The sequence below is a fragment of the Mytilus galloprovincialis genome, chromosome 12, assembly GCF_965363235.1.
Source record: "Mytilus galloprovincialis chromosome 12, xbMytGall1.hap1.1, whole genome shotgun sequence".
NCBI classification, from domain to species: Eukaryota; Metazoa; Mollusca; class Bivalvia; order Mytilida; family Mytilidae; genus Mytilus; species Mytilus galloprovincialis.
In genome coordinates this window covers 63,134,058-63,206,146 of record NC_134849.1, presented here as the reverse complement: position 1 = coordinate 63,206,146, position 72,089 = coordinate 63,134,058, and the positions used below count along the sequence as shown (strand labels likewise).

At 31.3% G+C, this 72,089-nt stretch overlaps 2 protein-coding genes across 4 annotated transcripts; one reads left to right on the top strand and one right to left on the bottom strand.

The window, feature by feature from the left end:
• Positions 1 to 13,448: 13,448 nt before the first annotated feature.
• Positions 13,449 to 31,775, top strand: LOC143054514 (PDF receptor-like). Of its 3 annotated transcripts, none has more exons than XM_076227542.1 (2): positions 13,449 to 13,584; positions 30,142 to 31,775. In XM_076227542.1, the coding sequence occupies exon 2, from the start codon at positions 30,166 to 30,168 to the stop codon at positions 31,348 to 31,350; it is 1,185 nt and encodes a 394-aa protein (XP_076083657.1). In that variant the 5' UTR covers positions 13,449 to 13,584; positions 30,142 to 30,165; the 3' UTR covers positions 31,351 to 31,775. The 3 variants fall into 3 exon arrangements, with proteins under 3 accessions (XP_076083657.1, XP_076083659.1, XP_076083658.1); XM_076227544.1 differs by lacking the exon at positions 13,449 to 13,584 and adding an exon at positions 16,807 to 16,863; XM_076227543.1 differs by lacking the exon at positions 13,449 to 13,584 and adding an exon at positions 17,002 to 17,134.
• Positions 31,776 to 44,847: 13,072 nt separating this feature from the next.
• Positions 44,848 to 61,125, bottom strand: LOC143055691 (MAM domain-containing protein 2-like). The gene is made up of 6 exons (XM_076228848.1): positions 60,766 to 61,125; positions 55,466 to 55,566; positions 52,884 to 53,013; positions 51,842 to 52,020; positions 49,103 to 49,184; positions 44,848 to 46,607 (listed from the first exon to the last, which is right to left on the bottom strand). The coding sequence occupies exons 1-6, from the start codon at positions 61,064 to 61,066 to the stop codon at positions 46,603 to 46,605; spliced, it is 798 nt and encodes a 265-aa protein (XP_076084963.1). The 5' UTR covers positions 61,067 to 61,125; the 3' UTR covers positions 44,848 to 46,602.
• Positions 61,126 to 72,089: the final 10,964 nt, after the last annotated feature.

The following is a 72,089-nucleotide window of genomic DNA, read 5'->3' as shown; positions in this document are numbered from 1 at the left end:
AACACAGTGCTCAACAAACGACCACCACTGAGCTAAGGCTACTTACATGGGACAGGCACCAGTGACATACATAATGTGACGGGATTAATCATGTGAGTGGTCGTCCAACCCTCACCTAATCCAGAGGCGGATTTAGGGGGGGGGGCAGGGGGTCCAGGCCCCCTTTTTGGGAAAAAAATTGGTTGCTTATATAGGGAATCACTGAAACGTAACTGGAGCGGGCCCCCTCTTAGGTCAGTCAGTGGGCCCCCACTTATGAAAATTTCTGGATCCGCCACTGTAATCCTGGAATGAAGGATGGGAATGTTGGACCTAGGAATAAGGTCTTGCAAGAGGCAACTTACAGACACCTCAGATTGTTTAACACGCAGATAGGGAGGCACTTATCTATATCAAGGGGCATCTTATATAAATTTCTTATTTTTACTGGACAATACGAGAGATGTATACACCCAGACAGATAAATAGATGCCGACTTGAACATCAGTTTACATGTCGTAGGATGAAATTTGAAAAAAATAGGCAGGACAGGAGTTTTGAGTAAAAAAAAAAGACAGGATGAGACACTTGCATAAAAAAAGTCAGGACGACAATTTAGGTAAAAAAAAGTCAACATAAACTAAAAAAAAAGTCAGGACCGAACAGAGTGTAAAAATAAAAAGGCAGGACAGAGATTACAGCTAAAAAAATGCAGGACAAAATTTTTCATCCTAGCCTAGTGTTCTTGTTAATCAATCGCATAATGTAAAACTGTAAAATCAGAAATTATTGCGAGGTTTTTATTAATGCGAATAATACGTCTACTTGATAATATACATCTGATGTATACCTATCGCAGTTATAAGAATTCGCATTATGATATCAACTTCATATATCTGTACGTAGCTTTTCCTAAAATCGTAATGATTAAATTCTTCAAAAATATCAAATATAAATGCACGCAATAAGTTAACTTCTTATTTACAGTAGTATTTACCATAAAATCGAATCGGATGTAGTTTTGAATGCTAATAACAAACACTTATACACGTACTACACTTTCAAAAAAATAGTAAAACAAAACTCTAGGCTGATACAATTAACACAAAGTACTTAATAATATGGTTCATTTTCTAACGAGAAATAGTATTGTATATGACGGTTATTAATCATAACGTTCTTTATGTTAAAAACTTTGAACACAAAACCATAATATTATTCACTTTTAACAAGTACATACAGATGTCTTGGGTAATACAGTAAATTCATGTTCGACCCCGTACGCACTAAACCATTGTATAAAGCGATTTGATAAAACGAATCACACAAGTTTTAGAAAGATTTGTTTGTCAAATAGAAATCTTACTAATTAAGAGATTGATTTATAAACAACAACAAAAATATCATGTTTATACATACTTATTCAGAAATATGCCATTATATGTACATGAATCAATAACAAAATTAAAATAAAAATGAAATCAATAGATTAATAGATAAGATTGTCTCTCGTTTTTGTTTTGTTGTTGTTGGGTTCCTTATTGCTCAGCTGTATTCAGTTTTCTTTTTAAAGTTTTGTGGACTTACCGTTTGTCTTTCGCTGTTATCTGATTTTCGTTGCTGTATTGTCGTTTTTTATATCAACATGTGGTCTTTTAAAACTTAATTTGTTTAGGTTCAATTGGTCAAGTGTTTTATGACCCCAATTGCAACCACAACAACCCCCAATCAAATTCGTCTTTTATTATTTTTTTTCAATGAAATTTTATACAAGATTCAAGATTCAAGATTTTATTGTACACTCTGACAGTTTACACTGTTACAAGAGGCAGATATACATAATATACAGCTTGACAGAAGTGGTATAAGATTTGTATAATAACAGAACAAAATTGAAATAAACATATATACAGGTCAATTGAGTATAAGTCATCAAACACACCGTAACATACGGTTGTTTGACACGTGATTTAAACGATCAAAACAAATACACATATCATGACATACATACATATATATATATATATAATATGATCAACTGGATTATAACACACAACTTGAATTAGGTAAGTACTAGACAGTTTCTTTTATTAAAAATACTTCATGATTTTTTGCAAAAATAATGCGACATTATTGAGTACTTTTATATTACAATAGTATAGCAAACCAAAGAGCTTGTCCTCTGTTGGATTAAAAAAATAATATCTTGGTATATGCATTTTTCTAATTCTTTCAATATTAGGGTTACAACATACTAGCAGATAATGAAATTCATTTCCTATCACCCCCATGTCACATAATGTGCATATTCTGTCCTCACGAGGTATATTTAACCATCTACCGGCTTCTATAGGGAATTTTAAATTTGAACATCGCAGTTTACTCAATTGTACTCTGCGTTGTTTATTTAGTTTTACCAAGTAGCCTTCAAGACAGAAATCCCTTTTAAATGATAAATAAAGTTCCCCTCTTGAGGCACTATCAGCCATACTGTGCCATTTTTGTACAAATTGGTCTTGTAAGATTTGTTTAACATAATATTTTATACTATTTTTACTAAGAATTTCTTGGCTATCCCATACAAATGATAAGCCAACATCATTCAGTATAGATTTCACATTTAATAACCATTTTGATTGCATATTTGCTGAACAATGCATTTCATACAATAACTTATACATAATACTAGACAGTTTAGAATCATTCGAAAGTAGCTTTACCCAAAAATTAAGTATACGTAATTTTACATGTATGTCTAGTGGATATCTACCTGTTTCGCCGTACACCATGAAGTTTGGCGTTGATCTACGGACAGAGAGCACCTTTTTTAGAAATTGCAAGTGCACAGTTTCCAATATGTCTAATTTTTCATATCCCCAGATTTCACTCCCGTATAAAAGTATAGGATCAATCAAAGAATCAAATAGCTTAAGCTGTAGATCTACTGGAATAGATATATTCCTAATCTTTCTATATAGAGCATAAAGTGCTTTCTGTCCTTGTTCTGCTAACTTCTTTTTTGTTATAACAAATTTCCCGTTTTGGTTTAAAAGCAAACCAAGATACGGGTACGACTCCACTCTTTCAATAATTGAACCATATAGTTTAAAATTATCACGCATAGTGTACTTTCTTTTGGAGAATACCATTACTTTAGTTTTTTCAACATTTACTGACAGTTTCCATATATTACAATATTGTTCGAATACATTAAAACACTTTTGCAATGCTGCTGCTGATTCAGCTAAAATTATTGTATCATCAGCATACAATAGTATAAATAACAACAAAAACGTATTTAAGTGTTCAAGAGCTTTTTGTGATACGGTTTGGAGTCCAGATATACCATTTTCACTGAAAAAAGTCTCAAGGTCCGAGAGAAATACAGAGAATAAGAAAGGAGATAAATTTTCCCCTTGACGAACACCAACTTCACAAGGAAAAAATCCTGATAACTCACCCCCCTTTTTGATACAAGACTTGATATTGCCATACATATTATAAATAACTTTAAATATCTTTCCCGTGATATTACAATTTATAAGTTTTTTCCAAAGCCCCACCCTCCAAACAGTATCAAAAGCTTTCTTGAAATCTACAAAAGTACAGAAAAGTTTCTTATTATTATAAAAGTATAATTCTATCAAAACATGTAGTATAAATATATTGTCATTTGTACTATATCCTTTTCTAAATCCGGCTTGTGCCTTTGGTATAGTTTCTATCAGTTCAGCATACTTTGTCAATCTACTATTAAGTACTGCTGTAAAAAGTTTACCAAGTGAGGACACTAATGTAATGCCTCTATACGAATCTGGGTTGTTCAGATCGCCCTTGTTTTTGTATATAGCAATAATTATTCCAACCGTCCAGATTTGAGGAACTACACCAGTATTCAAAATCATATTAAAAATCTCTCTATACATAGGCAAAGTAGCATTAATGGTTGATTTAATATACTCATTAATGACCTTATCAAACCCAGGGGCCTTGCTGTTTTTTAAATTTTTCACAGCATACACTAATTAAAGTAGTTCAGACACACCCAATTTATCAAGTGTTAATTGAAAGTTTTGTCTTTTAAGACAAATTTCCTCATTTAAAGAGAGAAAAATTAGTAGATAAAAGTACATTGTACTGACAAGAAATCATTTATTTCCTGAGATATAGAAAAGCGGGTCAGATGAACCAAATTTATAAAGTGTTTGTTTTGTTCTGTATTTTTTATAAGCAACATATAACCTAATCGAGAAATCCTTTAACTCTTGTCATTTTAAGAAGGTTTCCTCACTTAAAAGAGAAAAGGCTAAGTGCATAAAATATGTAAATTAGTAAATTAAAGTACATTGCATTGACAGGCTATTATTCATTTCTTGAAACACGATTACAAACCAGCAATACGATGCTTTAAAAAGAAACGAAACAAGTATTTCGGTGCTTTTTAAAAAATGTACTTAAAGTACTTACATAATAGTCTAATATAACAATTGAGTTCAACAAGACATTTTAAACCCTGTTATCGGTGAAATAACATATACGATTAGATTAATGGGTGTTTATCGCAAGATGATAATTGAAAGAAAAGGTTAAGGCAAAGTTTGCTGTAGGTACTGAATGGTTTATCTTTTATTGATTCATTTTAATTTAAAATGTCAAGACGCATTAAGAGAGAAGTTTAAACACAGCAGTGGCAATTCTTTGAACCAACATCCGGAGAAAAGGCAAAGTTAAAAAGAAGGGAGATTAAGGGAGCAACTGTACAATTTAACTTTTAAAGTGTGTGTGTAGGAGTGGGGGAGGGAGGGGTGTGTTTCTATTTTTCTTAGTCATATTTTTTTTTCGCACTTTACACGAACTTCAGAATATTTTTGTTTGTCGTCTGCTTGAATAGATTATAATTTTTTCATCAAATTGAGAATGAGCATATGTTATAGAAAAAAAAAACCGTAACCCTCCCCCTATTTGAAGTTAAATGGTTGGGACGCCTTTGTCCATTATAATACAATAAGTTGTATGGTTTGCTACTGACCTCCTACGGATCCATAGAGGGTTAGTAAAATACATAAGGGGTGAGGCCGAAGTATGTAAATGAAGAAAATAAATAAGTATGTAAATGAAAAAAATAAATAAGCAGAAAAAATGCAGTGTCCGTGTGCTTGTTTTCGAGATATAAGCCACTTGACATTTGGCGGGAGAGAATTTTATCAAGATTTTTCATTCATTTATCGTTGGCTTCTTTTTCTTCCAAAAACGATGAAGAAAAAAAATCTTTTAAGATTCGGTATTTGAAACAATGCATTGTATGTAATGAAATTATGAAAAGAAAAGTACATGTAGGGGTTATTGGGCACAATTTGTGAATGGCAATACATGGATAAAACAAGATTCCGACAATCTAGCCAAAATTCAAGCACAAGAGGAGCAAACTTCCTTATACTTTAAATTATACCACGAAAAATTCTGAACGCAATTATTAAACAGCAGAAAATTTAATACATTAATGTATTTTTCAGAAAGTCAAATAAGCCAAAAAATTAGCACAATATCAGTAGATTATTGAGATTGATACATTTTGATTATAATAGTTTTATAATTTAATTTTGGATGTAACGCGTCTTCTGATTGGCTGAGTTGTTTTGTTTATCAGCTCATAGACATAATTTTGTCATGTGACCGTGACGTCATCGACGTTTTTTTTCCATGGTTTACTACGGTTTAAAATGGAATTTAGGATTAAATTATAAGAAATGACTACTATTTTTTTCTGTCTATTCAAAATAATATTAAAAAATGAAATTCAACGGACTTCTGTTATAATTTATTGGCTTACTATTGTGTTGTTTCTTCAACTCCTACTTAATATATGATATATTCCTAGTGATATACTTATCTGTTAAGTCTTATAACTTTTGGGAATTCCTAACATTTTGGTGGTTGTGAGTTTGTTTTATTTTTCGTGAATCCTCAGAAATAACTGTTTAATCTATTACATTATAAACTTCTAACATTTTTTTCTGTCTGTTCGATTTTTTTCTCGGTTAAAAATTGAAAAGATATTTCATTTTTTTTTTTCGAAAGATATAATGAAAAATGTATGAAATGTTAGTAATCTAAAAAAATATTTTATATTACGCGTTTCTTTGATATTTTAACTATTTCGATAAGGTGTGAATATTTTGGTTGAATTTCATTTTGTTTTAATCATAGAAATGGACATAAATTAATAATATATGCATCTTAATTGAAAACTGACACATGTAGTAATGGATGCTGACACTTCATTTATCATTACACCAAAAATCGATTAATCTAAAAGTCTGTTTATTTGAATGTACGAAATAAAACAGCAAATATTAAACAAAGCATGCTTTATTGATCAATTTGAAATTTTATTTCTTTGTTTATTTTTAGTTCAACAGTTGTTTAAAAGTTAAACAAAGAAATTCAATGTTTTTGTTGATGAAATTAAAAACTGTTTATTTTCTAATATTACCACATGTTTACAGATATTTATGGTAGACAATTGTCCGTGCTTTATATATGTATGCTCTTCTGTATCTTTAAATTTATAAAGTTGTTAAAAGCCTTTGTTTTTCTATTATACTTAAATAATAAAAATGTTATGCAATTTTTTTTATACCTAATCTGGATTGTCCATGGAATTTTTTTTCAAATTGTGTCCATTTATGTTATAAATATTAGAATATAGTTACATGTATACGATATAAAGACTTTGGAAGCTTTAATATTAATTACTGTAAAAAAGAAGATGCGGTATGATTGCCAATGAGACATCACACCACAAGAGACCAAATGACACAGAAATTAACAGCTAGGTCACCGTATTGCCTTCAACCCATGCGCAAAGCCCATACCGCATATATATATATATATATATATATATATATATATATATATATATATATATATAGTCAGCTACAAAAGGCCCCGAAATGACAATTCAAACAAGAAAACTAACGGCCTTACTTGTGTATAAAAAAATGAACAAAAACAAATAATGTAATACATAAACAAACGGCAACCACTGAACTACAGGCTCCTGACTTGGGACAGAAACATACATACAGATTGTGGCGGGGGATAAACATGTTAGCGGGATCCCAACCCTCCGATTACCTGGAACAGTGATGTATCGGTACAACATAAGAACGAACAATAAAAAACCAGTTGAAAAAGGCTCAACACTTCATATGGGTATAAATACTAAAAACACAACCGGACGTGGCCGGGTACTTGTACATCCCAACAACAAAAAGACACTAAGTACAGATCTGAGAGTACTCACAGTTACTGACAGCTAGTTCAAAACCACTTACAACTTATAAAAATATATGCGTCTACGACTCAATTATCAATCAGTACACATCCAACATCCAATGGATTTAGTGTAAAGACGTCATAAACATGACCTTGTGCAATATTAGTATGTTAACATAATATTTGACGGTGACATTGGTCAACATTTTTCAAATTTGGCTCAGCGAATCTGTTTAGTATAGTGGATTGACAGATAGTTGTAAATAAATGTAAAATTGAGAATGGAAATTTGGGAATGTGTCAAAGAGACAACAACCTGACCAGAGAGCAGACAACAGTCGAAGGCCACTATTGGGTCTCCTTCAGTTGGCTCCTAAACAAATATGTAAACTAGTTCAGTGATAATAGACGTCATACTAAACTACATGCAAGCTATAGATTTATTAGAATGCTTGAGCTTTATCTAACTGGGCGTAAAAAAGAACAGCCACACACACAGCATACCGACTCTCGCTTCATTTTTTTAATGACCGTATTTGTCTTATAAGAATCGAAAAAAATTCATGGAAGCCTAACGCTCAGAATAAAATTCGAATATCACGGCCCAGGCAATGTGTAAATTTCCAACAATTTATGGCTTCCATGAATTATTTTTTAATTATACAATTACATGGTGCCTTAAATGAATAAAAATAACGGGGTTATGTTTTAGAACTATTGGTATATTAATTTTCTCCTTTTAAATCTCGATCTGTGAAGAGATAGAAGGTACCAACACATAAATTATTTTTTTTAAATAAAAACTCAGTGCAGACAAGAACTAAAATCTCGAAAATAAACGGTAATAGTAGATATCAGCAACACATGTACTTCATTTATTTTAAAGTTTTATGAGTAATAACGTAACGATCTTTCGCACCTTAATACAATTGTATCTCATAAGTGCCTTCTTACATGATGCATGTAAAAATATATTTGTTGAAATGATAAAAGTAACGATCTTTTGCACCTTAATATAATAATTGTATCTCATAATTGCCTTCTTACATGTTGCACGTAAAAATAAATTTGTTGAAATAAAAAAAGTTATTTTATGTACCATCTTTTAATGTTGAGACAACAGATGTATCGTGTATATTGCATGATGGAAAGACTTTCATATGTTTCCGTTCATAGGACAATTAACGTTCATGACGTCATTGACTCAACTTGGCATTCAATGAAAAGAAAAACAAAGATTTCTAGAAAGGGAGTGGTATAAAAAAATGAAAAGATGTGGTATATGATTGCGAATTGGACAACTATCCACAAAAATCAAAAGGATATTGATTGTGAATAACTATTATAGTTCACCGTATAGCCTTTGACAATGATCAAACAGATAGTAAGCCACAAAATGGGGAGAAAATCGAAGGAGAAAAAAAATAATAACCTTACAGCAACACAAGAAAACCACTGAATATCATGCTCTTTCAGGGTTAAACATGTTTGTTAGCACTGCACCCTCCCTTATTCCCGAGTAGTATTGTAACAGAACACATTAGACCAAGGTGTTGTCCGCATATTTTCGACTTCTGAATTTCTTTTGAATTTCCCTTTGGTATCCTTCGATTCTCTTTGGTTAGGAAATATATCTATTCTAGCATAATTTATAAACGTAATTATTTGCACGGCACTAATTCTTTTACGAAATGCAATTACGCTCCTTTGTAAAGATCATGGTTACTTTACTACCCATGTTCACTCTTATTAAAAATTAAATTCTAGTCTGGATTACTCAAAACAAAATGGGTTTTATCCGTTCTCCCGAGAAGCATGTTTGTGACATATTTTAAGACTTTATAATTGGAATTTCATCATTTTTGCTTTAAGCATAGAAATTACAAAATAACATGATTATATACATATCAAGTAAAAGACAAATGTGTACAAGAAACGGATTTAGTTACAGTACTTAAAGTGGCTATACTTTTCGTTGTTTGTTTCATGTAGTCGTTTTTCTTTGGCTTGTATCTTTACTGTCATGCATACTGTCCTTTTTGATGAACAACAATTCGTGTAAAGAGCTCTAGTTTTATATATCCAAACATTGTGATTTCTGGAACTGTTGCAATTTCATCTAATTTCTTATGAAACATCAACTGCTAAATCAAAGTATACCAATTATTGAAATATTAGGACTAAAATGCAACATGCTCTATAATTTTCAAATGCCCCCCCCCCCCCCCCAAAAAAAAAAAAAACAAAAAAAAAACAAAAAAACAAAAAAACAAACAAACAAACAAACAAACAACAACATCCGAATTTAATAGTGCTCTTGCAAGTGGATAATTCGTCAGCAATGTATTTTGCGTAACCAGTCTATTGAAGAAGCGAATCGATAAAAACGTTTCTTATATCACATAGCGATATTGTCTAATATCAATTGTAAATATGCAGACATTCCATGCGGAAAATGTTGTTTTCGTCAACAAAAATAAAGAAAATACGAAATTTAAAACTGAATGTTCAAATATAAACAACAATTAAGTCCAAATATACATTCAGAAGTAAGTAAAAGCAAAAGTGTATGTACGTGTAAAATTTGGAGTGCTGTGTTTATGTACACAACTAAACAAATGCTATAAATTCTAATATCAATGCGATACTTTTAAAATATCATAGCAGTGTTTTTGTTATGTCAATATTAGTACTAATTTGTATCAATATTAAACTGCTGTAGTTTTATTTTGACAATTTCATCAATTATGTCTGTTTTGTTCACGCAATTTAAAATATTTCTTTAATAATGCCCCTTTTAGACGCAGACACAACTAATCGACCAACCAAAGGAACAAGTGAAAACTAACGGCTATTTTCCTGACGTATTTCACTTAGAAAACTATATCTTATCTTGGTTTTATAGCTAACTAAAAATGGAAGGCACGAATGGAGGTACTTTAACACAACGAAAATGATCTTTTATTAAATATACATGGCTAATCATGTAGATACCGAAGATTCAAATGGTATAGGTATTAAATTTCAAATTACGTGTTATTAGAACAATTTTCCCTCATACTGTCCTAAACCCACTTCTGGACTTATCGCTTAATGGAACGCTTATGGCCATTATTTCCAGATGAAAAATTAATAAATATGTTTATTTTTAGATATATAGTGTTAATCAAATAAATAATTGTCGCATTAGCAATCATACAACAGCTTCGATTTCCATTTACAGACTGCATACATGTTTTAAGTGTTATGTTATATTTTTGGAAATTGTCAAATTTAATTATTAATCCTACAATAAATGGTGCACTTCAATTCAATAAATATCAGATTTTTATGTATTTATGCATACCCTAAAAATTACTGTCAAGTTTTGAGAGCTTTTTTCGAATTTTGTATAAAATATATCACACTTTAATAATGTACTTTTTATGCTTTGGGTATTAACATTCTATGCATGTCAAAGTAATCTCGAATTAGAGAATTGCAAACTGATTCGGAATAATTTGTTAAATTTGACCCATAAGTCGTAAATTAATTCAAGTCAGGTTTTACATTAAGATTAGTTTTTAACTCAATTTCAAAATGCTTTTATTTTTGTATGATACGAATACATTGACATTCTGATTTTCAGGGGCAACCATAAGATAAATTAATGGTTGCTTTCTGTCTAGATGGAACAATATGTGCACGCTTAATATCATCATCTGTTTATTTCTATTCAATTTCTTATTCAAATATATCTAAGTTGTAAGATAACAAGTAAATTGATATAAATTGTGTTAATTATACATATTGGTAAAATTGGAAAAATGCTATTTAGATTTTAACGACGCTACCCTCTTAACTGGAAATTGAAATTTAGCATTCGATTCTTCAGTATAACGTTGATACATAAGAAAAAATCGTCCTCTTGTTAAAATAATATTTTTGATGGTCTAGCTGAAAAGAAGGGGTCCTGTATTCCTTTACTCTTGAGTCTTTTAAATCACTTTTTCTGTTCTTTGTGTATTTTTTTCCCCATTTTTCTTTTCTTTATAGATGAGCACCTAACTATTTCCTATTTTTAATATTTAAGACTATTTTCGCTATCTTTCTGTTGAACAATAATCCATTGTGTTCTAATCTGAAATTCAGATTAAGACCCTTGTCTATCGTTTTTCTATGTACTCTAACTATACGCCTTTTTATGTTTCTTTGTTACATACATTGTATATGACGGGGCTCTGTACTTATGCATCCCATCATTGTGTTATTGTATTAAGATAAATATGTGTATTCTTGTTTTCAATTTTTGCTAATATGCTTGGTCTATATGCCAGTTTGAACTTCTTTGTTAAATTTTGTTGTTGTTGTTATTAGGATTATAACACAATGTTGACTGCTGTAATTTTGATATGTTTACCTATTAATTTATGTCTGTTTGTTTTGTTCACGTATCGTTGCTAATATAATGAAATTTGATGCGACTGTCATACTAGTGAGAGGTTTAGTTAGCTATAAAACCAGGTTCAATCCATCATTTTCTACATAAGAAAATTCCTGTACCAAGTCAGGAATATGACAACTGTTATCCATTCGTTTGATGTACATGTATTTGAGCTTTTGATTTTGCCATTTGATTAAGGACTTTCCGTTTTGAATTTTCCTCGGAGTTCAGTATTTTTGTGATTTGACTATTTATTGCACTGTAGTTATTTAATGTACGATAATGCTTCTTTCGTATAACCTTTTATTATTGAAAATGCCTCTACCTAGAAAATACTATGAAATATATAGTCTCTATCTGTTGGTTTCCCCCTTTTCTGGGAAAATTTGGTTGATAATATAGGGATTCACTGAAGCATGACCGGAGCGGGCCCCCATCTTAGCCAGTCAGTGGGCCCACATTTATGAACATTTCAGGATTCGAAGACGAAAACAAACTGCCAATTGTAACTCAAGTTTACGGTTTGTGCTGTGGCACCACTGTCTCGTAATAGGAGAAGAACTAAACATTCACAAACATATTTAACCCCGGCACCTTCGTTGTGTGTCTTTCCGGAGTCAGGAGCCTACAGTTCAGTGTTGGTCGTTGGATCAAGTTCATTTGTATGATATATTTATATATTCGTTTTTTCGTAAATTGTCTTGTTGTAAATTAAGCCGTTTGTTATCTCGTTTAAATTTTTTTCACATTGTTCATGACTGGAGTTTTATAACAGACCTACATGTATAGATGTTTATCATAGTTGAATATCGTTCAGTTGGCTATATTTGCTAACATCCACTTCATGTCATCTTTTTTTTATGGAGAGTTGTCTCACTGGACACTGGCAATCATACTACAATGTGCATGCATCTCCTTAACATGTTTATTTTGGACAGATAAACGACTTAAAGACAAATAACAATACACATAATAAAACATCGAAAAAAATGTTGAATAACACGGACTCCCTCAACTTTTATAGCTGACTATGCGGTATGGGCTTTGCTCATTGTTGAAGGCCGTACGGTGACCTATAGTTGTTAATGTCTGTGTCATTTTGATCTTTTGTGGATAGTTGTCTCATTGGCAATCATACCACATCTTATTTTTTTATATATCCTTCAACATAAATACGTATAATAGAAAGAATACTGTAAATTCAGAAGTTATTGTGAGGCTCTAATAATGCGAATAACCCGACTAGTATCGCAACATTAAGAAATGGCAATTCTATATTGGATGCATATATAGTATTATATGCAGATTTGACTGTAATCGCAATAATTGATTTCGGATTTTTGTCGTCTCTTCAAAAAATCGTAGAAAGAAAAGTACGTAATAATTTCTGAATTAACATTATTCAATTATCCTATATTTAAGTTATTTTCACAAAGTTGTGATTGTCAACTTGCAAGATGCATGTGTCACAGATAATAATTTAACTACTAGTAAGTATATTAGTACTGAAAATGTCAGTAAAATACTTTGTTTAAAGGGTCAAAAAGTTTAAATTGAATTTGACTTTCTAATGATTTCGGTGATAACGAAATATGACGCTCTCTGTTAAATTGCCTCATGAAAACATAACTTTCATTATAATACTGTAAATATTTTATAGTTTTAATGAACAATTGCTTATTGTTCAAATCCCGCGTGAATTAGAGCACGTGATATAGTATTACAAAATGTCGTGATGAAATCACTCACAAGGGTACAATTTACACTAAGGAAAACATTAATGTGAATATGAAATATAAATATAGTTTATTTTTCCTCTGGTTAAATTGAGTGGACACAACACATTATATCTGATGCAAATGTGGGGTGGACGTTTATTGCTAAACAAATCAACTTGAAAAAAGGTAAGACAGTGAGTTTACTAGTACATTGTTATAGATGTATCATATGACGACGAAGCACTAACTGAATTTTCTGATATATTGAATGTATATTAACAAACTGCAGATGTTTGAAGCTGCTAAATGTTATAAATTTAACTTTCAAATTTAATTTTTATTTTTTGGAAATTATTTTCTATCCGTTCTTATATATATCTATAATACTAAAATTACGAGGTCCAATTTGTCAGCCGTCATCGGGTAAAAACGACAAATCAAAGAATTCAACTCTATATATAACTAATATAGGACAATGGTGTAGATTAAAAATTACACCACTCCAGACCCTTTTGTTTTCCACATAATTAATATTGCCAAAAATTAACAAGTTCCGGGTCTAATCCGATACCGATACCAATAGTATATTCACCTGTTAGCTATTACCTTATCTGTACGTTCCGCATTTGACAGGCGCACCACCAAACGGTGTATTTAGGATTTGCTATATACACGAGTCATAATCATACTCATAGGGCTGACACTACTAAATTCAATCATTGTCAAATTGTTCCCTATTGTAGCTTTATTCAGCAATCAGCAAGACTTTCTAAGATAACTAATATAGGACAATGCTGTTGATTAAAAAATACCCCATTCCTGGATAGCCTGGACCTTTTGTTTACCAAATAATTAATATTTCCAATAATTGATAAGTTCCGGGTCGACGGGTTCAAACAGAAAGATTTGAAAGCAGAGAAAACTGTGTATCTTATAATCGACATGACTTTATCAGATGACAATACCAATTACTAAAATAAGGCTTAGGCATAGTTATATACTTTAATTCAGTCACGGACCCGCGATATCACGGGTGTGTACTTGTATATATATATATATATATATATCCGTTCTTATATATATATATATATATATATATATATATATATATATATATATATATATATATATTAGACGAGTTGTATATATATATATATATATATATATATATATATATATATATATATATAAAAGAAGTCGGGAGTAATTGCCAATTGAAACCACTCTCCACAACAGACCAAATGACACATGCAGACATTAACAACTATAGGTCACCTTACGGCCTTCAACAATGAGCAAAGCCCAAACCGCATAGTCAGCTATATAAGGCTCTGAAACGACAAATGTAAAACAATGTAAACGAGAAAAACTAACGGCCTAATTTATGTACAAAAAAAGAACATTATATATATATGTTGATTTGATTTTTTTTTTATTTCATTCTACGGTAATTGCATGAACATGAAGGATATTTGTGAATATTGTCCCGAGCAGAGTTTTTCTATTTCACCAGATTGTAAATGCAGTTTATACATTTGAGAGTAATTAATAATAATACAATAACCCTTATTGTAACAGTATAATATAAGGCAGCAACCATTTGATTTTCGGGGGGGGGGGGGGGGGGCTATGGTTTTTTTTGGAAGAAAAAGTTTGTTTCCAGTTTTTGGAGAAAAAAATAATTTGTTTTTGATTCTGAGAAAAAAAAAATTGTTTGTTTCACCCTCAGCTGCCACTATATGGAATGCTAAAATTGAAAGAAAAAAATTGTTTTCGACTTGTCGCGAAAAAATAGATTGTTTTTCGCCGCAGGCGAAAAAAAAAGTTTGTACAGGGAAAAAAAACCATAGCCCCCTCCCCAGAAAATCAAATGGTTGCTGCCTAACTAAAAGAGATTTTAAAACATGATATTTAAACTGGTGATGTCGACAATTGTGATCTCTAATTGCACTAGTGCAATACCTTATATAAGACAGATAAAGTTTCTTGTTTTTTTCTATGGTCGGGTTGTTGTCTCTTTGGCACATTCCCCATTTCCATTCTCAATTTTATTAAGATTTATTTTACTAAAGTGTCACCATTCATTACAATATATATATATATATATACACAAAGTCATAAGAACCTAACAATTTAGTAAAAGGATGCCTCATTAAAACAAACATCAAATATAACAAGTAATCCTGTGTTAGGATGCTAACACAAAAGTCACCAAAACGGACCCCAAATCGTTTGTTCTGCGGTATCAATGATGCCAAATTACCTATGTGTAAAGTTTCATTAAATCAAATGGATTTTGATATTTTAACATTTTTGCCGTTTCCATGGTTACGGCGGCCATTTTGGAAATTTTGAGGTCAAAAGTAATGTCCACATATGGTAGGCAACATTTGTTTTAAGTTTCATCAATTTTGAAGCATTTTGAAATTTTTGGACATTTTTGCTGTTTCCATGGCAACGGCGGCCATTTTGAAAATTCCAAACTCAAAAGTTTAGTCTACATACATTAGGCAACATTTGCTATAAGTTTCAATAATTTTGAAGCATTTTGAAGTTTTTCATATTTTTGCTGTTTCCATGGTAACGGGGGCCATTTTGAATATTCCAAAGTCCAACCCCCACTGTAATGTGTTCCCTCCATAATTATATACAATCATGTACCATTTAATGTCTCTAGAACTAATTTGACATTGATGTTCTGGAATGTTCCATAAAAATTCACCCCCCTAAAATTATGCCAAGGAGACCCCCTACTGAAATAAAAGTAGTTCCAAGTTGAAGCTGACATGTGTCTCTAAATATTCATAAAAGAAAATATAATACCATCTACTCTATTTACAGCAGAAAATTGATGAAATGCAAACAAAAATTGACCCCACCCATCTTTGAGCCCCCCTAATTATGCCAAGATGACACCCTGGTATCATGGACATTGGGTTCTGCAACCCCCATGATGCAGACCTATACCCAGAATAAATATAAATTTTCCATCCTGTACTGCTTCCCAAAAAATGGTAGGACAGTTTAAGGGGTCAGAAAGAGAAGAATAAGAATAATAATAATAAGAAACGATACAAAAACAATAAGTCGCCAAAAACTCCGTTTTGGTGACTTAATAAAAGGACAGCTTTATACATGCATATAGTATTGTACGTTTCCTATTTTTAACTTCATGTTACGTTAGGTGAATATTACTTTGCTATACTGCATGATAAATAAACTCCTCACAGAAACGAGGGATCATATATCGACTGGCCTGAAAGAAGTAGACAGAATAAAGACGAGCTCTAGGGTAATAATACTTCTATTTGTAATTTTGTATTGACAAAAATACCACAGGTCCTTATTCTTAATAGTAGCCAATTATACCTAAATGTATTTCTGTTGATTCAAGGTCACTCGAAGACGGAAATTGCAAAGTTTTCAACTCGTGTCAAAAAGCGTTGAAAAATTCCTGCAAATACCGTATGTATCAATTTTGTATCTTTATCTCGAAATAATTCAGTGTACTGCTTGATTAAGTATTGTTTAACATGTTTAAGTACGTTTTCAGGAAATTGACACTTTGTTCAAAGGATCATTTAAGTGCTACTGGTGGTATTTCTGTATCACGTGATCTCTGCTATATAATTAACAGCAGCACATTGCTCACTTTAGATGCATTATGCTCGATTGAGTTCACAATGGATCACATAGAAATATAGTGTTAATTTGAAAGTTTTAATAACTCATTACGGTAAGTTTCTTTTTTTAATTGAAAATTAGAAAAACAAAAATATATGAATGTTAAATTTCATAAATGTATCAAACGAAATAGATCTATCGTAATTTCAAATCATTAATAAAAGCATTTTAAAGAAGATGTAGATTTATTATAGATGCAACTAATATTCTATGACTATGTTTTATTTGTTATCTAAGTTAATGCTTTGAGTTAAAAGCGAGGAAGTTTGATAAGCCAACAATATGGCTCCTCTTTCTAGCTAAAATTGCATATCTGTATTTATTCATTTACCATCATCATAATGAAAAAGAGAATAATAAATGAATAAATAGAGTTGAAAATGAAAAATCAGCGCTGTTTTTATGATGTCACATATAGCACAAATTATTATTTTCTTTGGAATACCATGGGACAGGTTTTCGTTGTCTTTGAAAAAAACATCGGAACAAGTTAATTTACTTTGGCTTTTAAGACCAGAAACGTCACATATTCCACGAATTTGTATTGTCTTTGAGATACAATATTGGGACACTTTAATTATTTTTGGTTTTTAAGACCTAAAACGTCACATATAGCACCAAATTTTATTGTCTTTTAAATACGATGGGACACGTTAATTTCCTTTGACTTTTAAGTCCGGAAATGTAGCATATAGCACATTTTATATTTACATGGACTTTCTTCGAAATACAATAGGACAGGTACATTAATCTACTTTTCGGCTTATAAACTCGTAAACACACAGCGTAAATACCAGCCAACGAATATCGATAATATAAAAAGAAGATGTGGTATGATTGCCAATTAGACAACAAGAAACCAAATGACACAGAAATTAACAACTATGGATCACCGTACGACCTTTAACAATTAGCAAGGCCTATACCGCATAGTCAGCTATAAAAGGCCACGAAATGAAAAATATAAACTAATTCCCACGAGAAAACTAACGGCCAAAGTTATGTACGAAAAATGAACGAAAAACAAGTGTGATAGATATAAACATTTATCAATTATTAGTAGGCCGTTAGTTTTCTCTATTGAATTGATTCATATATTTCATGTCGTGGCCTTTAAAAGCCGACTATACGGCATTGTGTTTTTCTCATTGTTGAATTCCGTACGATTGTTTATATTTGCGTATCATCGGAACTTGGGTTGACAGTTTTCTCATTGGCAATCGTACACATTTCTTTATTTTTATATGGATATCTGAATGAATTGATTTTTATATCTCAGGGTATTCTCAGACCTTTTTATTTTATTCTTTTTATCAATTTTTCTAAAGCGAAAGGACAATATCTCTGTCGTAACTTTCAGCTTGTTAGTATTCACAGAATATTTGTTCTCAGTGTGTCAATAAAATGTGTGTAATAATCAATTATTTTGGTATTCTAGACTTGTAATCTGATAATTACGCAGTAAATAGAATATAGTTCAAGGAGAAACTGACACTGATGTTTTGACTCTTTAATGAACCGTTCAATTAACTACTTCTGTTTAATTGCGATAAAAGCAAGCTTAGTTGTCATGTTTTTAGAGAAACATAATGCATCAAAAGTGTTTTAAACACTCGATCATTATTAAGTGAATCCACCTTTTATCTTTTTCCATTTCTTTTAAAATATTTTATGTTAAATTGTATTTCCAACTGCTATATATAAAAAAGAAGATGTGGTATGATCGCCAATGCGACAGCCGTCCACAACAGACCAAAATGACACAGACATTAACAACTACAGGTCACCTTTTGCTAACATGTTTGTTTATTCTACATTGGCTAGAGGTTTAAGGGAGAGTTGAGATCTCACACAGCATCTTAAAATCCGCAGAATGTTTGCGTCTGTCTCAAGTCAAGAGCTTCTGACCTTTGTTAGTCTTGTAATGTTTGCGTCTGTCTCAAGTCAAGAGCTTCTGACCTTTGTTAGTCTTGTAATGTTTGCGTCTGTCTCAAGTCAAGAGCTTCTGACCTTTGTTAGTCTTGTAATGTTATTAGTTTGTTTATTATAACGAGATGGAATTAAGTGTGACGTCCATTTTCACTGAACCACAGTACACGTTTGTGTTTTGGGGCCAGCTTGAGCCTGTCTCTGGGTGGAGATTGTTCTTGCTGTGTTGAAAACCCATTGGCAGTCTCATTAAAATCAAACAACTCAGCGCTGAGAGGTTTGATTTTAATCAGACTGAGCAATTGGTGGCTTTCGGTTGTTTTCTCCTGTTTGTTCTGGTTGTTGTCTCTCTGACAGACATTTATTACGCATTTTGTCAAAGAAATATTTTATATTATAATCACTGAGTAGGTATGGAACTGGATCGCAATCGTTTTGGTCTGTTTTAATGACATTGTGAAAAATGCAGAGTGTAATTGAGAATAACCACGTTCTATCAGGAATACGAAACTTTAAATTGAAAAAAGCTCTTTAATTTTATGTTGGTATCGAATGCAGCATAGATGCCAACACTAATTCCGTTTGACAAAACACAGATGTACAGAACAATACATGTAACTGAAGTTTCATTTTTTTTTGAAATTGTTAGGAATACATTTTGGGATTCTATTGTTACTTTATAATCAATACACATTCAAATGTACGTTTGCTTCTTTCGTTTTCACTTTTTATGTTAACACGCGTATTCTTAAAACGTTGAAATCGATATAAATGAAGTTTAAAATAATGCTGTTTATTAGTACAATGTATATGCACCACAGTTGTTTATATTCTATATGTCTCCCTATTTCTTAATAAATAATATAAAATAATTTATTATTTTAATTGGCCTTTTGAGAAATAAACTAATAAATTTGAAAATAATACAGAAACTGAGCTTTCAAATTCCTCAAAATTCACCTTAGGTGCATGGATTTGGATTTGATTTTTTAGAGTTCATTTTGGTGTATAGCTGTTCAACGATTTCGGTCCTAATAAATCATTGGCTTTAAAATATTCGGCTTTGAGTGTTCCCAATGTTCAATGTAGGAACATTCAGAAAAAATTCTTCAGCTGCAAGAAATTTATAACATGTTGTTTTCCTATTTTCATCTTTATACAAAAAATAGAATTTAAAAATGATTTGTGTGTTTTGACTTTTACTTTTTGTTTTAAATTATTTACAAAAAAAACCCCAAATTTGCCTCCATGAATATCGCCAAAAATTGTACAGTTTGATTAGACAGAACAGTAAATACACACACTTATTTATTGTGCATATCGTAGGAGAAATATATATCTCAAACTTTTCTTGTATGGATTATGGTAACAAAATACCACAAAGCTATTGAATCGAATACATATATTTTCAAACATAATCTGTGTGTTAATTGAAATTGATTGCTAAGTTATGGCCAATTTTACAAGCCGTTTCTACTTAAACTTGAAAAGAGATTTTATTAATTGTTTTGTTGTCTTATCGTTTGTTTTTCAAAAGGTTGCTAGAAAAATAATAGTTTTGTGAATATAAACAGTTATTTTCATTGAAATTAAAATAGTAATTTCATGGATTGTTTTGTTGACCTAACTTTTCTCAGCATTATACATGTAATAGAAAATTATAGTGTTTTAAAAAGGTAAATATATAGGTAAGCGTATTGTACAGATGCTATGACTCTTATTTGTTATTTGATTGCTGTATTTCTTCAAATATTTGTTAATATTGTTATGTTGACCTAATTTTTCTCAGTATGTTACTAGAAAATTATGTTGTTTTGAAAAGGTAAATATAAAGGTAAGCCTATGATGTTATAACTCTTATTTGTTATTTAATTAGTAAGTTTCTTTAAATGTATATAAATATAAAGTCTTTTTTTTTCCTTTTATGAATATGTCTATTGTTGGACATTACGACATTTCTTTGACAAAACTCAAAAAAAAATTACTAATTAAAAGTAATTTACAGAATACAAAACAAAACTAAACTTAAAAAAAGCAGAATTATAAAAGGTCCGTGTCATTGTCTTTGGGATAGACGCTATTGAAACAGGTTGTATATTCTCTTTAGATGGTTAGTACATTTGACACTAGTATATCAAAGAATGTATAACAACTATCAATTTCATCATCGTTTTGTCTTAAAATTTGAAAAAGTGTTAACAAATCAGGATTGACAAGTTTTTTAAATGGCTTTTAAAATTATGTGTAATAAAATAATAAAATGAAAAGCAATAGTCAATTTGTCAATCAATTGCACTACAGGGATAAAACAAGAGTTTTCCGAACATCTGACAAAAAGGAAATAACTAGGTCGGTGAACATCCTTCATATAGATACTTAAAGTCATATGGGACGATAGATTGGTGAAAAATAATGTTCATCTAATTCTTGAACCAATGCATACATTAATAATAAACTTAGTATTCTGTGCACGATTTTATTGGTCAGTGCTGTTGTGAAAATATGGCATCTAATTTATGGTCATGTTTTAAAGCCGAATTTAACGATTGTCACCCGTTTGTAAACAATCAACACAGAATCATGGATACTCAGGTAACAAGTACAATAAGATATAGAAGTCTTGATAACGGAACGATGTTTACGTTTAGTTTTCCATTCGCACATGCGTATTGCGATCACCGGGTTTTTACGAGAAAGTTCACGCTGCATACGAGAAACATGTCGGTGAATTGTTTGCTGGAAGCAAGCAATTAAATAATAGTTAACTTCTCTTAAATTTGGACAAATTATAGAATTATCTTGAAAAAAGTATGTGTACAGAAGTTTTATAATAAAAACAAGCATTTAGTTTGTGATGTCCATTACTGGCAGACAGATAACTATTTCAACTGGTGATTTTTACATTTTTTTCTGATACAGCAGATTTATAACTTTCTATTGTTTCACAAATTTCTTCTTGTTTTCATTCATTGTATTCTCTTTTCTTCATTTCTTGTATGAATTTACTTGAAACGTCATTTGATACTCGGGGAAACGTCTTTCGATCGGCTAGCTGCTCAGATGACGTCCTATTTACAAAATTTTTAATTGACAGGTTTGTACCGGAAGTCAAATTCGGGGGCTCGATATGGATTGTGGGGGCTAATATCAATATTGGCCTAGAGGGCAAATAACCAACCTAGACTTCCGGCTATTATTTGCCATGCAAAAACGTGCACATCAATACAAAATGTGTGATAATGTCTTTTAAGTCAAGTTTTCTAAAGCGAAAGGAAAACATTTCTGTCTTGTTCGTATTCATAGAGTGTTTGTTCTCAGCGTGTCAATATCATTTATGTACTAATCAATTAGTTTGGTATTCTAGACTTGTAATCTTAATAAATGCATTACAATTACGCAGTTATTAGAATATAGTCCAAGGAGAGCTAGACTGATATGTTGGCTCTTTAATGAACCGTTCAATTAACTACTTCTGTTTCATTGTGATAAAGGCACGGCTATAATTTAGTTGTCATGTTTTTAGAGAAACATAGTGCATCACCAGTCTAAAAGTGTTTAAAACACTCAATCATTATTAAGTGATTTCAATTTTTTATCCTTTTCCATTTCTTTTTATAATCACAAAAATGATACAATGGTTGCCTCTTTAATTTTCAATTTTTCAAGTCAAGACGTTGCACTTCAGTGTTTCTGTTGTTCTTTGTATTCCTTTTATAGTTGCGGTCACCTACTGTTGCCTTTATTTATTATTGAAATTGATATAAAACTAATGTAAATATCTAAGGTTTCAACTCCCTCAAGCAAATTTAGGCTTAGATTGGTTTTGCTACGATTTTTATGACCTTCTTATAGCTGGTTGACGTTTTGGTCCTTATTAATCATTGGCTTTCAAATATTCGGCTTTGAGTGTTCCATGATGTAGTTATAGCAAGAAAAGCTCTTCGGATGCATGAAATTTATGTCGTTTTGTTTTCATTTTTTTTTTGTTGTTGTTATAAACATATTTGTATTAATATAGCAATAAATTGTATGGTTTGATTAAATAGAACAGTAAAAACACAAAAAAATTTTTTATCGTGCATATCGCAGAAGATATAGATCTCAAACTGTTCTAGTATTGATTATGGTAACAAAATACCACAAAGCTATTGAATCAAATAAATATGTTTACAAACATAATCTTTGTGTTAATTGAAATTGATTGCTAAGTTATGGCCATTCTTAACAGACGTTTCTACTTAAAGTTGGAAAGAGATTTTATGGATTGTTTTGCCATCTTATCGTTTTTCAGAAGCTTACTAGAAAAAATATAGCGTGTGAAGATAAAGATAAATTTTCATTGAACTTTAAATTATCGTAATTTCATGGATTGTTTTGTTGACCTAACTTTTCTCATTATGTTACTAGAAAATTATATTCTTTTTAAAAGGTAAATGTAAAGGTTAGCCGATAAAACAGATGCTATAACTTTTATTTGTTACAAATGTAATTAATAAGACAAAGTGTGGTTTTTTAAAAATGTTTATTACTATTTATAAATAAAATTGAGAATGGAAATGGGGAATGTGTCAAAGTGACAACAACCCGACCATAAAGTGTATTTGTCCGTTTAATACATATGACTGTTTATTAGCGGATCCAGGGGAGAGGGGGGATCCTGGGGTTGGAACCCTCCTTTTGCCTTGGGTTGGGAACCCTTTTCCTATAAATGGCTGGATCCGCCACTGCTGTTGTCTTCAATACATTTCTTTGACAAACCTCGAATTTGTTTAAATAATTTGTCTGCTCTGTTTCAAAATAAAAATATTTTTTTAACGACTGTTATTAATTGTCAGATCACAAAACACTAAACTTTATAAAAGGTACGTGCCATTGCTTCAGAGAAACAATCTATTGAAATTGGCTGAATAAATAAAGGCAACAGTAGTATACTGCTGTTTAAAACTCATAAATCCATGGACAAAAAAAAAATCGGGGTAACAAACTAAAACTGAGGGAAACACATTAAATATTAGAGGAGAACAACGACACATCATTAAAATGTAACACACACAGAAACGGACTAAGCGTTAGACAAAATCCTATGAGAATAACAAATATAACATCAAAACCAAATACCTGAATTTGGGATAGATAAGTACCGTGACACGTCTTATAGTAATGTAAATTTACATTCAAAATTAAGAGAACATTCTCTTTCAATACAAACTATTTTAAATAACTTTTAATAAATAATAAAATGAGGAAAATAAAAGTTGTAAGTTAATTGTAATGGCACTACGTGGATAAAACTAAAGATACCCTTACATCTGACAAATAGTAAAGAAAAAAACTAAGCCAGCGAATATCCTTCTTAATTATAAAGTGTTTAGTATAAACTTTTACTGTTTCTGATAGACTTGCTACAATTCCCTTTCTTTTATTTTTTTCTTATTAATTGATATGATTACTGATAAGTGCCAGCCTACTGGTTGCTCTTGAAGAGCAAAATTAAAAATAAAAACATATTAAGGAAAGGACATGTAGCAAGTCTACATTTTGATAGCAATTGATAACTTTTACCTTTAATACATTTATTCTTATTTGAATTAAAGAGGTTTTTTTTCTTTTTTGTCGGTTGAGATACCGATATATTTATATGTAGTTTTTGTTAGTTTTTCTCAATAACCTTCTGTAACTACAAGTTCGAAGAGGAATATAAGAACAACTGGATAGCTGCTTGCTTCATCTTAGAATCCTCTACAGTGTTTGTTCTACCTCACTCTCTCCCACTCTCTCTCTTGATTACTTGACAAGATTTTTAAACCAACATTTGACCACTTCCAAATGCATTATTGAGTTTCGGGATTTATAGATTCGTTATAAGAAGCAATGCTGAATTAAGCAAATCCGTGAGGAGAATCAGCGTTTGTGATATCTTATTATGGAAGGTTATGAACTATACCCAAGCATGTTCTTAAAAGTTCCAATTGACGGCTGCATTTAGGTCTTTTGTCATAATGTATTGTTCTCAACTGACGTGTACTGTCGTTGTGAAATTGTTGATTTAAGATAAGATCATATAAAAAATAAAATGAAATAACGCAACAAGAAGGGGGCCGTCGTTGGCTCCAAAGCACCTTGCTTGTCGGAGTTAAAACTTTATTGTATGTTAGGTTTTTAATATCAACGTGGCGTGTTGGATGGCAACATTTGGAAATGATGAGACTGACCACCGTATTTCGTATCGTATGCAGATTACGGATTCGTTTTGGTCGTTTCCATACCAATCACTAAACTTGCAGAAAAATTGTTCTGCTAAAATATCATCTTCACATTGTCTGAATAACTTGAACAACTTAGGTGATACCGGAATAAAATGATATATAAAAATCTTTCATATTTGTATCTTATTCAATGATTTAGTTTTAACGATATCTTTACGATTGTTTTTGATGTTTTATCAGAATCATCAAATATTTCACGCAACATTTTAGATAACAATGACTCCTATTTATACTGTTCAAGTTGTATTAGTCACAGATTTTTAATTATACAAACTTCTTTTAAATAGTTCAAGTTAAACTTCATATGAAAGCTTATTCCCGATTTACTTGGTTACGTTTTGACGCTGTCACGTCATGACAAAACAAAATATAATGCTAAGCGTTGATGTTATTTAGCATATTAATTTATATTTATTTTTACAATGCAAAATGTTTGTTAGTCAGTTTTCTATTCAATAAGGACACAATGTAGATAGAAAATAAGAAATTCATTGATGTTTTTGTTAGCATTAAGATTACTGTTAATGCATCCACGTTAAACAACCCAGTATAATATCTATATAGATATAGGAAGATGTGGTATGAGTGCCAATGAGACAATTCTCTATCCAAATAACAATTTATAAAAGTAAACCATTATTGGTTTAGGTACGGCCTTCTACAAAGTATATTAATGTATCTTTTTCAATTCGGTACGACATTGTTGAATAGACCCGCCTTTTTAAGACTGATATAAAATGGAACATTAATCTAGTTTATATATCAATCATATTTACGTATTGAAAAACTGGTCATTATCGTGATAGTCTGGACAGACACAAGACAGTTGTAATGACTAAGGCCGCAATAATGATCGAACTGTAGCCCCGGTCATTAGAGTGTCACAGTCAATACAATTGGCAATGGGCAGTCCATGCATCACGATAATGGAAGTTCTTCAATAACTATTATGTTTATTTCATTGAGGAAACATTTGTTGAGAAAAACTCATAAATTTAAATCGTTCAAAACAAATTCGAGTTATTGTACAATTGCAACAGGGAAAAGTGAAGACCCGTCACAATCATAGTGATACTGTTGCTGAGTAGTTTGTTTCTATCATCATCGGAAAGAATGACAAAACGACCATTTGCTTTCCATTTCAGTCATGTTCCAAACCTCTGAAACGCATCATGTAAAAATCCTATCTGTTTTGTATACCTGTAGCAATTGATATCAAATATTTCTGCTGGGAAAGAGTCCTATAAACTGCTATGAAATAATGTAATATTTTAAATACATTTATATTTCATTTATAGTTAAGATAAAAATTGGCAAAGCAATGTTAGAAGAATGTGACATGTAAGCTGATTGTTTTTGAACTGTTTTTATTATGTAAAAGAAGGATTACACATTGTTATTCATATTTCTTATATCTTATCAATTTCTTATCATTCCGTTTCAACACTAAAAAATATTTACGATATCCGACTAAAATCTTCAAATATTTTTCACAGCATTTCAGATTACTCCGACTATCTTTATCCTGTTCAAGTTAATATTTGATAATAGAATTTCATGTTAGTACATATTAAAGTGGTTATGACTGATATATACACTTAAAACGCTTGTTATTGCAACTATGCTGACATGATCGATGAAAACAAACTATTTCAATTTTATTTAAATGATAAATGTCTGTTTTTCTGACTAACTGTATAACCAATTTAAACTAATTTCTTGCCTCGTTTGATACGCGTCGATATGTAAAATAATGCAGTTATTTTGATAAAAAAGGTTCCTATACATTGGTTTTTGGCTCAATTATCACATTTCAAATAATTACTTGGCTTTTGAATATGCTCTAACATTACCAAAGCTGTATTATTTATCGTTTAAGGAACAAGTTCTTGAGGCATTTGTCATGGTGCTTATACAATTTAATAATTGAGTAGGGTCTAATGTTTTTGAAATGAATTCCAAGAAATGATGCATACATGTATCAAATAAGGATCTTCAATGTTGATTGAAGAATTATAGTTTGAATTCCGTTTGACAAATGTGCTTTGAAAACAGATATACCAGCAATACCGTCGAAAACAAGATAAGCAAAGCTAGAAATAAATAAGTCAATGTTGATATGATTGCGATTTGAATCCGATATGTTAAAAGTCGGAGGTTAAACAAAATATCAAATAACGTTGAAATATAATAACAACTATTTTGAGAGTTGAGAAAGTTCAAATATGATTTTACCGATTTATGAGGATGTAAAAATTAAATTTCTAACACGCAAATACACTACTTGTTCTTATTGTTAATAGTTTGATTTCTAAGTATACATTCTACAAGATACAATATCTATCAACTAGAGTCAGTTAATTTTTAACCTTCTTAAACTTAAACCTGAATTCATTGTTATACTTGAACATTATATGATTGGAAGGTGATGGTTTCGTTTTTCAGTTTGGTTTATAAATATAAGTTGCATATGTCATATTTTTAAAAGTATATGACTGTGAGTTAAATCAAAAGCGGTAATTGTTATTCGAAATGAAATTTCTTGCTTCGATACAATTTTAAATTGACATTTGACAATTATAAAACATAATTACTTTCTACATGCATACATGTATCAAATAAGGATCTTCAATGTTGATTGAAGAATTATAGTTTGAATTCCGTTTGACAAATGTGCTTTGAAAACAGATATACCAGCAATACCGTCGAAAACAAGATAAGCAAAGCTAGAAATAAATAAGTCAATGTTGATATGATTGCGATTTGAATCCGATATGTTAAAAGTCGGAGGTTAAACAAAATATCAAATAACGTTGAAATATAATAACAACTATTTTGAGAGTTGAGAAAGTTCAAATATGATTTTACCGATTTATGAGGATGTAAAAATTAAATTTCTAACACGCAAATACACTACTTGTTCTTATTGTTAATAGTTTGATTTCTAAGTATACATTCTACAAGATACAATATCTATCAACTAGAGTCAGTTAATTTTTAACCTTCTTAAACTTAAACCTGAATTCATTGTTATACTTGAACATTATATGATTGGAAGGTGATGGTTTCGTTTTTCAGTTTGGTTTATAAATATAAGTTGCATATGTCATATTTTTAAAAGTATATGACTGTGAGTTAAATCAAAAGCGGTAATTGTTATTCGAAATGAAATTTCTTGCTTCGATACAATTTTAAATTGACATTTGACAATTATAAAACATAATTACTTTCTAAATCTATAGCAACAGACATGTAGAAATCCAGTACACTTGATGTACTTGGAAAACATAATTCATCTTTGTCGGATAAAATAATTATGTAGTTTAATGTAACTGTTGTTGCTGTATTATGTATGTTAATTGTCGAAAGAAAATGATTTCTTTTTATTATCATTATTATTTTTTTAATTATCACACGTTATATCAGAGATGACAAATTTAATTTCCTTTATTTCACCGTTTGCGTTAATAATTCAATAGACCTGAACATAGCAATCAAATTGTCAACTGACTATTGTTGATTATCAGGTCAATTACAGAACAATTGTTGTCAAAATTAAAAGAGGCGTTTATTACTTTTTTCTTCAACTTATTGGTTTTATGTCGATCCACCGAATGTATTAAAATCATATAAACACAGAAAAATAATAAGCAATTAATAATCATGCTGATATATTCGATTTGTGAAAGGAATCTTCTCAAATATGTAGGATCGAGTATAATTTAGATCGCAAAATTTTGTCATATGACCATTGTGTGCAATTAAATGATGAAATGAGAAGAATTTTTATAAATTTTTAGAGATTTAACGTTATTGATGAGGAACGTTATTTTTATTTTAACCTTTACTGCATAGAGAATGGATTCATGTCAATGTCTTATTTATCAGTTTGAGAGAATCCTGGGGCAATAGAAATTTAGAAAATGCCTGTGCAAATAAAGGAACATGACAGTTGTTATCCATTCGTTTATTGTCCCTTTTAAAATTGTTATACGATGATGACTGATGTACCCATATTTTGACTATTTTATTTATTGTGTCGATTTAGTTTACGCATCTATGTAAATATAACGGAATTTGACGAGACAGTCATCAAAGTGAGAGGGTTAGCGCTATAAAACCAGGTTTAATCCACCATTTTCCACATTTGGAAATGCCTGTACCAAGTCAGGAATATGACAGTTCTTGTCCATTCGTTTTTGATGCGTTGTTTTATTTGATTTTGTCATGTAATTATGGACTTTCCGAATTGATTTTCCTCTAAGTTTTCAGTATTTTTGTGATCTTACTTTTTATGTGATTCAGCTTTTGATTTGGACATTTGAATATAAACTTTCCGTTTTGAATTTTCCTTGGAGTCTGGTATTTTTGTGATTTAATTTTTAAAATGTAAAACGATAATGTTCCAACAATTTGAAATGGTTCATTTATAATGAATTGATAAAAAATCTGTTATCTTTGCACCTCATCTCCTTGTCTTCATTTCATTTTATAAGTATGCAATTAGTGATGATATCTTATCAGACTGATCAAATATTTTCGAAGGGTTGCAATTAATAGTGTCTTTTCATGCATAAAAAAATATAAATGACTCTTGACTTTATTTAGTTTTGGTACTGTCATGACATAATCAAACAATGCTGTACATGTAATTCTAGGTTTTTAGTAATATGAGCAACACGAAGGGTAACGAATGTGGAAAGCAGGATCTCCCTACTATACTGAAACACTAGAGAAATCCCACAGTTTATTAAACAGTTAACATTTGGCAATGTTGTGTTCGTGATTAAAAACAAAAAGCATCATTGACAATGAGTATTACACAATCAAATGTATTTTTACTATTACTATGTATAATTTGTAGGTACATGTAGGCAGATAACTTAAAATGGAAAATTTTACACAGACATTGTTTTACAATTCAGTTGACTGCACTTCCGTTATGTCTTCGGCGTCCAAACATAATGATGCAAGTCAGTATTTCTGTGACCCAGTACACGATGGATTGTTGTGCTGGCCTGCAACGCCCCCTGGAAGAAAAATAGCACAACCGTGTCCTCCATTACAAGGATTTAATGACAACATGTTTGTATTCCGGAAATGTAGTCTGGGTGGATTATGGGAAAATTTTAACAACAGTTTAGTGGTTGAAAAAACGAATTACGAGTCATGCATCCTGACTGACAAGCCGACATTACAGGAATATGGTAAAGATTATATAAACGATCTACAGAATGTGATTCGAAAATCCAGTATACTTGGAATAAGTTTTATTCTTCTTTCTTTAATAGTGTTGTGCTTATCTTTTTGGCTGTATAAATGTAAGCTTCCAAAATATATCAATAATATCCTAAGGGTAAAAATTCACAAACATTTATTCGCAGCCGTAATGTTGGAATTAATTATCAAACTTATTTTCCAAATATCAATATTTTTGACAATCAGTCGTTCGTTTTTAGCCACAGTACAGAAACCTGTTGTATGTGAGATCTTAACAGCTTTTCACCAGTATGCGGACATATCAATTCTTATGTGGATTGTTATAGATTCCCACTTTATTTACATGACGGCAAAGTCAGGATTTCTGTGTATATCCGGATACAAAGCTTACGTCATCGCAGGTTGGGGTTTGCCTGTTTTACCAACCGTATTATGGACAATTACATTAATATTGAATCACAAGGTCACATGTTGGAATGGTCACATGCATCTGGCCTCGATTTGGATTGTACACGTTCCAAAGATCCTTTGTTTTGTGTCTATCATAGTATTAATCAGTTTGTCGTCATGGCGGCATTATCAAAGAGTTTCTCAACGTTTATTGCAAGAATCGAAAATCATAAATAATTTAACAACAACTGGAATATTACTTTCCTTGATGCTACTGAGTTTCTTGGTTGTGATCATACCTACATATCTTAGGCTGAATACTTTGGAATCAAAGACCATAGTTCAATACCTTGCGACGACATTTACCTCATCAAAGGGTATATTTGTTGCTATTTTGTGTAACTATTCGAATATAAAAGACTTTGTAAAATCAGAAACAGCCAATAATGATATCGAAATTTAATTAAGATTGTTTGCTAAAAACATTTGTGTAAATATAGCTACAGTATTGAATTTGTTTCAAAGTGCAAGATATGCGATTTAAAAAAAAATGTCGTATGTCTGACAAAGAGTCAAATGCGTATGGATTACACACTTTTAATCCTAGTACCAAAAAACTAGTTTATGTTAATAAACAACATAATTAAAACCAAGAACAGTATAAATCTACTTGCATATATTGTAGAACAATAACGCTGTCGCCGGATGGGAAACTCACCTTTATAGGCAAACCAACTGTGAAATAGTTTGTGTTATTGATTTAAATGTTGCAACAGTGGTTGATTACATGTCAACGATAGAGAACTCAAAAATAGTATACAGAAATGTATTGATAAACACGAGTGTCTCAGGATATAATTTGATTGAAAATAAAAATAATAATACGAATACGTTTAAGAATGTTATTTTAATATTTTATTTACTTTAATTTGCAGTTGAAGAAATAACATAATGAATTGAGAAGTTGTGAATGTGACTTCCATAATGTGTGAATTATAAAGTCGGTAAAGAAAGAGGTTGAAGGCCACATACTTCAAAGTATGAATTTGGCTTAGGAGTTTTAAAAAGTTAAGCCTACATCACCACCAACTGTTTAAATGCTAAGCTGGGACAGATGCAATTGCCCTGTATTATATCATAAAATGATAAGATACTGCATCGAATGATACTCTCCACCAGATACCATAAAAGCAGTGACGGACCAGATGTTCGTTGTTATTTCACGATTTACATGTTGTAACGACTATTATATAAATTATTTGTGCGTTCCTGCGATTGTTTGCGCTGTATATCTGTCACGTTGGGATGACCTTTTATTATCCCATGGTGGGCTGGCAATGGTTTTATTGCTGTCTCACCTCCCATTTAGGGACGACATCAAAAGATCGATGTACGATTAAAAACTTAAATCAAATAGTTTGGGGGTGTGGGGGTCAACATTGCTGCAAGTTTTGTTAATTTAAAATCGATTTTACATATATCCCTATTGGTCAATCAATTTTTCCCAAATTAAGTCAAGAAGGGGGGTGTGGGGGTCAGTGAAAAAACTATGTGAATTAAGTTTTTTTTATCCTTCATTGAACTTTTGATGTCGTCCCTTACATGGCTATGTTAAAAAAACAATAAAAAAACATATTTTGACAGAATTACAGTACAAAAAAAATCACGAACAACACTCATAAATGATATAACAGTACATAACAACATGTAAAGTAAATTCCCAAAAATACTAATGTCCGAGGAAAACTCATAACGGACAGTCAAATGACCGAAATTAAGATCCCAAACACATCAAACGAATGGACAATGGACTTGGCACAGACATTTTTTCATGTATAAAATGGTAGATAAAACCTGGTTTTATAGCTAGCTGAACTTCTCACTTACATTGCAGTCGTATAAAATTCCATTATATTTGACAAAGATTTGTGAACCAAAAAACAGACAAAATAGGTAAAAATATCAAAATTAGTGGTACAGCAGTCACCGTTGTGTTATACGTGTAATCTTTATCAATATAAAACAAATAGCTATATAAACAAAGATTTACCATGCCACAATAACACAATGACGGAATGTATATTTACAGATCCACATCATATGTAAGAACATTACACAAAAAAAGTATACAGACGTAGCACATTAACAAAACGAAAGACAGGAATACAGAATTGTTCATAGAACAATAAAACAATGACGGGATGTATAAGTACAGAGCCACGTCATATGTAACATGAAAGCATAAAAAAGGCATACAGAAAAACCATATAAGCAAAAGTGAAAGACAAGTATACAAAACTTATCATAGAACAATAACACAATGACGGGATGTATAGGTACGGAGCCATGTCAAAAGATTTACATAGCTACGTCAAATGAACCACAGAATAAACAACTCATTAGGTAGACACGTTTTTTTGCGTACTGTTTTTCTTAATCTCAAATTTTTCTGATAGGCAGAGTTGAACTTAGATAGATTCGGACTTTTGTTTTTAGATTCGTTTGTCCTATATCACCTCAAATGTGTTCGCTATCATTTTTGGCTGTCACATATTCGGCAGTGAGCGTTCCTGGAGGAGATAAATATTGGTTTCAACATATATCACTTCACGTTTTGATATATAAAGGCAACAGTAGTAAACCGCTGTTCGAAAGTCATTAATCAATTGAGAAAAATACAAAACCGAGTTACAAACTAAAACTGAGGGAAACACATCAAATATAAGACATGTAAGAGGAGAAAAATGAAATAACAGAAACACTAAAGGGCAACATAAACCCAAACGACAATGCAACACACACTGAAACGAACTATACAATAACAATAGCCATTTTTCTGACATGGTACAGGACATTTTAAGAAAAAATAGTCGGTTGAACCTGGTTCTTATGGCTAACCGAACCTCCCGCTTTTATGGCAGTGTTAAATATAACGCTAAAATGACAACATTACATGACAGGACTACAATACAAATAAATGGAAGAACACACAGGACAGGGAAACACATAAATAAACAATATGTTTATAGTTATGTTATAGTCATGTTAATAGTTATGAGGTACCAGGCTTATAATTTGATACGCCAGACGCGTGTTTCGTCTACACCAGACTCATCAGTGACGCTCAGTTCAAAATAGTAAATATATATTTTCTTGTTTTGTTTTTGTTTTTTCTTTATAGCAGGGCTATAATTCTTTTATTTCATATTTAATTTAAAGTAAGGCAAGAACTTTATTTTACTAGAAATTGGCGAGGCAAAGAGTTTTTAAAATAATTAGTTGATTTCGTTATGACATTAATTATTGTATGATATGATACTAATTATGCTCATTATGCCAATGGAGGTTTTTAAACAGTTTTTTTTTCCAGAAAAACAATAATAACCAAATGTTTATTTTCATCGATTTCAATTTTGAAGGTAGACCTATTTTGGCTTAAAAAATTCAAGATTTTTTTCAAGTTGGACACAATAGGCGTTTAACTATTTGTTTTTTATCAATGTTGGTCTACTCAGATACGTATTATCGATTTATTTACAAAGTTACAAGACAATAACTTGATAATAAAATTTTCAAGTATTTTTTTCAAATCCAACGTCCGCCATTTTAAAAATGGCCGCCATTCCCACCAATTTCAAGTTCCAGATTGGATCCATAGCCGAAAATGTTGTCCATCACCTATACTACTACTATGCAAAATTTCATGCTTTTACCACAATATGAGCAATTTTGCTTAAAATCTGCTCAAATCGACTGGACTATAGATTTAAACATTTGAATTAATCAAAAACATACTATAAAATTTAACCACTAACGGGAGAAATTATGATTGATTTTCATATGATGAAGACAAAATTTCTCTATCATTTTAATCTATGTGCGGAGCTGGCATGCCAGTAACTGTTGGTAGTCCTTTATTTATGTACGTATCATTGTTATTATGCTTATTTTCTTTCGTTACCTATTCTGACATCGGAATCCGTCTTCTTTTCAACTTATTTTACTGTCCGTTTGGCTGTGTTTCACTTTATTCTACTTGTGGTATAGGAAGAGGGTTGAGATCTCACAAAACATATTTAACCCCGTTGTATGTTTGCACCTTTCCAAAGTCAGGAAGGAGCCTCTGGGCTTTGTCACTCTGGTATGTTTTTTTTCAACTCTAGTTCATTTATATGTTATAAAGCTAAGTATGACGTCCATTTTCACTGAACCAGTTCACATTGTTATTTAGGGAATTTTTAACTGCGTTGAAGACCAACTGTTGGCATTCGGTTGTTATCTTCTTTGTCGTTGGGTTGGTGTTACTTTGACATATTCCCCATTTTATATATCGACCATTATTAACTAAGTTATGTATAACATTTTTATAAGACACCTACAAACAATTCTAAAAAAAGAATAATAATAATAATTTCACAAAGAATTTATGGGAAACTATTTTTTTTAAAATTTGTGATCATTGAAAAAAAGAAACCAACTCCAAACCGGAAGATTTCCAATCTAGCTTTCATTTCTTTGCCTACACGAACAATACCGCACTGACATTCAAATCTTACGTAAGATTTACACTTCACACAGCCTTTTTGACTAATACTTGATCACGAAACTAAAACTTGTCATTAAAATAAAAACAAATCTATATCTGTTGATATGCTAATTAATCCTGTTACCTATCACATTATCATATAATTTCTTTGTTCTGATTGATAAAACAGTGCATTGGAAATTTTATTTAAAATTAATATATAGATATATTTTATCAGAAATAAGTGTTCCTTTTGTCAAATTTAAACAAAAGGATCACGAAGGACGGTAACACACAATGCAGTTTAAAATTAAGCGTTTGAATATTTTCCTGTTTAGAAAATTATATAAGACATTTTCTATGTTCTGAATAAACACGTACATAAGGATAAGGATTATTCTTTTGTGTAATGTTACATACAATGCAGTTTAAAATTAAGAGTTTGAATCTTTTCCTGTTTAGAAAATAATATAAGACAATTTCCATGATCTGAATAAACGTATATAGTGTGAATAATCGGATTAGGATTATTCTTTCGTCCAATTCTAGCAATCAATCTTGTTAAAGAAGTTCATCCCTTTACGTCGTATTCAACGACATTAAATTAATTAAATTCATTTTCATAAAAAAAAACATACAACCGTTAGGTGAGTGTATTGCGTTGCCATGTGAATTCAATAAATGCTTTACGAAGGTTTACATACATGCTAGTTTAGTTAAGTTTTAGTTTAAACATATTTATTCATAGTGGAGTGGGAAATAGGTTATTGCAACTTATTTTAATCAGTTTCTACTTTGAGGGTGCGAGTCCTGCCTTGTAGCTGCCTTAGCCTGCTCTTTTCGAAATCTACAGGGGTGTGGTTTACGACTCTCTCTTAACACAGGTTAGCAATTTATCGTATCCTTCCGACGGAATATCATCGTTGATCAAGACCATACATGTACATGATATCAAGGGAGAGCCGAACGTTCAATCGGGAGCGGGGATCAAACCAAGAACCTATGTGTTAGTAGTCCGATGCGCTAACCATTACACCACTGCTCTACAGAAATGCTGAAGCTTGGTGCTACGATAGCAGCTGTTTTAATTGCATCTGTACTTCTGACATTCCATGTTTGTTCTATATACGTGTCTGTTACTTCAAAAGAATTAAGAAAAAACAGATTCTTGGTATTGGCTTTATATCTAAGTCTGAGCGATATTGCTGTAGGTCTGATTTATATCTACCATGGAATTCTTAATTTCGTACACTTGAAAAACATGGAAAACTCGGAATACTTTTATCAGTGTATGATGTTAAAACATGTGGTGTGTGGAACTATTATTGCATCTCTTCTGCAGAACTTATTGATATGTTTAGAACGACTGAATGCTACATTTAGAACTAAAAGACGTGTTCTGGAGATTATAACCAATAACGTGTCTGTTCTTGTGTGTTTTTTCTTCAGCCTTTGTTTTGGTATTCTGAGATTTGGAATAGAAACTTTAAAAGGACCTGTACCTTGTGAAGCCGTGCAGACACTAACTCCATTGTTTGTATTTTCACACGACCTTCCGGCAGTTACTATTGTGATTTCAATTATTAGCATATATGGGGTCATTGTTTGCAGAATGGTAAAACAACAGAAGCTGGTAGGAGTCCAAACACGTGGACTGCCAGCCGATCAGAGTCAAAAGAGAAAAAATAATGAACTTAGAATGCGCCGAAATGTATTGACTCTTGGAGTCATCATCTGTGTAACAGTTGTAGGAGTTCTTCCCAGGAGTATGCTGGGTTTTTATTCCTTCAGCAAGGGTTTATCTGAAAAGGTAGCCGATTTAGGTATGATAACAAATACCGTATTTCTGCTGTTGAATCCTCTTTTAGATCCCGTGATATACGTATTAAGAATAAAGAAATACAGAGAATTTCTACGTTGTAAATGTTTCAAAAGATCTAATAATTCATCTGTGAATTCGACATCTACAGAATGATGTATGATAGTTATAGTACGGTTATTTCTACATAAGAAAATGCCTGTAAAAAAAGTCGGGAATATGACAGTTGTTATTAATTCGTTTAATGTGTTTGAGATTTTGATTTTGCTATTTGATTAGGGACTTTCCATTTTGAATTTTCCTCGGAGTTCAGTATTTTTGTGATTTCACTCTTTATAAAGCTTTATTGTAAGTTAATTTAGTGTTTGCATATGTTAAGTGTTGCTTCATAATATATATATCCTTTATACAGAAATGTCGAGTTTAAGCGGGATATTTGTTTTTATCATTTTAAAGATCGTGCTAAAACATCTAAATGATAAAAATGAAAGACAGCCACTGAATTACAGACTTCTGATTTTGGATATGCAGACCAAGAATATGGCATGGTTACATATTTTTGTGGTGCCCATAGGGACAGTGAGGTAACAACACAAAATAATAACAAATCAAACTATCAGTTTGGAATGGCTTACTCATTCACTAGATAAGCCAGAAACATTAAACAGGTAACAAAATGTCTTGATCCGTTTTAGCTTTAGATAATATACATGTTTCATCATATCCTTACAAGATACAAAAATGTCCCCTGAAAGACACATATTCATCATTAACAGAATGACTGATACAAAACATTGTGAACTAGGCAAACTATTACAGCAATATGGGATAAATGTATGTTGTGTCTATACAAATATTTTATCAACGTCAAAATTAAATCCGACTTCATTGGTTGCGAAATCCGTATACTCGCCTGTTGAACGATCTTCCGGTGGTAAATGTGTACCAGTAATTGTACCTTAATATTCTTTTTATACTTTTAAAATATCTCATATAACGTCTTGTGTGCTAATATATCAAATAAATGTTTAAGACATTTGCTTTCCCCCGATATTTTGAAATGGTTGTATCTATGTTATAATGACTTTAATACATTTTAATCGTGTTTTTCTTAAGGAAGCTGGCTTGTCATGTTTTGATATTTTGTCAGATTTTCGGAATCCTCTGGTGTTATCCATTTGAATGCCTTGCAAAAATTTGCCCGTTGACACCCATTTTTCTTTTTTTTTGTAAATCTTTTACATGTATAATAATAAGCCATCTGTAAAAGTCTTATAAGATTTTAATTACTTTTTAACAGTTTTTGAGAACTTCACCTTGTCGATACTAAAGCTATGAAAAGTCAAGAGAGAATATTTTCCCGCCAAAATTTCAATGGCTAATATCTCGAAAACAAGCATGGTGACCTTTTTTTTTTTTTTTTTTTTTTTTTTTTTTTGCCCTATTGATTTCTTTATTAATCCCCTATCAATAGAAATTAGTGTTTTAAAAAGTTAATTACTTTGAAACTGAGAAGCGAACTACCTTAACAAAATGTAATCTCTTCGACGTTGTGAAATTTCGTTATGCATAAAGAAAAAAAACAATAGATTTCATAACGATTCAAGATCGCAATGTGTCAAAAAGGCTATTTTAAATCAAGTTCATGATTTCGGATTATCGAACGTAATTTTCAAAGTGAAGAGATTATTTTTTTGATTCTAATGTAGCCAAAATTGCAGACCGTTCTATGTACAACTATAAATCATTGTTGACAAATTCAAAGTTTAAACAAAATATACAATGCACAATCAGAAACTTGAGCATACGATAACTTTAAAATTTATAAACATATGAAAGCTAGGTGATGAGAATTATGGGGAACCAGTTGATGTGCTAAGACAGGGAAGTTGTAAAAAAGAAGTTGCAGCATTAAAATTTGTAATAATTATTGTAAGCTTTACTACTATATCGGACTTTGCAATTTATATATTATTTTTTACATTTTTTTATGATCGCACGAATGTCCATAAAACCAGTATTAATGTTACTTAATGGCAATGGTCATCTGAGTTCCAGACAAACCAGTCGATTTTGATTTTGAAATTATTAATTTACTCCACATTTAGAATCAGTATACTAACTTGACCTTCATTTGGGATATACAATTCCTAGCTTATTCGGCATTCAAGAAGTTGCAGCTCCTATATAAACTTTGTAAAACGTCACCAGTGTCTTAGAAGAAAGTTGTCAAACCAGGGGAATGTCAAAGAACTTCTAGTTCTTTGTCTAAAACAAATTCATCGTAAAGTACCCAGATTTTTTATATTCTGTATCAACTTCGGAAATAATACACGATGGTCTTGAGGTATATATTCTGGGTAACTGACGTTGTTAATCGTCTTAATAACGTGTTATAGTATTCTTTTATTTATCGTTATGTATATTAATTTTACTGCTAAGTATGGTTTTGATGATTCATTTGGCGTGGCTTTGTATTTATCTTGATCAGATAATGTGATACTGCAGGGTCACTGATATCTGAATTTTGTGCATTTGATCTTCCATTGGGTAATATCTGAATCCTGTTCTGATCCTGTGACCCTCAATGGCGTATGGCAAAATGAGTTGTAGTTTGCTTATATGCATATCGATAATTTTTTTATTGACGACAGCTATTTCAATAGAATGATCCACTCCTCTTGAATATAAAAGCTTATTCGCAAATTCTGATATCGAACCAACAATGTGTCCGCATATAGGTGAATTGTACATGTGTTTAGGCTTCTATATATGTACAAATGAACTTAGTCCATTTTGAATACGAAAATCGGAAGCGTAGCCGTAGTGAAATCGAAATATCAAATAACGAAAAGTCGTCAAAAAGTAAAATTCAAAATAAAAATAAATAAACAAGAAGATAATGTTTAGGATTTTCCGCATGTAGGGAATCACCTTCACGGTAGGTATAGTGTCCGGCTGGGATCGTGGTTTTTCGAGTGATTTGATCGGGCTTTTTCGAGTGTGACCACTTTTTTTTCGAATGAATGTGAACAAAAATGTAAATAAACAGACTTTCTTTCTAACAAAACGTGATATAGACGCTTTAGTTTAATATACAAAGTTATATTATGTTTGTTAGTATTTCATATACTAATCCGACAATATTTTCCGTTTAAAAAAGTTTGAATAAGCCTTAAAATGCTTTATTCCAAAATACAGAATATAGCCATGTTTTGTACACATAACACTGATAATGTTAAAGGAATTGCATACATGGAATCTCTGTATCCTTAAAAATCCAGACACTACAAAAAAATCTGGTCTTTGCATTGAAATTGACATTTTGAGACTAAATTAATTTCTTCATGTTCCCCCCGAAATCCGCCACGGCCATGGTCGCATGGAACACCTGCCACATTTTCAAATTTATTTCTCTAATACATAGTTGTGTCTTGTTATCTGTTTCTTGCATGAATAGAAATATATCGTATCAAACTACAAGGAATGTAATATGAATGAGTGATGCGAAAATCTGCGTTTTTTTATTTTATCTGCTTATACATTATCATAAGACGATATCACGGCATTTCCACTGGCTATTCGTAAGGTCATTGATGACCCTCAATGGTTACGACGATGTACATTCGTGAGCAAAATACTAGTACAACGATTCTCGGGAAAGTGTTGACCATATTAAGACAGCTAGGTTTAATAACTTGTGAGAATTTGATATCGCTTCATATCAACTCTCGTTATTTAATTCAAATAGTAATAATAAAATCGCCAAAGCCTCGTTTATTATTATATTGAAATATACATTTAGCGCAACTGGCAAAAAAGGGTCAAGTGAGATTTTCTCATCACTAAGTGTTCGTCGTTGTCTCGCGTCCATTAACTTTTACAAAATCTTCTTCTCAGAAACTACTTGACCAAGTTTATTATAGCTAGAGATAAATGCAAGAATTTTCAGTAAAGTAAGATCTAAAAACAAGTCTACATCACCAACACAGAGAATTGTGTCGTGATTTCTATTCTTGTTTTTAATGTTGAAGAGTGTTCTTTGTTTAAAATGCACTGCAGCAAATATATGAAGGTGAGTGACACATGCTCTTTAGATACTCTAGATTGTTTAATGAAATCCCATAACTCGGAAACGTAAAATCTAAAATTACAACATTCGTAAGAAAGGATACCCCAATAGACAAACAACTTACCGAAGACATTCATGTAAATCGGTTACAGCGTTTTTGTGTTTTTGTCCGACATGCTGACAATGGACGGATGGACAATTGGGTAACATAATACGTCGCGTATAAAAGCTCCGTGGTTCACCGCAAACATTTGTTTTTACTTTGACAACAAAAGTACCATGAAATGAAGTTGAAAAGATTATGATTCCTCTTTACTATGTTCTTAAGACCTTTTAAAGAATCCAATAATTTCTAATTTAATACTGCAAAGTCGTCCACACTTCGGACAATAACTCAAAAACACTTTCACCAATTTCCATGAAACTTAAGTTAATTGTTTATATCTATTGACGTAAGCTCCCTCTCGTTTTTTTTTAATTTCAGATTTTAAGTTTTGGATTTATGGGGCTTTATTCATAAAAAAGGGGGGATTTTCAACACTTCAAACAATAACTCAAAAAGGCTTTCACCAATTTCCATGAAACTTTGGTGAATTGTTTATATCTATTGATGTAAGCTCCCTTTCAATTTTTATAAATTTCAGATTTTAAGTTTTGGATTTATGGGGCTTTATTCATAAAAAAGGGGGATTTTCAACACTTCGGACAATAACTCAAAAAGGCTTTCACCAATGTCCATGAAACTTTGGTGAATTGTTTATATCTATTGATGTAAGCTCCCTTTCAATTTTTATAAATTTCAGATTTTAAGTTTTGGATTTATGGGGCTTTATTCATAAAAAAAGGGGGATTTTCAACACTTCGGACAATAACTCAAAAAGGCTTTCACCAATGTCCATGAAACTTTGGTGAATTGTTTATATCTATTGATGTAAGCTCCCTCTCAATTTTTATAAATTTCAGATTTTAAGTTTTGGATTTATGGGGCTTTATTCATAAAAAAAGGGGGATTTTCAACACTTCGGACAATAACTCAAAAAGGCTTTCACCAATGTCCATGAAACTTTGGTGAATTGTTTATATCTATTGATGTAAGCTCCCTTTCAATTTTTATAAATTTCAGATTTTACATTTCCGTGTTATGAATTTTTATGCTTAAAAAAGGGGGAATTTTCCAATTTTGGGACAATAACTAACACTTTCACAAAATTTTATGCAACTTTGATAAATTGTTTATATCTATTGACATAAGCTCCCTTTCCATTTTTATAAATTTTAGATTTTACGTTTTCTTAAGTAATGAATTTTTATACTTAAAAAAGGGGGATTTTATGAAACTTTGGTGAATATATTAATGTAACATCCCTTTTGATTTGTATATATATTTCTAGTTGATCATATAAATTCATTTAAATCATAAAAGACAAGTTAAAAGAGCAACGGGCGTATCATGCGCTAAAGCGCAGCCCTTTATTTTATCAATGTAGTAATATGTTTTTGTGATTTATTGAGAATATATGATATTTTCATTCATTAAATTACAGGTGTAAACTAGAAAAGCAATTGTTTAAAGTCTAGAATACCTTTTTTCTTATTCAAATTTTCTGTAAAGAAAACCCGGACCATTTGTTTAAAAACCCAGTTGATTTCATAGTTGCTCTCAAAAAAGCCCGGACAATAATAAACATATATTTTTAGGTTAAATACAAGGACATTTTGCTTCTTTTTTGTTTATCAAAACAGGTATAGTATTCAATATAAGATGGGTAGTAATGTTAAAGACTGTTATAATTACGAAATAGCAGTTAATTGACCTTATCGCATTTTTTTATCACTCGAAAAAATGGACCAAAACACTCAAAAAACCTCGATCCTAGCCGGACACTATCCCTACCATGACCTTGTGGGTTTAATGTTTAGGTTACATAACTTTTGTCTTACCTGCTTTTTTTAACTTTCTGCCAAGTTTTTTTAAATTCTTGATGATTTGATCCTTCCCGTTTCGTTAAATGTCAAATTTTAAGTTTTTATTTTAGAATTAAACAACATTTTTGTAAATATTCGCCAGAGACAGTTTCAGATACACCTTAGTTGTAGATCCAGGACGGAAAAGGACTGGAGTATCCTCAAAGTTGATATAATTGATATCTTCAATCTACAACTAAGGGTTAACATTTTCCCTGGATTTCTGTATTAGTATTTTATTTTACTGAATAGCTTGAAACATGAAACTTGAAAATTTAAACCTTCTATTTCAATTTAGGTCTCAAATGAATAACGATAGAACAAAAAACATATATAACAAATATAACGCATGGACAAATTAAGCATATATACAAATGTACAAAATTAATTAAAAAAGGAAAATATCACCTAAATTTTGACATAACAGTTTTACAGAATTTTAACAATCCAACAAGAGTGAAGTTATCATTACTATTCATAAATTCATAGAAACTATCAAAAATTTTCAACTTAACACATCTTTCCACGTAAATACACTTTTGTATTTCAACATTGAAAAATTGCGGTTAAAGGGGCACTAGATATATGAAAAATCTAATATATTTTTTTTGGCTCAATCAGTAATGAAATACATATAGTGAAATAATAATTCCTTTTTAGTAGCCAATACGGTTTAATTTGGTCAAAATAAACAAAAAAACATTGATAATGAATTATTCACTTGCAAGTGAATAACTCGACCTCATTGAATCACTATTCATGTGAACTTTAATTTAACTCCTTCGCTTGAGATGGATAACACGTCAATTGTATATTATGCAGAGTTATTTAAAGGATCAGAATGTCAAATTGAAAGTGAAACAAATGTAAATCATTTGATTGACTGATTCGATCCACAAATAAACATTCTAATACAATTAAAAACGATGATCAACATTTATTTCTGATCTGTAATATGCAATTAAATAGACCTAGATTAATTCAACAGCACGTGTTTGCTTAATCTATTTATATCTATATTTATGTTTACATCGCTTATATGGTCATCGGATGACTATAGAGGTCAACTCGATAAATAATTAGATGGCGTCAATACTCAAATACACACGAAACGAAGCTACTTATTTTCATGCCTGTGCCTTGTTTATTGTTTTATTTAGACGTTTTATAGTTTGAATAAATGTTTTACAACGTTATAAATCAAATATAAGAATTTGATTAGAATCGGTGAACATGAATTTGACAGCTAGTGCCCGTTTGAATGTGCAGTGAAATTCGTCTTCTTTATTACTGTAAATCACAAGCACTCTCTTACCTATCTATACTTCAAGCACTGTATCTATCATTGTTTTCTCCCCTCATTTCTTTTAAATCGGTTATTTTTAATTTGTTTTTGGTCTTTGAAATTTGTTCAAAAATTGAATAATATAAGAACAAATAATACTATTAATTTGATTTAATACAATTACAAAACTTAGAAACTAAAAAAAAAAATAACATGTAAGAATTGTCATTTGGCTTATTAGATTTGCCCTTAATGGTATGTTTTACAATAACAGATTTTAATTTTCTTCAATTCTAAACGACGACGACATGATATCATTATATATCGTTTGGGTGCAGCTTGATACGATTATAATAAGAATCTTTAAAGGCTTACAAAGCTAAGCAATCACCAATTAAATGTTACATCATATAGACACCCAAAACCATGATAGTGAAAGAGTACTCGTAACATGCTAATTCTATTCTTTTCGTATTTTATGGAAAATTTAAAACAATATAACAAAATTAAAAAAATATATTCAGAAAACGTTGTTGATTGTTTATCATTTTAATAACAGTATACAGAGGATGTGGATTGTATTGGAGTTTACAGGATGGAGAATAATGGTTAAAAAAGTATAAAGAATAGAGAAAACTGGACAAAAAATAGAAGAGAAAAGAACGAGGCGTTAAAATATATCAGACATGTCAGAAATAGAGAATAATGGACAAACAGTATAAGGAATAGTGAAAATGGACCATGCGCTTTATTCGAATACTTTTTAGCTCACCTGACCTGAAAGGTCAAGTGAGCTTTTCTCATCACTTGGCGTCAGGCGTCCGTCATGGTCCACCGTCCGTCGTCGTATGTCGGTCGTCTTTAACTTTTACAAAAATCTTCTTCTCTGAAACTAATGGGCCAAATTTAACCAAACTTGGACACAATCATCATTGGGGTACTTTTTTTAAATGTGTCCAACCAACCGCGATGGCCGCCATGGCTAAAAATAGATCATAGGGGTAAAATGAACTTAGAGCATTTAGAGCAAATCTGAGATGTAGTAAAATTGTTTATCAGGTCAAGATCTACCTGCCCTGAAATTTTTTAGACAAATGGGACAACCCTTTATTGGGTTGCTACCCCTGAATTGGTAATTTTAAGGAATTTTTGTCGTTTTTGGTTATTATCTTGAATATTTTTATAGATAGAGATAAACTGTAAAACCGCAATAGTGTTCAGCAAAGTAAGATCTACAAATAGGTCAACATAACTAAAATGGTCAATTTACCCCTTAATGAGTTATTAGCCTTTATAGTCAATTTTTAACAATTTTTCGTAAATTTTTGTAATCGTTCACAAAAATCTTCTACTCTGAAACTACTAAGACAAATTGAACCAAACTTGTCCACAACCATCATTAGGGTATCTAGTTTAAAAATGTATCCGGTGACTCTGCCTGCGAACCAAGATGTAGTACATAGGTAAAATATGGTTTTTGGCTCATATTTCTGAAACCCAAGCATTGCGAGCAAATATGATGTGGATAAAATTGTTTATTATGTCAATATTTATCTTCCCTCAAGTTTTCAGACCAATCAGGCAACTTGTTTTTGGGTTGCTGCCCCGAAATTGGTAAATTTAAGAAAGTTTTGCAACTTAAGGTCTGAATACGACTTGATAGAAAATTTGTACTTCGTTGAACACTTCATCCGGTACCAACGAAAATCACAAAAATTGATATTTAACTTTCAACTTTTAACTATTATTTGATCACTCATACAAAATTCATACGTGTAACAAGAGTGATACAATATTTGCATATATACAAACAATACAAAACAATGGTGAGTATAACAAAAAAAAAACCATAAATAATACATTTACAAATAAATAATGAATCAACAAGTATTCAATATAATGTACTCGTCATTGTGAATATTACGAGATCATAATATTATTATGTACAATATTATCTACATATCACATAATTAATATACGGTATATGTAAACGTAACTGTTACACGATAATTTTAACTGTTAAGATTGCCTTTGTTCTGTTTACTTTTTCTAGTCTGAAAAAGAAAGATAGGTTTTGATACAATTTTTTATAAATCGTTTATAATTATAGAGGATTTTAGTATTTGACGAAAACAATTGAAATGGTTTATACTACAAATTATTACAAAAATGTGCGTTGAAATTCTCAGAAACTTGTGAATCTCTTAACATAGTGGGATCATACACGATCACTGTGTTTGGGATATCTCACTAATGGCACATATATGTATGTACTGGTAGATTCCTCCGTTATTGTTTGCAACCCTCGAGAGTTACAAGGGTACAGTGGAATCCGTTTACACCCCCTTTTAGGATTACTAGAGACGTGTTACTTACGTATTTAATGCAATATTTGAAAACACATGTTAAATGAAGGTATCTTCTTAAACGGCGACAACTTGTGGTAATCACATTTACAAACTAGAATAGCCATTGTCAGCAATAGCGGATGTCACCCTGGTCCGCAAATTGTCACTAAACGGTCGCTGTTTTAAAAACTCCAAAGTCGAAAGCCAAGTTTATATGCTATGCAACAATTGTTTTAAATTTTATTGAATTTTGAGCATTTTATATATATATTTTATTTTATGCTATTTCCATGGTAACAGCCGCCATTTAAAACAATTCAAAGTCATAATGCTGCTGCATATATTGTGCTCCCCATAATAATATACCATCATATAACATTTAATGGCTGTAGAATTAATTTAATTTCTAGAATGTTCCATGACATTTCGAGCCCCTTAAATTATTCCGAGGAGCCCCCCCCCCCCCCCAGGTTGAAATAAAAATATTCCATGCTGAAGTGGACATAAGTCTTTTAAAATCCTATAAGTTTTATTCAATTTGGAAGACTTTCCAATTTTTCATATTTTTGCTGTTTCCATGGCAATGACAGCCATTTTTTTAATTCCAAAGTCAGGTGCACAACTACACATACAGATCAACATTATGTAATAGTTCCATCCAGTTCTGAAAACTAAGCTAGACAAAAAATATGGAATAAGAATAAGAAAAAAAATCGTACACTAACAATATGTCACCCGACCTCCGTCAGGGTGACATAATTATAAATTGTACGCAAAATATACATAAGGAGTCTTATCAGCCGTTATATATATACATATGTAGGGAGAGAGGCAACTGTTATTTCATAAAAACGATATTTCTTATGTCTTATGTTTTGTTTTTAATTCATTTAAAACTGTAAACCCAGAGATATGTATGAACATGTTTTCGATGATACCACAAACAGAAAGTTAAGTGCTGCCTCAGTTTAGTTCGTCACAGTTGAGACATCGTTGTTTAATCATATCTACAAAAAACGTTACTCCTTTATCATGTGTGTAAGACCTTAGGCACATATGTCGAATATTAGAAGGTTTAATAGTTTTCGACTAATTGATAATAAATTCTTGACAGTTGAGTTTAACACAGTTACATTTTCCAGGAATCACTCTTTTGTCTTACACATCGAAAGTCTACCTTGTACAGTTGTCATTTTTTTTGGCACAGAATGAGTTCTTGTACATAAAACGTAATCTCATATTGTTCATTTACACTTCAAAATCGACTCATGAACTGGATATGCTCATGAATTATTACATACTAATTGATCAAACATGTTACTTCACCCCAAGTCTTTGGTGGGGTCCAGTCTTTAGTTTTTTAAGCTAATTCTTGTGTACTTTTATTTGTCTGTTTGTCTTTTTTTTACTGTTAAGCCATTGCATTGTCAGTTTTTTTTCGATCTATCAGTTTCACTGTTCCTCTGGTATCTTTAGTCCCTCTTTTATCCTTAAACTTTTTATTTTATTTTATCTACACGTTGAAAGTCGAGTCATGTCTGGTAAAAGGCCATAAAGGGGAACGTAATGAGGTATTTCACATGTAAATGTAGGTGTCAGACCACAACGCACCCACTTAAATCTAGAACATATTTTTTTTATGCGAAAGGAGTCCTTCCATGTCACAAAAAAGCGGTTTTAATTTTTGATTTTTAAATTAAACTAACAAATACATTTGCAGAAATAAACCTAATAATGAAATTGTTTTCAAATGTAAATCGAGTATAAAATTAATGTTATACAGATTTCTTGAAAACCACAGGTTACGTAAAGTAGCTCTATTAAGACGGTGGTGTTTCATTGCATGACTTTTAAAAATTGGTTGACAATTTGCTATTATAAGACTATCAGAGGCCCCGATAAGATAATTGTGAAATTGTTTATACAAGAAAAATCAAATCTGACAAACATGAGCCGAGGACAACCACTGAAAAAACAGGCTTCAGAAAAGGAACAGTCTATTTCTTCAAGATCAAGTTGGGTCGATAAATGATAGTCAAATACCAGAATGCCACTAAATGTCAATCGAAAGTTAAATTTTATTTTAATAAACGGAGTGGAATTAATTTTAAACAGTTTAATAAACTGTTGCTTGCAAAAAGTTATGGGTAAATTATCTCATGCATTTTTATGGTGATAAGTATAAGAAAAGTATTACTTACTACATGTACCAGGATTAAGAGTAAGATCATCAATAGAAATGTCACTCTCAAATGACGAACCTCTGGTCGCTTCTATGGTGATCTGGAAAAAATAAAAAAAATATTGCTTTACTAAGATACAACTTCATTCTATATTTTTGACATAATAATCATTTTTTCAATTATCTTTTTTTACATGTTAGAAATCTAAAGGAGACACATGCAAGATTTCTCTTCAAGAATTAGGGTATTTCGCGAAAAGGAATATTTACTGTTATACATACGCTTTTATAATTTCAGATCGATGTTTATCAATGCATTTGATTAAATAAAAAGAATGACATCATTATCTCTAATTCAATTTCCGATTTGATCGGAAGTTGAACCTTATACAACAATTAACATCAAAATGTAAATATCCTGTAAATAACGTGAATATGATAATTAGAAATATTAGATGTGCAAGTAAATATAAACTATAGAAATATTACTATAATACAGCAAATCTGAAGAGCAAGTAAGCACAAAAGACTAGTTCTACTATGTATATACAATAATAGGTTATTATGACACTAGCAAAATCATGTGAAATATTTAACGGAACCGCAAAAATTGTGTTGTAATATGTAGGGGTGGTCTTCGGCTGAAGTTTCACTCTTTTGTCGGGTTGTTGTCTCTTTGACATGTTTGACACATTTCCCATTTCCATTCCTTTTAATTTTAAAGAGCAAATGTATCTGTTATTCTTTCTGTCTGTTGAACATTCTTTTTTAATTGTGAGATTCAAAATAATTAGCACAAGTTAATAGATAAATCACATCATTATTACGCCTTGTAAACAAAGCCGTGTTCTAATTAGCACATTATATGTTTGACACATGCAAACACATTTACTATTTACTTTCTCATTATTTTCATATTCTGATAAAATATTTTCAATTCTCAGACAACATAAATTTACCCTGCTTTAAGTTTTCAAAATGATTATATAATATACAGATTTCATTGGGGAAACAGAACAGCCAACATTTTTACGGTAAATTCAAACGCTTAGACTAACAAAACTACTGTATTTGTTCTTTTAGAATCGAAATAACTCCTTCATAACGTTAACGTTCCTTGTAAAATATCGAAAAATATACAGCCTACCCATAATTAAATGAGCATAGAGCATGACACGAATGAATTATTTCTGAGGTAGTCTTTGGTGTGCTAGCGAAACATATCAACACACAGTTTCACTTTTTTCCCGCATTTTCATAGAAAAATGTAAACTTCATTTTCATATAAATAAGATACTTATTTTAACAAATTTTTTATGCGCCTTTTAGAGATTTACAATGAGGGTCGGTTGAAAATAAAACTTTACGACAAGAAGATAATTTCAGCTTCCTATTTGTCAACTTTTAATTTTTAAGTAGCAACATTTCAGCAGCCCCTGCATACGGAGTATACTCGTATATGTTACAATTGATACAATATTCCCGTTCTTGTATTTCCTATCAGGATTTCCCTGATAAAGGGTTGCTGCTCACAAGGAAGCTATTGAAACAATAGTTCAAAATGGTAAAGTTGAAATTATCCCTTCGTAAGTTTTACGAACGCCATCACGAGTTGGATGACCGTAATGGAATAACCGTTTCACAAATGATATCGAATGATCCTTACATCGTAACTACAATTCCCCTCCATTTTCATTAATGTGACCTACCGAATCATACTATTTACCGGGTTTGTAATATGACGAGAAACACGACGGGTGACACATGTGGAGCAGAATCTACTTACCCTACGGGGGCATCCGATACCACCCCACCCAGTTTTTGGTGGAGTTCGTGTTGCTCAGTCTTTAGTTTTCCGTTTTGTTTCTTGTGTACTATTATTTGTCTGGTTTTTTTTTATATTTTTAGTCATGGCGTTGTCAGTTTTTTTTCGATTTATGTTTGACTGTTCCTCTGGTATCTTTCGCCCCTCTTTAATTTGATTCATTTGACTGATGTCAAAATAGTATTGTGATACTTATTTCTAATAGTTTCAGTAGTACTGCGTTTCGATTGTTTCACGAAAAAAAACTCAGAAAATTGCAAAGATTCAAATGGAATGGGCCCTATTTAAGATATGACTGTAAACATTGAATATATCTTTTTTTAAATGTGGAGCACATGGGATAACTCGCGTAGCAGGTTGATAAAAAGTGTGCAACACATGTGCTACGTTATTGTGAATGTACAGGAAACAGTTATCAAAGGTGCCAGGATTATAATTAAGTACGCCAGACGCGCGTTTCGTCTACATAGGACTCATCAGTGACGCTCATATCAAAATATTTATAAACCCAAACAAGTATAAAGTTGAAGAGCATTGAGGATCAAAAATTCCAAAAAGTTGTGCCAAATACGGCTACGGTAATCTATGCCTGGGATAAGAAAATCCTTAGTTTTTCGAAAAAATTTTGTAAACAGGAAATTTATAAAAATGACCACATTATTGATTATAACGTCAACACCGAAATGTTGACTACTGGGCTGGTGATACCCTCGGGGACGAAACGTCCACCAGCAGTGGCAAACAGTTATTCCTTAAATTTGTAATCTAAATTCCATTTTCTCGGATTAAATATTCAAAAATATGTTGATGACTTCACGAAATAGGACGAAATTTTGACTATGAGCTGATGACAAGAAAGTTTAACTTTCAGTCATCAGAAAACGTGTTACATCCCGAATTAAATTACCAACAATAGAATGACAGAATACTTACAACAGGATAGCTAAATTGTGGTATGTTTACATTAGCAGTCTTCCACTGAGTATCGTCGGGTTGAACTCCAATCTTCTCCCAGATACTCGTCAAAGTAGATGTTTTGTCCCCAGCAAATACTTTTAATGATCCAGGGTTCCCCATCATATGATACTGGAATGACAGACAGTAATTAGTTCCTGAAACGATAAAACGGATTTAAACTGTAAAGATAACAAGAATTTCATCGTAAATACGCAATTATGGTCATATACACATACATTTGTTCTAAGAGTGACGAAAGATAAACGGACCCCTAAAAGAATATTAGCAAGGGTTATTTGCGTGCAGAGAGCATGAAACTATATCTAAATATCTGTTTCGATTCAGTTTTTTGTTCTCATACTCCAAAATCAACCATTCAAAATGCTGGATTTCATGTATCGAACATGATACTTGTGCTCTGAGCACTGAACAATTTTTTATGACTTCAACCCAAGGCATCAACGTTAACGTTCCCATTCTGACTAAATGCGGCGACGTACTTGCTTGATCACACACGCCCCACCATATCAAGGGTTATACTGTCGATTGGAATAAAAAATATGCAGACGATATCTCTTGGCCCAAATCATGCTTTGGGGTATCATATTCAACAGTGAGCAAAGTGTTGGAACGATATCGAATGTAGTGTAGTGAACAAAGTTGATAAGTTTGAATGTTGACTGAATGTTGATACATGTAAGTATGAAAAATTACTGAAACTTTGAAAATTACTAGATAAATTATTGTTCGGTCTTTTAAAGCTTTATAAAAGTTATTTAAGGACTTCTTTGTCCATGTAAATCATCACGAGTCTCGGTATATGTTCAAATAATAATATCAAATTGTGTTCTACAGTAAAGTTTGTAAACTCTGCAAATACCTCGAATTTTAATATCCACGTAAATATAGGGCTTCATAAATCCGCAAAAATTGGTACCCACGAAAATAAACTAATCATCAGTATAGAAAACCGTTACGGATTTTTTCAATTCTCAAAGTGCTACAAAACATTGCCTACCCATTAAGCTAGCAGATTCACTCGTAAGTACAGCCTTAGCTCCTTGCGCAACACTTGTCGCCTCTATGTATATGTAGTAGCTACCTTCAGCTGCACTTGTGGGCCCAGTACCTGAAGAAAGGGTACTACCCTAAACACAATCATTAGTGTAATGTACACACATTAAGCATGCTAAGTTTGTGTAAACTAAAGGTTGTACATCATCAACATAAAACATTTTAAGGCTATTTCTTATTTTCAAATTGAGAAAATCAATTAGGTGGCATGTTATGTATAAAAAAGGAATATACAGTTCAATATGTTTTTTATTTATTTTTTATTAGTTGGATGCTCAGATATTTGTAGTCGCATTATTCGCCTCTGTGTAAATGTAGTAGCTACCTTCAGCTGCAATTGAGGGCCCGGTATCTGTAGGAAGGATGATACCCTAAAAACATCATTAGTGTTATGTACATAAACTAAACATGATAAGTTTGTGTAAACTAAAATTGTACATCATCAACATAAAACATTTTAAGTCTCGTTCTTATTTTCAAATTGCGAAAATCAATTCAGTGACATATGATATATAAAAAGTGAATATACAGCTCCATATACGACGATTTTGTTTGGTATAGTAGATTGATGTGTTTTTGTCTCATTATTTGCAAATTTAACAGAAGATGTGCAAATGCAGCCGAAAAGTAAAATATATCACTTGTATTCATCTAATGAAACGTCTTACTGATTATTTCTTTTACTCAGATGTATACAAGCAAGAGTTTTTTTTTTTCATTCATATATTTATGTTAAGGATTATGTACTCTTGTGTTGATTCAATGCTAAACATATGGAAATTTTATAGAAAATTCACAGCCTTTATCCTTGTACTCTCATATTTGGCAATTTGATGACTGATAAATATAGGATTATTGCATGCAGTGCTATCATTGATTTTCTTAAAACAAGTTTATTAATGTAGTTATTGGTTAAAACAAATAAAAATATGGAAAATCAAGTACACCTTTTATGATGCGCTTGACTTTAGTGACTCAGCACGAGGTATTTTGGAATTTACAGGTTAGTTAGAACTTTTTGTAAAAACCAAACACTAGCACATCAAAGAAAAACCAGTGAGTAATCTATGTTTCAAATTTTATAACACAAATCTCTGTATTAAAAGCTGTGGATTTTCTATAAAAATCTTGGTTTATTCGCCACAAAATCCTTTTTTTCTATGAAATGCAATGAAATAGTAAAATTAAAATAATAATGGTTTGCATCAAGTTTCCCCTTTGTATATGTACAATATGACCTATCTCTATTATAAATTATATCTGTAGTTTTGATACAATTGAAGTTTGAAAAGTTCGTACAAAAATGGCAGAAGGGGTCATAAACCTTAATAAGGATTATGCAAAATTAATATAAAGATTCCTCATTTGTTTATTGAAATATTGAATAGAACAGAAACATATCATTGTTCGTCAATCATGAATCGATTAAATGGAGAAAAATATCCGAGTTACAAACTTAAACAGGGGGAAAAACACTGAAGTTATATGACACTGGACTGCAACAAAACAAACGCCAATATAGATAAAAAAAAACGGACAATTTAGAACAACTGCCATATTCCTAACTTGGTACTGGGCATTTAATTAACCTGTTTTTATGGCTAGCCAAACTAAACGCCTATATTGCAATGTAATAGATACCATAAAATGAAAACTTTACGTTAAAGGAATACCGTTCAAATAAACGCAAGTAAATAAGAAAGAGAAATTTATAAGTAAATAAAATAATGGTATAAACAACATGTAAATCAAAGAATAACAACGGACACCTCCCATGCATGAATCAACAACAGAATACAAAATAAATACAAAGTGCGGGTCACACTTATGTTGTCATGCCATCAATAGTGACGTTAGTTTGTTTACGTTGATATTATTCCAGGTAAATTTCTCAAAGATTATATAGATTTGATTAATCGTACTGGTATATGCAATCGGAATAAAGTTTTTAATGATGTTATTGTATCAATTTTCGAACCTAGGCAAGATTATCAAAATGAAGTATTGTTTGTAATGATAACGATTGTTGTATTTCTTAACCATGACGATATTAGTTTTCAATGAAAACTGGCATTTTGAGTAAGTACTGACAAAACAAAGTTTAATAATAAATAGTTAGTTAAAAAATGACCTAGATTTCACAAAAAGCTTTTACGACAGACCATCAGTCATTAATCCTTAACGAATTATGACTATTTAAACATAACGAGTCATAGATAAAGGCAACAATAGTATACCACTGTTCAAAATTCATAAATCGATAGAGAAAAAAACAAATCCGGGTTACAAACTAAAACTGAGGGAAAAGTATCAAATATAAGAGAACTACGACACAACAGAGACACAACACCGAAACGTATCACACACAGAAAGGAACTTTAATGTAACAATGGCAATTTTCCTGACTTGGTACAGGGCATTTTATGAAAAAAATGGTGGGCTGCACCTGGTTTTGTGGCATGCCAAACCTCCCGCTTTTAAGTCGTACTATTTGAAGTTAAACTAATACTTAGTTTGTTTACTTACAGTAATACGTTCCCAATCAATATCATCCCGAATAGAATTCTCAAACATACATCGTGCATCAGTCTCAAATCCACAATTATAACATGAAAGGTCTGTGCACTCTGTTAAAATATGAAACAGATTTTGTTTAATATGCTAGAAATCATGAATTAAATTAGGCTCAACAGTACTTTAACTAAGGCGACATTTGTTTACCGATGTTTAAATACGGCGACAGTTGTTTAATGATGTTCAAATACGACGACAGTTGTTTAACAATGTTCAAATACGGCGACATTAGTTTTTCGTTCGTCAATTCTCGTAAATCGATTGAAAAAAAATCAATATAAAAAACAATTGTTGATGTAATCGAATAAACTCCAAAAGAAAAAAAGAATAGGATGTGCTGACACGATAAAATACTCCTTTGAAATTAGACACAGACACGTTATATTGAGTAACCTTTATGAAACATAGGTAGACTACTGTTGACTTTTCGGCCGTGTTCACATTGACATAAACTCGGTGTTGTGTTTGTGTAACTCACACGTAAACTAAACACAATTACGTTCCCATTGATAAAACTGAATGTTTACATGTAGTGTTAATCATGTTTTGTCTACATGCAGTCGATAGTCAATGTAGGCCTTGTGTAGGTTAAGTGTACACGAATCAATGTATTGAGAACATGAAATTTACCATGTATATTTAAAGAAATTTTTTTTTTAAATAACATTGATATTTATAACAAATATTTTTAAAGATTTTTACCGAAATATTTGTTAAAACTCGATATGTTGCTTTGTAAAAAAAAGACTTTAGGTAGCTTTACAATCCTCTTATCAAAGCATCATCATTGCCACACTTAATTTATTTGAAAATGTCTTTACGAATCGACTAAGAGTACACAGAAACAGGCGTGTAAATAAGCCTAGTGAACCATATCCAGAAGCAATTCAACAGTAAATGCGGAATTAGCCCATTTGGAAAGGAATATCAATACTAATAAAACTCAGGGTCATTGAAAGAACAGGAAAACAAAATAACCTTTTCTCAGGTAAATAGATTTGCAATCACCATGTTTGTACGATACCAGTGATCCTTCAAAAGAATGAACTAATCGACTGTCATGCAAGTGGGAGGTTAAGTAAGCTATTTAACAAGATTTTGCACTTTAATAAGGGTTTTTCCGTTTTGAGTTTTTCTCGGAGCTTTTTTGTGATTTTTCAACTTTTTGTATTCACTATTGGGTTTCTATTTGTATCATAAAGAAACATTTTATCAAGCAATAACTTGTGAATCTTTTATAAATTCTTAAAATATATGGAAACAGTTAAGAATATATATGTTACAAAGAATGAAATAGAAGTCGATTAAACATTATCAAATATCGTTGTAAAAATAAATGTAAATTAGTGAATAAACTATGACGCATCATTTTCGATTTTTATCGTAAAATTCATAAATTGAAAAACTACTCTACATACTTTGATTTTTTTCTTATTTTTTATTTAAAGCAGAAATGGGTAATTTAAGTATTATACAAGTATTTAAAGTTGCGGTTTTTCTCTTCTAAAAAGTTTATAAAATATGTTGTATACGTTAAATCACAAAAATACTGAACTTAGAGGAAAATCAATTCGGAAAGACCATAATCACATGGCAAAATCAAATAACAAAACGCATAAAAACGAATGGACAAGAACTGTCATATTCCTGACTTGGTACAGGCATTTTCAAATGTAGAAAATGGTGGATTAAACCTGGTTTTATAGCGCTAACCCTCTCACTTTGATGACAGTCTCATCAAATTCCGTTATATTTACATTGATGCGTTAACTAAACAGACACTTTAAATAAAATAGTCAAAATATGGATACATCAGTCATCATCGTATAACAATTTTAAAAGGTATTGTACATGTTGTAGAGGAATATCATATGCATACATTGTGTAAAGAACAATGAAAATGCGACGTCATCAATGTACGTCATTTTCTGTAATGGTATTTACTAATTTACTGCTTACCCTTCCAGAGCACCTGAGATCACCCCTAGTTTTTTTTGGGGGGGGGGGGGTTCGTGTTGTTTATTCTTTAGTTTTCTATGTTGTGTCATGTGTACTATTGTTTTTCTGTTTGACTTTTTCATTTTTAGCCATGGCGTTGTCAGTTTGTTTTAGATTAATGAGTTTGACTGTCCCTTTGGTATCTTTCGTCCCTCTTTTACTACGTGTAAATATAAATTCTTTAATTTCGTTATGGAATCTTGAAGTTTATACACATGATAAGTGCAAAGGAACATTTAATACCTTTCTATTGTTATTTCGATACCAGATAAACGGTCAATTTAATTACAGAGCAAATAAAGTTGTCAACAATGTACGTTGTTTATTTGTATTTACAATGTACTGTTAGGACAAACACAAATTTAAATTACTATAATCATAGTTATAATGATTTCAATTATTTTAACAATGTTAAGAAATGAATCGATATTGATTCGTTTAAGTTATATAGACATAAGAAAATTTGAGTTCTTTTCTATTGTCATGATTTTATTTTATTCCAGATATACGACCAATTAAATTACATAATAACAATTAAAAAAAAAAAATCCGCAACCAATTGCCAATGACGCAATATTGTCATAATGATACATTTTTGTAAAAAAAAATCATAACACTTTTCGTTAATCAGATATACAAGAATGCTTGGAAGTCACCACTCCTTTAATTACAATTGCCAGATTCCGTATATATGCCTTCACGGGGTTTAATAAAAAGATCAAAATAAAAAGTAGCCATGTTATTGAAGGATTCTTTTGTCAATTACGTAATACAGTAGTTATCTTTATAGCCAAATCTTGATAGCTTGTTAAAAGTGAGTAACACTGCAAAAACAATTATTATTATAGATAATAGAGGTTGTTTGTTTCATGAAATTCATTTCACCATTTTCATACAATTTTAATAATTACGCTAAAGTACATTTATTTAGTAATTTGGCAACATTCTGTAATGTGATTCAAAACTTTAAGACTTAAGTAAGATGATCATCAGATTCTTTAGATAAATAAGTAGTATACCGCTGTTCACGACTCATAAATCCATGGACAAAAAACAAAATCGGGGTAACAAACTAAAACTGAGGGAAGCACATTAAATATAAGAGGAGAACAACGACAAAACATTAAAATGTAACACACACAGAAACGGACTAAGCATTAGACAAAATCCTATGAGAATAACAAATATAACATCAAAAACCAAATACATGAATTTGGGATAGATAAGTTCCGTGACACGTCTTATAGTAATGTGAATTCACACTTAAAAAAAGAGAAAACAAACGACACAACGGAAACACAACGCTAAAATGTGACACACACAGAAACGAACTATAATATAACAATGGCCATATTCCTGACTTGGTACAAGACATTTTAAAGGAAAAAATGGTGGGTTGAACCTAGTTTTGTGACATGCCAAACCTCTCACTTTAATGGCAATGTTAAATGTAACATTTATATGACAACATAATATTACAGGACTACAATACAAATAAATAGAACGTATTGTGCAAAGAAACACATAAATAATAGATTACAAAAGGAATCAGGTTTAAAATTCAATACGCCAAAAACGCGCCTCGTCCACACAAGACTTACCAGTGACTCCCAGATATAAAAGTTATAAAGTCAAAAAAAGTACAATGTTGTAAAGCACTGAGGATCAAAAGTTGAAAAAGGCTGTGCCAAATACGGCTAGGGTTTTTTGCTTGTGATAAGAACATCCTTATTATTTAGAACAATTTATGCTATTGCAAACAGTAAATTTTACAAATGAATATCAAAGGTATACATGATAAAACTGAAGTCTTAACTAATTACAGAAAACAAAACCCGAATACAGAATACAAAGACCAACACAGAAAATAGACACACCCGACTTAGTCTAGGCCTCAACGCAAAATGTTATAAAAATGACGTCACATACGAAGTGGTAAAAAGTCACAAAAATGACGTCACATTTGAATTTCTGAAAAAGCACAAAAATGACGTCACATTTGAATATCTGAAAAAGCACAAAAATGACGTCACATTTGAAAAACTATATTTCATAAATAAGATAGAATTAGGATTGATTTAAGATTATAATAGAACTAAATACTGATATTACATTGAAACACAATGCACATTGCAATACTTATTAATAGCAATTAACTATATTATATATATATGTCCGGTTTGTTTTAAATCTAACTTCAAATGTAAAACATCGTACAGATTACGTTGAACAAAATCAAATCTAATAAATGAAGGCGGTGATTAATTTTCTTCACCATAACACATGAATATAATAGAAAAGACGTCAACACATTTGACACAATCCGATGAGAATAACAAATATAACATTAAACATTTAAACTAAATACTTGAATTTGGGATAGATAAGTACCGTAACACGTCTTATAGTAACGCGAATTCACACTCAGCAAAACAGTCACAATCGGTAATAAGTCACGTTTGGTAATTAAAAGATTAGACGTCGTAATGACAAACCACAATCTACCATGTGGTAAAAATGTCCGTACCTAGTTTGGTCAAAGACACATCGTATGGATCCACCAATTCGTGATGGTGTCCACTAAATTTACGGAATGTCAATTTTAATCTGTCCTCTTCATAACTTTGTTGGAGCATATATATAACATGAACATTAGTGAAAAAAGAAACAAACAAAAAATGCTGAAAATTTGAAAATTCTATTTCATTGTTTAGGCAATTTAGGTTTAAAATTGACAAAAGTATGTGACGGACATGAACACTAGCCTCTCCTACTATCAAACTCCAAGAAAAACTGTCCATCAATAATCTGATTTATTTCATACTGTCAAGAAATTTCATCAAAGGTACCAGGATTGGAATTTTGTGTTTACGCCAAACGCGCATTTCGTCTACAAAAGACTTAATAAAATTGAATATATGAAGATTTGGTATGATTTCCAATGGAACCACTTTGCACCAAATTTCAAATGAAGTGGACGTAAGCAACTGTAGGCAACCGTTCGGTCTCCAGTAATAAGACAGACCCAAACGATTTAGTATGTTATAAAAGGCTCCGATTTGACAAATAGGAAACAATTCAATTGTATATATTAACAGCCTAAATATAAAAAAAAAATATCAAAAAATATGACAGACACGAACCAACATTGACCAATCAATACATGCTGCTGAATGACATTAAAGTATATTTTTGAATTCATGTTTTAATACTTAAAGGCAATTATAACAAAAGATAAATGTATGAAAATTTACCTGGTTGGTATATCTTACAATGTATATTTGTTACAAGTGTCATACTGCTCTCGGACTTTGAATAAATCAAGCAGATTTTGTCAGCAACATTATAGCTGTAAAACGTACACATCTTTAACGTTTTGCACATTACAGCACAATACACTGCCGAAGGTGACGTTAGGCTTATTACCCACGTCGGAAAAGTTTTTTGGTCAAATCTCAACATGAATTTTTTACTGTTTACTCCTGCCGACACCCACCCTACGACGATCATAATCCATGAAAGCGATGTCAGTAATTTCATTGTTAACACATACATCGAATGTTTGATTTCTTTCTTCGAAAACAGTTATATTGCGTTTCCTAAGTACGCACGTCTTTTTTTTTACTATACTAATAAATACAGTAAAACTTTAATCGTTACGTTCAATAATAAAATACAATGCACGTTTTCTCTTTAACAAGAAATCTATAAGAAAATTAGTACAGCTGAACCAGTTCTCATATGTTTGAGTAACGGTTTACTGTTATGTTATAATAAGGTCATACTATGGCAGCAAACATTTGTTGTTTTTCCTGCTTCCAACTAAAATATGGCTGGGAGGCAGACATTTGGTGCTACATCCGTAGCTTATATTTGAAAAAAATGCGATTATCCGAAATTAACCAAATATATACACAAAATATTAAAGGGCTTACATGAAATGTATGATATTAAGAGGGCATGAAAAAGAATGAGATTTTGTTCAAACACAGGGTCAAACAATGATCATTATAATTATTAGATATTGCAAAATGCAGAGTAAGTTTAACATAAAGCTAACATACGATAATGGCGTCCATATTTCATTTCTTTAATTTGAATTTTGCATTTACTAGTTAACACATGTAAAATATGATTACGTTAAGTCCTTGGTTTACGGATATTAACTATAGATTTACATGTTCCCCTTTACGTGCGCTTTAACCTATGCCATTAATCTTTTGTGAAAATTATGAGTTTATTTCGTTTCCATTGAAACATCATAATTTTTAGTCAAAGAGTTTTCTACTGATTCCAATTGGACATGTTTATCATTATTCGAACAGCGGTATACTACTGTTGTCTTTATTGATTACCAGTTTCATTTTCTTTATTTTCGATTGTTTCTCATATTAGTATTGTGGCCGAATGAGGAAAAGTCGCATATTTACAGGGATTAGTTGTCATTCGGACTATATGGCTATACATCACAATATTGGTAGTTAAAAAAATTTAACTTTACATAGTGACTTTATGTGAAATGGCTGTTACGTTAGCTTACTTTGAAGAAGAAATAACATTGACAGGTGTTTAAGTTTGCATTCTAAAAAAGTATTTTTTATATGCTTTCTGTTATAATGGTCATTATTGTTTCCACCTCATTTTAACTATTTTTGATAAATGTTGACCTAATTTGTCTTTTGAGAAGAGGTTTTGTAAAAGTTAGAAACTACGATTGTTTTGCTTTGATAGGGTTCGTTTTAATTCCATTTGATAACTTTTTACGCTTGATGTCAAATAACCGACATAAGCATACTATTTTATACCATAATAAAACAACAGTATCACATTCATTTACCCACTAAAACTATGTTGACTTGAAATGCTTTGTCAGGGTTTCACAGTGGTATTGCCAACAATTCAAGCCATATTTCAAATGCTACATTATGTTTTTGCAACAGATCGTACAAATTACTCTAGGTGAATGCCAGTTTGCATTCTGTATATGCTTCAACTTCCAGAGAAAATTCGATCGAAATTTACTGATGGTGACTAGTTAGATGGACACTTACAAGTAATTTCCTATCAACTATTGTGGGGATTTGCTTTGAGCTAGAACTTCTGTAAATAATGCAAATTAACATAAACAAAGATAGAATAAAACAAAAAGCGAAGAACATGATAATGCCATTGTGAACCATCTGAATCAAATCATTACTGATCCTTTTGATATCGAACATCGTCTGGATGTCTTTCAAATATATCATCCGAAACGCATGGTAAAAGCGGGTCAGGAAGGCTTTTACATGTATTTGTCTAGACATTTCACAACTATACTTTTTAAGAAGGTTTATCAATGACTTTTTTCTTAGTCAGTCCAATAGCAAAGTTAAAATTAAAAACGTTCGAAAACATGACCTCAAAAACAAACCTTATTAAAATGTAAATAGGGGCAATAATCTTAGAGTATATCAAGAACCAGTATTTAGGCTTGTATTGATTTTGGAAAACTTAAGATATGGGGTTACAATATAAAATGTATTGTATCGACCTTCGGGTCCATTCTAGTTTTCTCCTTTTCACGATTCTATAAAGTATGCTTAAAGGGAACGCCGAACACAGAGACATGTTATACAAAAAACATGTTAACTGGAAAGAATTCTCTATTGATAAAATAAAAAAGGCTCTCCACAGTTTACTCGATAGTGTTATTCTTCAAAACGTTGACACTTCCCTTTGTCTCCACCTGATTGTCAGCTTTACTTTCCAGAACGTTTAAAAATGTTGAAAGTCGTTTCAGAAACTATGTTTTAATGGTATTAATGGGATGGGTTCGTGTTTACACTTTCATACAAACAGATGACTCAAACCAACGAGTTATGGGTGCAGATAAGGAACATTAGCACATTTAGCAGGATAGGCGTGTTATTGTTTTGCCTTTTCATAAGTATGTGACTGCCTTTCCCCACATTTGGTAAACACCGGATGCTACACAAGTTGATCTCTGTTTGTTTCTTCAAGAAGGTAAGAAAATAGACTACAATACTTTGAAGTGTAGGCACAGTGATCTCAATAGTTTTCCGGTTTCGGGAGTCCTAGCAAATATTAACATTGTCTATGTGTAAGAAAGTTTGTTACAAAGATTCATTATCAGAATAAATGAATTCTTTCTACATGAAATGAGTAAAACGCGCGTCAAGGCATGTTGCATCCCTGTAAAACGTTAATAAAACAGCATGTTTAAGGACTTGATTTCAAAATATCGTTTTGACAGCATAACACATTACTTAATCCCCTATTCCATCACGGTGAGGCGATAGGATAATAATACATTTCACTCCGTGTATTTGAACTTATAAGATCTTGTGTTTTTACGTAAGGGCGAAATCTACATGTTATGTATAGATCAACTGATTATTTACAACAAAACTTCACATCTACGAAGCTGTATAGCTGACATGGAAGAGATGTTTGAAGACATTCCCAAACAAATTCTTTGACTAATGGAAGAGAAGTACCTCCTCGACGGTATTTATTAAATTGTAATTATATTTGAGATATAGCGGGTTTTTTTTTTTTTTTTGAATTACATGAATGTAATGAGATTTACAAATATGCGTTCAAGGTAGTAGGCTTGATGTAAAAACAAGTTTATCATTTATATTTTAGTTTGAACCAGCCAGCAGCAAGGTAATTTTTTTACATCCATAAAATGTGTGTTGATCTTAGATGCAATAATAAGTGTTTGAAAAACGGCAACACTCATACAAAAAATTTAAAGTGTTTTTTTTTATTTACGTTTTTTAGATAACGCATTCGTAATTGATATTAAAATATATCTGTAACTGAAATTGAACATAAATTGCTACGTGTATAATAATATTTTGCATTTTGATAAAAATCATTTAACATAGAATTTGATCTCTGGTGTTCTTTTATACACAACTGTTTCCACATTTTTTTCACAGCATTTATATTTTGAAAGTACTTATTTTGACGAGTGCAATGATATATAATGTAGCCATATATTGATATAAAAAATGTAGTATGAGTGCCAATGAGATATCTCTTAAACCAAAGTCACATTTCAAAAAGTAAACTATTATAGGTCAAAGTACGGTCCACTAAAAGAAGCCCTGGCTCACATCTACAAGCATGCCATCAAAGGCCCTCAAAATAAGATGTACTAAATCATTCAAACGGGAAAACCAACAGTATTATCTATATAAAAAACGAAAAACGAGACACACTTATTAACCACATTAACAAACGACAACTACGGAACATAATATTCCTGACAAAGTGCAGGTGCAAAACAAATGCAGCGGGTTTAAACGTTTTAACATTCGCCCTGATCTAAAACAAAAGTATGTTTGGTAATTAAATTGTAAAAATACTGAATCCAGTCACCTAACTTTATGTTGTAACAAAATATAAATAAGGTAATAATTAAAGATCATTTTCAGAAAATAGTGAATAATTACATTTGCAATACTTACATTAAAAGGAATGACGAACGTATATACAAGTTACTGTCTTGTGGAGGGATACATCATACTTTGTAAAGAATCACTCTAATTGAAACAAAAATGTTTCTGAAACTGACATTATCAAGATGCTTGATTTCTTGATTGACAACATATTTGTTACGTTTTGAGGACGTGTTTTTCAACAAACTGTGAAAAATAAAATGGGAACCAAGTGTGCCCCTTATCTTGCCGACTTGTTTCTTTCTTATTATGAGGCTGATTTCATACATGAACTTCTTAGGAAGAAAGATAAGGAATTAGCAATTTCCTTCAACTTCATGTTCAGCTATATAGATGATGTTCTCTCACTAAATAATACAAAACTTGGTGACTATGTTGAACGAATCTATTCCATCGAACTAGAGATAAAGGATTCTACAGATACATTAAAATCTGCCTTATATCTTGAATCACATATAAAAATTAATAATGAGGGTCGGTTGAAAACAAAACTTTACGACAAAAGAGATGATTTCAGTTTCCCAATTGTAAACTTTCTATTTCTATGTAGCAACATTCCAGCATCGCCTGCATACGGAGTATATGTCTCCCAATTTATACGATATTCCCGCGCTTGTATTTCCTATCATGATTTCCTTGATAGAGGATTGCTGCCCACAAGGAAGCTATTAAACCAAGAGTTCCAAATGGTGAAGTCATCTCTTCGTAAATTTTACGGCCTCCATCACGAGTTTGTTGACCGCTGAGGATTAACCGTTTTACAGATGATATCGAATGTGTTCCTCATGTCGTAACTACAACACCCTTCCCTTTTCACGAATGTGACCTACCAAATTAGACTTTTTTTTTTATCGGATTTGTAATAATATAAGCAATACTACCGGTGCCACATGTGAAGCAAGATCTGATTATCCTTCCTGAGCACCTGAGATCATCCACATTTTTTGGTGGGGTTCGTGTTGCTTATTCTAAAGTTTTTTATGTTGTGTCTTCTGTATTATTGTTTGTCTGTTTGTCTAATATTTTTAGCCATGGCGTTGTCACTTTATTTTCAATGTATGAGTTTGACTATCCCTCTGGTATCTTTCGTCCCTCTTTTACAAAAAGTACTATATTAAAAAAATATATATCTGACGCATACAGATATGAGCACAGACAACAAGAAACCATGTCTAAAATGTATGCTATGCTTTGGTTTGTGTTGTTTACTTAGATGTGTCTCTTCCTAGAGAAATAACTAAATGTTAACATCGGTATGTACGCGGAGCAAAGTATTAAAGTTTTGTACAATTGAAAATTAAAATAATAGGTAATTAAATCAGCCATCTTATGTTGTGAGATTTCTGAACAACACATATTGAAAGGCGAGTAAATGTCGAAATTTTTATATTTCTAACATATAAAAAAGAAAATGTGGTATGATTGCAAATGAGTCAACTCTCCACAAGAGACCAAAATGACACACAAATTAACAACTTTAGGTCACCATACGGCCTTCAACAATGCGCAAAGTCCATACCACATAGTCTGCTATGAAAGGCCCCGAAATGATAATGTAAAACAATTCAAACGAGAAAATTAACGGCCATAATTACTGTAAACCAACTGATTTTCGCGAGCGATTTATTTTCGCGACTTCCGGGAGTATAAAAATAACGTGAATTTAAATAGTCGCGAATATGTAAAACTTCGATCTTTTCTTATTTAAATACATCAAGTAAATAAGATAATCGCGTAATCAAATCTTCGCAAAGTGGAGTAGAAAGGGCTAAACGCGAAATAAAGTATCCGCGAAAATAAGTTGGTTGGTTAACAGTATGTACAAAGAGAGAACGAGACACAAAAAGGTAACACATAAACAAACGTTATTCACTGAATAACAAACATTATAAGAGACATTTATGATAACTGGTTCATTTGTTCCTAGAACGACGTTGCAAATTTAAATGAAGTATTGATGATTTTAAAACATAATTACAAAATGTAGTCAGTGGGTTCAGTTCGAACTCCAATTAACACCGTTAAATAAAAAAAAAGATATTGTTTGTTATCATTTAAAACTGTAAATGATATAATCATGATTATGGATAATACAATAGAGGCAGTATATAAATACTGGAAGTTGTGTTGAAGGATATCTAATTTCGTTTTAATGCTATATAATCAAATCATTAACCATGTTGCATTGTGAAAACAATGCATATCGCAATAACATAGTATTGAATCATTAAGTTATAATAACCAGACAGTCATTGTGTATGATTTACCAAATGATAAACCATAATATGTTGTTAATCATTGAATATGATTTATCGAGGTTGCATAACTTCTTGATAGAGGGTCTAGATTTAGGGGTGTATTTAATTTTCTGTATGCTTTCCTGTTCACCCTTCTCGTTTCTTTATTATTTCGGTATAAGTAGAAACATGTAAATACTGTTAATTTTTATGCGAACAATTGGCATAAAAAAACTCTGCTGTATGGTCATTAAAACTGTGTATATTGGATTTGAAATCAAAAGTATCCTATTGTTCCTAATTGTGTCTATTTTGTTTACAGTTTAACTATTTGTATTTGTTTTTTTTTACGTTCAAATATGTTGGTTTCAAGCAAAACCAATGAACGAATAGTAAGATATGCACCAAAAGCAATGCAACTAGAACCGTGAATGAAATAATACAATAAACTAGAAAAGTATGATATGACTACATTTTAATTTCCATCGCAATCCAAAGATATTTTTTTTTTTATTTGATGGAATCAACTTTTAAATGGAAGAACTGTATAGGGAATAAGGATTCATCACTGTGGATTCATTTATTTTCGTGGATACCAATTTTCGTGCATAAAGGAAAAGTTGCATTTTCGTGGTTGTTTGATTTCATGGTTTTGCCAAGGTCTTATCAATGCCAATAAAAAAAAATTCGTTGAACATTTAATTTCGTGGTTTACCTATACCAAAGAAATCAACAAAAAATGGTATTCAACGAATAATAATGAATCCACAGTAACAAAATAAATACCGAATGGAAACTGTTATCTTGATCATTACTAAACTTAGGTTAACCAACTGTCAAAATCGGTGAAATTTTGGTACCTCCAGGTTATATAAATACAAACAAAGAGAATAATTCCGTTGGCGTACGTAGGATTAAATAACCATCATATCCGTTCATTCTAAGCCAATATAAAAGTGACAGAAAACCCCTTAACACAGTGAAAAATTAAACCTCACGATGAGTTATAAGGAGGTCTATGTACTAGTAAAATAAATTTAATATTTTTCTTTTTATATTCGTATGTTAGTGTTACAACGAAACACAGTTAACTTCATTAAATAAATAGAAAAATTGACAGAATAGTGTTAGTTCTTGTCTTAGCATATGAAAATACAAGTCGGTTTGCCTTGGCCATTCGAAAATTGTTGAGTGTCCCTCAATTAAAAATGACCTTTTCTGTCAATATAGATTGTTACTGTCTTAAAGATTATAAGGTTCCGTTTGGGATCCGCAGTCACTTTCTTTTATGATGATGTTACGATTTATAACAACCCTTTTAAAATTGTCCGTTCAGGCACTAATTGTTTTAAAATATTTTTTCTATGTTTGGGTTCTATTTCATAATATGACCCTTCAACAGTTTTGCTTCTTTTGCATCATTGGCTTTCACATACTCAGCTTTGGTCTGTCTTGATGAAGTGGAATCCAGACAAATTATTTAGACGAAGGAACTTAGGAACGTGTTGTTTTTATTTTTCTTCATAATGTGTAAATAAGGCTTATCTTATCGCCTGACATTCTTTTTCTTCATCTTCAAATTATCAAAAAAGAAAATACAAAAAATCCGGAACTCAAAGAAAAATTCAAAACTAAAGTCCAAACCAAAACTTAAACACATCAAACGAGTACAAATCAACTTTCATCAAAATGATTTTCCCTCTTTTAAAGGATTAAGATTATTACACAATGATGACTGCTGCACACTAGTTTTGACATTTTTACTTAATTTTTCTGTTTGTTTCGCTCACTGTCAATACAATTGATTTACCTGCATCTGTACTAAGTGAGAGGTTAAGCTAGCTAAATAACCAGATTAACTTCTTTTTTAAATGCCTGTACCAGGTTATGAATAATAAATAAAAATGTTAACATTGGTGTGAAGCAGTCATCATTGTGTTATAATCTTAATCCCTTTAAAAAAGGAAAATACAACATTTTGTCTTCATAGAAAAACAAAATGACATATTGAAAAAGTAGATAACCAATAATGAAACACAAAAATACAAAATATGAACATATCAATTCAATTCAATTCAATTTCAATTCAAAGTTTTATTGCCATATAAACTTTACAGTTTGTGACATATAACAACAACAAAAATAAATGAAGACAATAACTAAGTAACTCAATATATATACAAATTCAAGTAAATATGAAAGGGTCCCCTGTCCTCAATTCCATTGACTTTTTTTTATAAAGGATCCTAGTTTATTCACTTGTGTTGGTGTTGATGGGTTAAGTATATAATTAAATAACTTTGTCATTGTCAGTGAGATTAGCATATAAATTATTTTCTATGTTAATGTAATTAAAATATGCTAATCTAATTGTCGGTAAGATTAGCATATGAATTATTTTCTATGTTAATGCAATTAAAATATGCTAATCTAATTGTCGGTGAGATTAGCATATGAATTATTTTCTATGTTAATGCAATTAAAATATGCTAATCTAATATTTGAGTTGTGAGAACAATTTATTAAGAAATGTTTCTCATCATCTAGTACTTTGCATTTTTTGCAAAGTCTCTCTTCGCGAGGAATTTTAAAATGCCTTCCCTTTTCAATTAATAATGAATTGATCGCAATAACACAACAGCGGGATATATATATATACCTAGCCGGAAAAAAGAGGATTAAACAGTATAGGATACTGTTGTACAAAAAAGAAAGAAAATAACATTATTACACGTAATTAAAATATTAAGTTTACAACGTAAGTACTTAAATCTTCAATTCAAGACCACCATGTATTATTTTAATTGAAGACAACCATGTATTACTTGTACAGTTGATGCACTTTAGTTTAAGACCACCATTCATTATTTGTTTGTTGATGCGCTAAAGTGCAAGACCACCATGTATAATTTGTACAGTTGATGCACTTTAGTTCAAGACCACCATGTGTTGTTTGTACAGTTGATGTGCTTTAGTTCAAGACCACCATGTGTTGTTTGTACAGTTGATGTGCTTTAGTTCAAGACCATCATGTATTATTTGTACAGTTGGTGTGTTTTAATTCAAGACCACCATGTATTATCTTAATTCAAGACCATCATGTATTATTTGTTCAGATGATACACTTTAGTTCAAGACCACCATGTATTGTTTGTACAGTTGATGTGCTTTAGTTCAAGACCACCATTCATTATTTGTATAGTTGATGCGCTAAAGTGCAAGACCACCATGTATAATTTGTACAGTTGATGCGATTTAGTTCAAGACCACCATGTATTGTTTGTACAGTTGATGTTTTGCTTTAGTTCAAGACCACCATTTATCATTTGTACAGTTGATGCGCTTAAGTGCAAGTCCACATGTATAATTTGTACAGTTAATGCGCTTTAATTCAAGACCACCATTTATTATTTGTACAGTTGATGCGCTTTAGTTCAAGACCACACTGTATTATTTGTACAGTTGATGCGCTAAAGTGCAAGACCACCATGTATAATTTTTACAGTTGATGCGCTTTAATTAAAGACCACCATGTATTACTTGTACAGTTGGTGTGCTCAAGTTCAAGAAATACATGTATTATTTTAATTCAAGACCACCATGTATTTATTAGTACAGTTAATGCGCTAAAGTGCAAGACCATCGTGTATAATTTGTACAGTTGATGCGCTTTAATTCAAGACCACCATTTATTATTCGTATAGTTGCTGCGCTTTAATTCAAGACCACCATAAAAAAAAAAAAAAACATAAATTTATATGAATGTGAAATTATATCTAGCGTCTTTGATCTTTATTTGACAAGTGTCAGAAGGAAATCTAATTCATATATAAAAAAAGGAAAAGGTCGGAAATGAGAGTTCGCATGGAACCCCGAAAAGTCTACCTTCATTTCAACATATGCATCGTATGCTGTTAATCAGAGACTCTAGCATGCTGAACACTGTTTCTTCGATGAAACATGTTTCACTTTTTTTGTACATTGTTAACAAAATATGCAGTATTGTACCTTTCAAAAAAATTATAGCGTAGGTATCTTTTCTTGTCTTGAAAATCGCTATGGATTATTTTTTAGTTGATTTTTCAATTGGACATGGGGACTGGTGTTTTTTTGTCTTTTATTTTTGATTATGTACTTTGAAAGTAAGCTTTTTGTGTTTTTTTTTTGTTACAGTTTTGTTCTTTTGCTGTCTTTATCTTTTTATCTGTTGTATCTATTTGTTTCGGTCACACGTTTGTGATCCTGATTTGGTTTTTTTTCTTTCGATTTATGAGTTTTGAACATCGGTATACTACTTTTGCATTTATTTGTGTCAATATAATGGAATTATATATATGCGACTGTCATAATAGTGAGAGGTTAAGCTAGCTACAAAACAAGGTTTAATCCACCATTGTCTGCATAAGAAATGCCTCTATCAAGTCAGGAATGTGACATCTTATTCCAATCCTTTAATTGGTTGCTTTTGGGTTTTGATATTGAAATTAGATTACGGACTATTCGTTTTGAATTATCCTCCTCGGAGTGCGTTATTTGTTATATTTTACTTTTTAAAGGGTTGATAAATCAAAGGAACGGATAGAGTTGATTTCTGATTGATATAGAGATATTAAATATCAAGAACCTTTTTATCGTTTATTTTAGAATCCACAAATGGTATATGCCTTTACGCGGGTAAACCGTTTCACAGTAAAATAACTTAAGCCTATGAATAAATCAATCCATTGTATACGTCCACAACTAAAAAGACAAACTTGAAAAATCATCTCAATATTTTGTATACAACACAATACAATGCAAAATAATATGTTTATTTGTCAATAATGTCGCCTGAAAGGCAAATCACAAGTACAATTAAAGTATACAAATGAT

What these genes read in the sequence shown, in the direction of transcription:
- LOC143054514 (XM_076227542.1), top strand. Translation starts at nt 30,166, where the DNA reads ATGGAAAATTTTACACAGACATTGTTTTACAATTCAGTTGACTGCACT.
- LOC143055691 (XM_076228848.1), bottom strand. Translation starts at nt 61,066, where the DNA reads ATGTATGTGTTAACAATGAAATTACTGACATCGCTTTCATGGATTATG. An exon ending in TGAATCTGCTAGCTTAATGG is followed by an intron (nt 52,021 to 52,883) that starts GTAGGCAATGTT and finishes TTATCGTTTCAG; the next exon opens with GAACTAATTACTGTCTGTCA. An exon ending in CACAATTTAGCTATCCTGTT is followed by an intron (nt 49,185 to 51,841) that starts GTAAGTATTCTG and finishes TATTTTTTCCAG; the next exon opens with ATCACCATAGAAGCGACCAG.